The 72,089-nt window shown below is 38.0% G+C and overlaps 2 protein-coding genes across 7 annotated transcripts; both read left to right on the forward strand.

Moving 5' to 3' along the window:
- The first annotated feature begins 9,140 nt into the window (after positions 1–9,140).
- On the forward strand, positions 9,141–27,658 carry TMEM196 (transmembrane protein 196). 6 transcript variants are annotated; one of them, XM_079302325.1, is made up of 6 exons: positions 9,141–9,537; positions 20,477–20,533; positions 22,322–22,576; positions 24,441–24,514; positions 26,498–26,587; positions 26,826–26,910. In XM_079302325.1, the coding sequence occupies exons 1-5, from the start codon at positions 9,391–9,393 to the stop codon at positions 26,583–26,585; spliced, it is 621 nt and encodes a 206-aa protein (XP_079158451.1). In that variant the 5' UTR covers positions 9,141–9,390; the 3' UTR covers positions 26,586–26,587; positions 26,826–26,910. The 6 variants fall into 6 exon arrangements, with proteins under 6 accessions (XP_079158451.1, XP_079158453.1, XP_079158455.1 ...); XM_079302324.1 differs by having other exon boundaries at positions 9,222–9,555; XM_079302327.1 differs by lacking the exon at positions 26,498–26,587 and having other exon boundaries at positions 26,826–27,658.
- Positions 27,659–43,998: 16,340 nt separating this feature from the next.
- Positions 43,999–47,517, forward strand: POLR1F (RNA polymerase I subunit F). Its single transcript, XM_079300333.1, has 4 exons — positions 43,999–44,270; positions 44,347–44,488; positions 45,550–45,758; positions 47,023–47,517. Exons 1-4 carry the CDS (start codon positions 44,047–44,049, stop codon positions 47,450–47,452), a joined length of 1,005 nt encoding a protein of 334 aa, XP_079156459.1. The 5' UTR covers positions 43,999–44,046; the 3' UTR covers positions 47,453–47,517.
- The last annotated feature ends 24,572 nt before the right edge of the window (positions 47,518–72,089 follow it).

The raw sequence follows: 72,089 nt of genomic DNA on the forward strand, positions 1-72,089 counted from the left end.
TTTAATGGGAAGCAAATATTCTGATTCTAACATATCCTGATGCTGCTCTGGAAATGTAGGTGTCATACCTGAGCATGTGGTGTAGGAATTATTTACCTCATCACAGAAGCACTTCCCCCCATTTTTACATCTGCTGATGGCCCACTAGTTTCAGCTGCATACTCCTGATATATAGCTTTTTTCTTATTTAACTTTAAATATGACTACGAATTTGGCTTGGTACATCACTAGCCTTGCAGATTTTAATCTGGCAAATGTTTTCTGTGAAGTTTCTTTTTACAAGTTGTGATGCCCTGAGTTTTTGGTTTGTTTGGGTTTTTAAAATTAATATTAAATAGATAGGGCCACATAGAAATTATTTACCTGTGTTTGCATGCTAAGGAATATTTCAGTAAAATGTTTGTTTAGATTCTACACAAGTAACACCATTTGGTTGATATATTTAAATTATTTGAATGTTTAACCAGGCAATCATATTCTTCTCCATAAAAATTTCCCTTCTAAATCAGTAACCAGACAGAGGAACATTAAATAATTTGAAAAGTATGTCGCCTGTAAAAACCTGATTTTTTTCCTACGCTTTCCAAATTCCCTGTCTTGGTTTGTAATCTGTATCTGCAGTGTGTGGAGCATAAGTAAATTATGAATGACAGGACAATCTTCCAGAGGTGACAATTTCCCCCAAGGCATTATAGCTCTGAAAAATAGCTGACAAACAAAAAGTTGTATCTGGTGTGGGTAGGAATTGGTAAATTTAGAAACCTTAATTACTCTGGTGTTAAATATGGGTGAGAATGTTTTTATTAATGTCTGTTTCAGCAGGGTAGTTTTCTGGGTGAAAATTCACTGGTTCAACTCCACCAGATTTAAAATAGAATAATGCACTCAATGATTAATATGAAGTCTATTTAAGTCTGTGAATGACAGAAATTTATCTTTTTGATGTATGTTGAGTTGCATTTGACCACAATAGCTAAGAACCAAACAAAACATGCTTATTTAAACAATATTTTATCTTTTCCTTCCAATTCCGAAATATCACATAGTAAGCAGAAATCTATGCTGTTATTTCTAGAGTGCTATTGGAGAGAGATGAGGTAGCATGGCAAGAGGAAACACATTTTTTTTCTGTTTATTATATTGTACATATATTTAACATTTAGTTTTCAGAAGGAAAATACTGTTTAAGAGGCATTTCATTTAGACCAAGATTTAATTTTTGAGAAAAATATACAGTTCAAACATGCAAAAAAATATTCTTGATATGATTGGGAGAAAAGTCTTATATTGGATGTACCAAAAGGGAAGTATCCTCAATGGTTGGCAAGCCATCAAAATAGTTTTCACTTATTTTTTATGGTAGTTAAAAGAGTCAAAATATGTAAAGCATGATCCATCTATGAGTATGGTTTAAACTGAGAAAGTTGGAACAAAGCTGAGGGAAATCAAGAGGCAGTCTGTTCAGTCCCAATGGAACAAGAAATGCAAAAACCAAATGGAAGTGTTCGCCTAGAGATGGCTGAGATGACCTAAGGCAGTGCTATTCCTCCCCTTTTGAAGGTCTGGTGGACCTTCTCTCTCTCAGCAGCACAGTCCCAGCTCTGAAAAGAAATGTCAGTCCCATGAAAATAACCTCCTCCCTTCCAGCAGAGACATGAGAGAGTTGGTGAAGGTCTTTTAAATACACATTTCTTACATTACCATTGTCTTTTTTTAAAGATGTTTTGATTTTCTCTACACACACACAAACAAACCCTCAAAAATTACTATGCAGTAATCAGCAATTTTTAAACTAGTTTAGTAAAATTATCATATACAATAGGAAATGCCAAAACATGTATTAGGAACACATATTGGGTAATGAACTTTGAATCAGAAACCAAAACATCTCTGCATTCACTTTTTCAAGCTAGAAAGTGCCAAGCAAAAGTGAAAACCCTACTGTAATACAACTATTAGAAATTATTACAAAATCAGTCTTTACTATTAGCTAGAACTCACTGTTCTGCTGGTTGGGAAGGTATGAGATCTTTTTGATTGCTCAACTACAGTAATTGCTGCCAGATGGATGCAATTTTAAGATCATTATTTGTAATCCTTCCTGTGCCCTCAGTACTTTATCTTGAAACAATTGCAATTAATATGTTCCTCAGCATTTTTTTGCTGAGATACATTCTTTTCTAGCTCACCCAGGATAAAACACTACTAAATTAATCATTGAACAATTTAGCCAAGGAACATAGCTTTGTTGATGTGCTGTTGTTTTTAACATTTAATTAGAAGGAGTCTGAGAGCTGATTAGCTGACACTGTACTCAGTATGATAGCACAGATCATTAAGAGCCAGATGCAAACCAAAGCACACTGTCTTGTCTCACCATGTACAGAGTACCTGAGCAAGCACAGCTCTCCTGGCATGAAGCATGTCAGTACTAAAGGAGAATTTGTCTATGAGACCTGGTATTGTCAGATATGTGTGTGATATGACCAAAACGTGAGAACCAAATGCACCAAGGGCAACTAGCAGCCCAGAGATATGTCTCTAAGAATGTTTATTTCAGATATGTTTGCTTTTCAGATCTGCAAGGCCAGAATTCTAATTTATAATATTGCATCTGTACGATAGATTCTTATAAAGTCCAGATGTGACTTCACTAAGTGAAAGTAAGCATCAGGGTAACTATGCCTTCTTCCCACTGATAGCATTGGCAATTTCTGCATAAGCCCCTAATTCCTGACATGGATGTGACTGGACACCTTTCCCAGCCAGACTGGTGTGCTATTGCTAAACTGTCAGCAATCTACAGATATGACTAGTGAAAAATAACCTGTGCTTTATAGATGGATGTAAAGAGACTTTAGTCTTGCAATATACCCTGTGTTTTTTCAGCTGTAAAAATTGTTTGTAAATGTTGACCAATGAATAGCCATAACACACTGATGCCCAATTCAACTTACATTTCATTCAGTTGTACGACTTTTTATTAACTAGACATGGAATTGGGTCAGTCTACAGATCTTCCATAAAATCATGTGTTACAGTAACTAACAATTTACTGAATCTAGTTCAAGAAAAGCCATGAATTCCAGGCATGTTGAAAAATCACTCTTTTAACTCTGTGCCCTCTTAGCTTACTATTTTGGACTCTTTCTTCACTTTCTTCATGAAGTGTGTTTCTAATAAAAGTTATTATTACAGTTTGGCAGAGAAAAGGGGATGATTGAGGCATGTACAATTCAAGGAAAATCTTTCTGTTAACCATTAATTCATATTTTTGCCTAACAAGAAAATGTGAAAATTAAACTTTAGTCCCTAAATACTTTATTTTTCATTTGAGACTGTTAGTGATTTTTTTTTCTGTACTCTACCATGGACACAAAAATTTTAACAATTGTTAACCTTGTTTCAAATCTTCTCAAGTTACAGCTCAGATGTCCCATGGTCAAGGACTTTTTACAACACAATGTATCTCATCACCAGAAAAAAAAAACTCAGTGGGAGATAAATTCTGATCTAATTATTACAAGAGCTGGTGAAAGAGAAAAAAAACACACTCCGTTTTCAATAGAAAAACTATCCTGAGATGTTTCAGATTAGGGCTCCTAACAGAGTTCCCCAGCTGTTATCTCTTTCATGACTCAACCCAAAAGTATGAGCAGCAACAGCTGGAGCTTGGACTCTGCCTTTTTCTACTGTGCAGTGTATTGGATGCCAAAAATGGGAGCAGATACTGGTCCTGAGGTTTTCGAGTGTTACTTTCTGAGTTGGGACTATTCCTGGTTACAGCAGCAGCACAAATTCCTTTCATGCATGAGTTATGTGGTCTGTCAGGCCACTTAACATAACCAGGTCTGCTACAGTCCTCATTCAGACTGTGCTCCCATTTAGGCAAATGTGAGCTTTGGGAATCTACATGATGAAAGCTGTAATGACTCTGATTCAGCTGAGATTATTCAGTGCATATTTAGCTGTACATGTGTTAGATTCACCCTCATTCAGAAAAGTGTTATTCATAAGGTGAAATCTGAGCTCAGTTGAGTGCTGTACTGTATGAAGGCTGATATTCCTAAGACACCTTCTAACCTTACTACTTGAAAGTGCTGCAGAATTCTAAAATACATCTACAATATACTGAGGTGTTAGACACCCATTTCACAGTATTTCAGGTTTGAGAATGCTTTATTACAGTCTTCATTGCAAGAAAATATTTTGAATGCCTTCAGATCAGAAGAGTTTAACTAAATCTTGATTTAATGAGCTTTTCTGGAATACAAAACTTACTCCAAAAAGAGAAGGCCAGAGAGTGAAAGGTGGCAGAATGTCAGACAATTTATGTAAGTCATGTAATTCAAAGCATACATTAATTTACTATCCTGAAGAGTCTGTTTTACACATTCTGTTTATATAGCAAGACAATAATGATCTTATCTCACTTTTACTTTGTTTTGAATATCCAAGGTTAAGCACAAAATTGCAGAATAGTCTGAGTTGGAAGCAACCCACAAGTCCAACTCTTAAGTGAATGTCCATACAGGGACCTAACCTGCACCCTTGGCATTATTAGCACCATACTCTAACCAACTGAGATAATAAAAGAAAAAGAAGGCAACTAAGTCAGGATGTTTTCCTGGTTGTTGATTCAAATAAGTTATTCGGAATAAAGATTTATGTTCTTTTTTTTTTTTTTTTTTTTTTTTTTTTTTTTTTTTTTTTTTTTTTTTTTTTTTTTGGATCAGTATTCCCAAACAGCAGAGGAAATTGGAGGAGACTCTTGCCAGCAGTGACAACACGATTGTCACTTGGAAACGACTCAGTTCATTGCAGAGGACAAGGTGAAAATGAGATGTGTTCAGAAGATGTCAGTGAGATACAGCATAGCTAGGAACTATATCTGGAACTTCTGTATGCTCACACCTAGCATGGTAGTGCATTACTGAAAAGTGCAATTTCTTCATGGTTGTAGGCAGGTTTCAGAATGGTCTGAAAAAAATGCTCACTGCATTGGTAGATTTAATAATTATTGACTACAGTACAAAAAGGCAGTCCATGGCAATGGTTTTTCTCTTTGCTGAGCTGCTATATGCTGATCCTCTACAACAGGTCATGCTGGTCCTCTCTAACACCTCTCCATGGCTCCACAACTTCAGGAGTGGAGCTATGAGATGTACTAACTACAGAGCTGTGGAATAACTTTCTGCAACTGTGCAAAGTAAGAGTGAGAATTAATTTTCCTGCCAAGTACTTTTAGATTATGTCATCAGATTCTTTCGTGTGTGGTATAAGCCAGTGCCTTAATGCTTGATCAAAGAAAAACAGTTGTGACCTAACAAGCTTCACAGGCACTTCAGTGACACAAATCCTAGCTTTACTGGCCTTGAAGTACTCATTCAGCAGAAAGTTTGTCTGTGTATTGAACTTTGAACAGACAAAATCAATAGCACTTCCTTATCTTCTCCTGCACAAGTTTTACTTAGGGTTTTCTTCCCATTTTAGAACACCAGCATATACTAATGGAATAGTATATAGGAATGCTCTAGAGGCTGCTTTGCACACATTTCTATAGATAGGATGGAATTGATACAGCTGGTTTTAGAATTAAATCAATAGGCAACTCTTTGTGGACCCCAAGCCAGTGTTTGTCAGAGTACTGGTTTTCCTTGGTTTTACTTCAGTGAAACTGAATTGAAGGGACCCAGGTAACAAAAGACTGTAAAGAAATGAAATCTGCAAGTAAGTTGAAAGCATAAGGTAGTTGTGAAGAGGATTTCCAAGCTGCCATTGAAGATGAATTTTTCCATTTTCCAGAGAACATTCTGGTAGAAGTCATTTGGTTCATGTCAAATATTCCAAGATAGCACAACTGATATTCCTTGCTACAGACTAGAAAATAAATCCATAAGGTAAAAGAGTAATCCAGCTTCCAAGATCACTCAAAATTATGTTTATTTGTTTGAAACTGCTACCTTATATTTGCATATAAGTAATACCAATATTTAGGGAGTATCTTCCCCCTTGGACTGCACCAACTTGTTTCTCATCCTCTAAGCAGCCACAGGATGGTGTACAGTTTCAATTTTATTCACAGTCTCCTAGGCTGAATTGGATTCAGAGGGCTGAGTTCTGACTTAATGCTATAGGCCCAGTTCTTATTCATAATAAAACTCTTTATAGTATTGTTTTAGAGACACATGGAATCAGGAAATCAATAAACTGAACCACTTGAACAGAATGTATTCAGCTATGAACACATGCTTAAAAGTGCTACATAAAGCTGGTAATTTCCAATGAAGAGGCTATAACCTTTTTAGAGTCTCTTGGTCATCAGAGACATGTAAAAGGGACTAAGTATAAATGAATCTTTTCTGCTCTGATTTCTACTTCTTCATTCCCAGTACTATGTCATCCAATTACCCTTCATCCTGCTGTGTGACTAGAATTCTTTTTTAAATGAACCATTTTTAAAGTCTCCAATGACAAAAAAGAGAGAAAAAAGTTTTCCTTCAAAGTCAAGAAGAATAAGATTGATGTCTTTTGTTCATGAATCCAACAGTTTTAAATTAAAAGATCCAACGCCCTCATGACTCTAATTAATTTTACTTTGGAGATGGGATTTTAGTATTTAACTTTCTGCAGTTATAATGAAAACTTGTCTTCATATTGAATGATATTTTCCTTTTTTTTTTTTCTTTCCTTTCATCATAATATTTTTTTACTGGAATCGCAAATACAGGAAACATTTCAAAACCAGCCACTTGAGACAGCAAGCAGTTAAATAACTTAATGTTGCAAAGATGTAAGCATGTGCTGAAATATATGCACAAATAGTCCCATGTGTAAAGTTAATTGTCTAGATTAGCACATAATGATGATGCAGCACCATAGTACAAAAAAGCACAAGTTACATGGACAAGGACTGCATCTTTTCATTTTAAAAAGATGGTGATTAGAACTTTATTTTTCCTTCCTGTCTTTATTTGAAAGGGTGCTCCTCCTGAGCAGTCACTAACTCTGGTTGAGGTCTTGCTTAGCTCTTCACCTCTCTGTACCCATTTGATTAGAAAGTAGGCACCCAGGGCACTTCCTCTCCTGTTGCTGGACTCCAGATTCATATCTCTGTTTTATTAACTGTTGAATGAAGTGATCTCCATCTAGGGCACAATTTTCACAAGGTCTCTTGCCCTCCATCTTTCTGACAGCTTATTATGACTGAAGTGGAAATGTTACATAAAACAAGCTGTTTATGGAAATCTTATTTCTGTCACATGAGCTCTATTCTGATGTGATAGGCTCTTTATCTGGCTGCAAGCATTAAATATATTAATTATATCTGTCATTATACAATTCCCCTCTTATCACCACTGGATTTTATAGACCTGGTAAAATAGACTCTGAGCAGTAAAATCATTGCACCTTAGCACACTTCAGCGTTCATAACAATCTGACATAATAAGGATACTGTCATTGCAGAAACACCTTCCTACACCCATGTGGGTACTTGAAAATCTGTGCTTTCTTCATCCTCCCACATAAATATAGTAGCTTAGGAACTTTTATGCTGTGCCTTGGTTTTTAATGATAAGAGATGTCAGGTACCATTTAAAACATAAGAGATGAAAAGGGGCAATTCAGCTTTAACAGAGCTTTCCTTTAGATGTAGTCAACTGTTCCGCTTCTGTGAAGTGGGAAAAGTGTGAGAAAATATGAAACAGATAAAGTTTTAAACTAGGAAGCATTAAGATCCTCTCTTAGGACCTCTTACTCTTACTCTTGGATACCTACAAAGCATAAACACCCTAAGGTGACAGATTTGATGCCAGTCTATCCCCAGTCACCACAATTAAGTGCTGAAGATTTCTACAAATGAGAACTAAACTCTGATCTGCAATGGTGGATCCAATCCTCTCAAGTGTATATAATACTTATTCTCAAAGCACAAGACTGGTTGTGAAATAAAGAAAAATATTCAGTCAGGACCTTGAAAATCTTATGCTCTTGCTACCTAATTGCACCATGAAATACTGGATAAGTCTAAACTGCTCTTCTGGATTCTGGCATCTGAGTGTAGGATTTATATACAGATTAAGAATTGCAGGTTTTTTGATAAAAGGAAAGATTCCATATAAATTTCTGTTAGAATAAAAAAACCCCATATCTTGTATATAGAAGAAATAATTAAATCCTGCAGGATACCAATATTTTTGAAACCTGGTATATATTTGGGAGATATAATGGTCTGTGTAGTTCTTTTGCCCTCTTCATAGGGTAAATATCCAAATGTTGGTGATCCATACTTAGGAAAACCAAGGTGCTAGATTAAGTGTCTGTGTGTTATCATGTTGTGCAACACATCTGGATTGCAAAACAGTAGCCAGAGTGGCAAAGTATTCTCTGTATCTCAGGCACAGCAACAAAGATTAGTACCAACCAATCTAGCATGGCTCAAGTAGCAGACCTGAATCTCTTATTCTATTCTGCTTTATTGCTTATTTGCTTTGGGATTGATATAGTTCTGGCCATTGTGAGTGACAGGAATGGCTACAGAAATCGTCTATTTTGGCAGTAGGGTTTTGCAGAAGACCAGAGTTTTACAGGGATGAGACACAAAATACAAGAGGGAGACGAGCTTCCTCCTGAATTCTGACAGCAGCACCTGGGAGGAGGGAGGTCTGCGGACCCCCAGGGTCACCTCCAAGGGGTCCGCCTGCGGCTGCCACCGGCTCGCGCGTCCCGTCCCCAGCCCGGGACGGCGGAGGAGTGCGAGGGAGCGAGCTCCGTGCCGGGGGAGGACCGGGAAGGTGCCGTGCCTTGTGGCCCCGGGGCGGGGCTGCCGTGCGCCTTGCCCGTGCATTGGGTCTGCATTCATACATAAGTATAGACGGGCTGGGCTCGCCACACTCCTCTACCCCCCGCCTCCCAGCCCTGGAAGAGAAGGGGGAGAGAAACAAGAAGAGGGGGGGGAAATCGCGGTGAGGTCATTGCAATGAGAGCGCAGGAGACGAGCGGACAAGGTCGACTTTCCCGGCGGAGGCGCAGCCCTTAGGAGCGCGGAGCCGCGCACCCGCCGCCGGCCCGGCACCTTGGAGAGCTCCGCCGCTCGGGGCCGCGCCGGGGCCGCGCTCGGGGCCGCGCTCGGGGCCGCGCTCGGGGCCGCGCTCGGGGCCGCGCTCGGGGCCGGCGCGGCGCTGCCTGCGCGGGGCCGGCGGCGCCGGGGCCGCCCGCCGTGCCTCGGTAGCTCCCTTCGGCCGCGGATGCGCCGCTCCGCTCCGGCTGCCGGCGAAGGAAGAAAAGTTTGGGGGCGACTTAGGGCCGCGGGAGCGCCCGAGGAGGAGAAGGAGGAGGAGGTTGCGCGGTTTCCCCGGCTGATCGGGAAGGAAGGATGACCGAGGGAGGATGTGCACCAGCAGCCAGATCATCGGGAGCCTCCTGGTGCTCTCCGTGCTGGAGATAGGGTTAGGGGTGTCCAGCGTGGCCGTGGGGGCGGTCAGTTTCAGCCTGGTCCTCACAGAGCATAAACCTCAGCTGGGAGACTCTTCTCCGGTATGGAGCGGGGTGTGTGTACGTTAGCCATTTCACTCTCTCTTTAACTCTTTGTGGTGGTGATCAGACCGTGCGAAGGCATCCCCTTTTCCCTTCCCTTCCTTCCCTTCCCTTCCCTCCCGCGAGTGCATGTTGCGCCGACCGCGCCGGGTCCATTTGCGATGTGCACGGTCTGCAGAGTGGTGGGGCGAGGGGGAGGCACGGCGGGGACAGATGGCTGTATGTGCTGGGCGGGGGGAGACCGCTTCTTTCTCGCTCCTTTCCGTTTTTCAGCCTGGCTGGGAGCAATTGAACTTTTTCCGAACCCCTTCTCACACCTGGGAAAGCCCGACCCTTCGTGTGAAACCCGGGCCATAGCTTACGGTCTTTAAATTGACTGTGAGTTTTGCTTTTTAAAAAAGAACAGCCCTGTCCATGACGAGGAGACTGTCAAAATATGATTAAATTAATGTCAAGGGTATGCCAGCTGAGACCTGAGACTTTGGAGGAAAAATAGAAAGAGGCATTGGGAAGGAAAAGGAGAAAGATGTTCCCCTGCACTGGGTGCCCTGGGCTTCTTGTAAAATGACCAAAAAAAAAAGAAAACTCAATAATGGGTTAATAGGAGCAGCTTGTTCAATCACAGAGCATGCCTCACTTCTCAAAAATGTTTCTTATTTTTCCAGTTTGACCTATGCATGTTTCTAAGAACAAAATTTCCTCCAAATGGTTATTTATATTTATGAAACAAAGAATAGGAAATGTTAAATATTCAGTCTAAACATGAGTGGGCATTTTTGAAGTCCTAAGCTGGTTTTGGCCAGCTTGTATTGTATAGCAGTATTTCTAAAAGCATTGTTTCCTTTGCTTCAGATAACATGATAAATATAAAACACTCTTGATTATTCACCAGCATTACCTCCTCTAATTTATAGATTCACTCAGACAAAGTGCTTCATATGATATTCTCACTGTGAATAATTATTAATTATTGACAACAGTGATAAATATTTTTGGCAGTATGCAAACACACATATAATTCTGCACTGCAGAACAGGTAGGTGAGAAATGAAAATGAAGACTAGACCAGACAGGTAATGATATTACCAGGCCAACTGGTAATGATACTATCAAAATCACTTCAAAAAGGGAGGTTTCTGATCATTGTTAATGAAGAAAAAATAACTTAAAACCACGTGTCTATCTGAAGATTTAATGGCAAAGGTCAATTTCCTGTGTTTCACTGAGGTCAAAGAGCTTTGATCAGTCAGTGAGATCAGTATTTTATGCAGTGATTGTGTTTAGTGACAATGCTATCAGAGCTGATATCATTTCATGACGATGCACATTTCCTGCATTATTGCCTCATTCCTTTTTATGCTGTTACCCCAGAGTTTGCACTAGGCATAGATTAAGATTCTGGTATATTAGATGTTGCCTTCCAAAGCTATAAAAATCGTAGTAAGACACAGAGAGAGTGTAAAAGGGTGTAAGTGAGTATGAAGAAAAAACAAACCAAAACTGAGTGGTATAACAGGTGGTTGCATTAACACACCAGCAGTCTGGCTGATTTAGAGCTGTTCATAGCTAGAGTTTTAGAGAGCAGTAAGAAAGAGCACAGTGAAGGGTTTTGCAGATGTTTATAGGAAATTATTCTCATATGTGACTGCAGAGGCATGTAAGGCAACCCAAAGAGACTTGTTTGCAAATGTAACAAGTGGACACAGGATGCCCACAACCAGAGGCAGCAGGGACTGACATTAGGAGCTGGGAACTGAGCAAAAACTGCAGGTTGAATAGGCAGAGACAGGCCTCAAAGAAAATGCAAAGTGGAAGCAAGAAGCTTATGCTTCATGTAGTAGAGGAAATGAGCAAATCAAAGTGTGGGGTGACATGTTTCTAAAGGCTGACTTACTTTTCCTTGAACTAAAGATCTGTGGTCTAAATTGTCATCATTATACCACTCCCTTTGTACTACTCCAGCAGTTCAAACTATTAGGTTGTATTCTTCTGACTAAAGGACTAGCAGGTGAGGCAGGCAAGCCAAGAAAGGGGCCAGAGATTTCCTGTTCTCAGAGATGCTTAAGGCCATGAGTAACTAGTTTAAAATGTAAACTGGACAAAGGTTTGTTGGGACAATCCTCGGGACTGTCCTGCTGCAGAAGTGCCATAAGCCTCCTTTCTGCTCACTGTAGCTTACACTGAGCTCATGTTGCCTGCATTAAAGTATATGTCTTGCATAAAATACGTTATTTTTTTCCAATTCACACTCTTGAATGACAGTTTTCCTTTGACAAATGAACACCAAGGAAAAGAAGGGGACATTAAAGAAAAACTAATTCTTTGAAATGTTAAGATTCAAAACACTGAAGTTGAACAGTGTCATTCCTCCTATTGCAATTTACTTGGAAATGCACAGAGAACCTTTGACCCTGTTCTATCCTTTTACGTGGGTGGAACTCAGCAGAGACCCAAGTTCATAAGGAAGTAGATGAAGATAGCATCACCATGGAAACCTTAACCTGAATTCCTAAAATTTGGGCATCTTAAAAATCATGCACATTCTATCTTCTATACTTGCCTCCCTACGATGCTTTGCACTTGACAAACATTAGCTTTTCTATTAAAAGAGTTGATCTTATTGTTCACTGCCTCCATTCAGACAGATTTACTCCATTTACTAACATACCTAATTTTAACCATGTGAATTTTATACATTGCATTATAGATAAGTGAAGTTAAGCTTGGGCTGAAGTACCCCGATCATTTCATGCCCTGCATTATGTATAAGCAAGCCAGGGAAAGTAGAGTACACCAGAATGAAGAAATTTAAAGCCTAGGCAATGTCTGTATCAAAAAGTACATAAAAATAGGAAAAAAAAAGTTTCAAATCTGTTGTTCTCATTGGAGTTGAATTGGATTAAGACAGTACAAGTTGTTTAAAAAGTAGCTGTAAGAAAACAACTGAAGGTGTGACTGTCTTCTCAAATTATCTGGAGCATGGAGACAACTATCCAGTTTACATCATCACCAATCTGTTCTCTTTAAAATAGGCCATGGCTGTTAAATTGCAAAAAAATGCTAAAAACAAAAACAAACCTACAATAAAAACAGTCCCAAATACCCTAAAGTACACACTTTGCTGATTTCTGATTTTTCTTTCTGTTTATTATGTTTGTATTGGGATAAACTATTCCACAGGCTATAATCAGTGTCTCCCAGATTTCTTTGTTTCCCAGAAACTGAGGGATATTTCTGAAATCCACCATTCCAATTCAGCTATATGACGTACTACAGAATAATTCCACCAATGAGAACACTGAATCACTAACAATAACATAGCAAGAATGACAGCATGTATAGCAAAGACTTTTGCACAAAGTCAGAAGATAATCAACCAAAAAGTATTCACAGATTTATTTTTTTTAATGTTCACACACTTCCCCATCTATATTTAGAACACTGTGGTTTCATCACTATCACAATGAGTAGTAAATCGATATTCACACACACATACATGTGTATGGCTCTAATCCTCATTTATTCTGCAGTGGTGAATAAATCCTTGCTGCAAATGAGTCTCCCTCACAGAGAGAAAGAATGAGAGACAAAAGCCACATCTTTAGACAAATATGCCATCTATCTTCATATGTGAGAGAGATACCTGATGATTCACTTATGGCTATGCCCCTCAAGAGTAATCATTTCTTCCCTTATAAAGGCAAATATCTGAATGTATTGGAGAGATATCCACTTTCTGTATGTTGGTCTGTTTGCCTGTCTGTAAGAAGAGGCAGAATTATTGTTTCCATGATTTGTGATTTTATCACAGTGGAAGCCTGCCTATTAAAAATCTGCATTTGGCTACAGAAATTTGATCCAAGTTGGCACTTGGAATATTTGATTTAAATTGTTTTTTTTTAATCCAAGATTTGAAGGAAAAGAAAAAGCATCAGTCTGTATGGACTTTCCCAGAGCAAGAAAACCTTTTAAGACTGTTAAATCCATGTTGGTGGCCTAAAATTTTAAACCACTAAATTTTACATCTAGATATTACTGTTGCCAAGTTTCCTTTGGAAAGAACAGTAATTTTTTTTTATTTTTTAAAAAGCAGCACTAAATAATCACATTATTGTTTAGCATGCAGACAAAATGCAGATGTGATCCTACTTTATTTTAACATATGCATTGCATTTTCATCAAAATGACCATATTTCTGTCTGGCTCCTGCTCATGATGAAATGAATCACAGGAATTTCAGCAAGCTCAGTAGAAGCTGGAAACAGTTCTGTACCTATAGATGGAGAACGACATAGCAAGGGTAGAAGCTTCTTGGCTTGCATGGATCCAGGACAATTCACTGAATTCAGCTGAGGTCTTTCAGTACATTTTCTTTGTCATTCAGAGATTCCAGAGGCACAAACCAAGCTGAAGATGGTCCATCTAGTTCCTGAGTTGTATTTAGAGGATCTGTTGAATATAGACTGACTTAAGCATATGCTTAAATGTTTTACTACAATAAAACTTTAGTTCACCTGCAGGGAATAATCTTTCATTTAGTACTTTTCTGAGATGTAAGCAGTCACACTTTAAGCCAAATACTTGATACAAAACAAACAAAAAGCATTATTTTTATTTTTTATTATGATAGGCTCCAAACAAACAAAAAGTAAACACTATTATTTTACACTGAGAATTTAAGTTTTTAGAGATGGGTGGAAATTCTTTAAATCACTGACTCCAGGTAAGCTTTCAGATGCAGAAACACACTTCTTAATTTCCTTGATTGTTTCTCAAAAGCATTTCAATTTTTGAAGCATCTCTGTAGGTCTATAACCAGATGAGTGGAAACACTAATCACAGGGCCTGGGATGGAATTTAAACTGCTTGCATATGGCTTGAATCAGTGGGAAGTGTAGCAGCACCTGATCTGATAAGACCCAACAGCACACTGCCAGACAAGGTATTGGCTCAGATTGGACACGATTTAACACTATGCCTCAGTTATAGCACAGTCTCCACTCCCAGCATGACAGATTTGGTGAGACACAAGACTGGGTTTTGGCAATGCTGCTGCTGTTGCTTCTGCCTTTCAGCCAGCGAGACATTCCTGACTCCACAATCACTTGAATGGGACATCTTATAAGTTTCCATCCTCATTTTGCAAAAGATTATTGTATTTCTCTGTGGAGATAAAATGCAAATCTAGTACCTAGACTTGATCTTCTTGCTTGTTTTAATTTTTATTTAGTTTGATGTCTTTGTTTTCATGAGTAGATTTTGTGCCCTTTATATCAGTGCTAAGAAAACCTTATTCTGAAAAACTGCTTTGAATAAGATTTACAATTAGAGATACCTATTCTGCTTAGTTCATCCATTAGGGATTTCAGCTTTTTTTCTCATTTGATGGAGTTGAAACAACATTAATAAATAGAATCTTTCTTTCTTTACATTACTAATTTCAAATTCCTGGTTATTGTCCTGGAAGCCACATGCTTATGCAGCTCTAGTGTAAAACATAATTTTCTAGTTTACTACCTGACAAGGGTAGATAAAAGTGAAACTGTTAATTCTGTCTTGTTGTTTTAGTCTTCCAAGTAGAGTGTCATTTGACTAGGTACAATACACTTGCATTTTCACTTGTGTTATATTCCATTTTGGAATAATTTCCCTTCCTCTGTTATGTCATATACATATGGATGACTCATAGAGGACTTTCCATGCAGTGTATACAATTTAGATATCTTTTTTGCAATGAACAATGACTAGAGATCAAGCTGTCCTTATATTCAATAGGTTTTCCTGACTATTTTGTTCAGCCTGTGTCCAGGAAATTCTATGTGCAGTTTTCATTTTTTCAAGGGAATTACACTCACCATTGCTTTCGCCTTTTCAAAACATAAGACAGAAAGGTTTCTTAGCTTCGAGATAGAAAATAAATATAGTTCCTTTTCTTCTGCATGGTGGAAAGAAACAAATCTTTGATTTCCTGCCGATTAACTAAAACTGAATCTTTTTCAGACTACCAGGGACAAAGTTTCCATTTTCCAGAAGGCAGTGCAAGAAGCCAAGTCTTTTGTTCCAGAAAATATGAAATAGGGATGGATCCAAACCACAGAACTTGAATATAAATTGAGATTTTAGCCTTCTTACCAAAATTTATGGGGTTTCAGATCTGAGGTTTTGTTTCAAGGCAATATTCAATATAAAGTAAATTTAAACAGTCTCAAAATAAACATTCTCCTTTTCTGGGAGGTCTTTGGGGTTCTTTTCCAAAGCTCAACAGACAAAAAGAGACATTTTCCAATATGCATATGGAACATTAGCAGGTACATCTGCAGTGTGAATGACAAAAACTCCACAGCCAAACAGACACTACTGCATCACCTAGCAATGACATGTGCTATCAGAGTGACTCTGACTTTGATGGGTCCATGGTAGATGATCACTGAAAGTGGGATTGAAGCACTCAGCAGTCTCGTAACAGCTTTTGTGCTTTGTAGTGTCTTTGGATTTTTTGCTATTCACTCAAGAGGGGTTATGCCCCTATTACTTGATGATACATTCTCATAGAATCACAGAATCATACAAAAACAATTAGAAGAGACCTTAAAGATGATCTAGTCCCAACTGTCCCTGGTCAGGAACACCTCCTACTAGACCAGGTTGCTTAAGGCCTTGTATAACTTGGCCTTGAACAATGCCAGGATTTGGTTATCAACAGTCTCTCTGCACAACCTGTTCCAGTGCCTCATCACCCTCACAGTAATGAATCTCTTCCTAATATCTAGTCTAAATTTCCCCTCTTCTAGTTACCTGTTTACTCCTTGTCCTGTAACTACAGTTCCTGATGAAGAGTCCTCTCCAGCTTCCCAGATATTGGAAGGTTGCTATGAGGTCTCCACACAAACCCAGTGATCCTCATGGGTCCCTTCCAATTCAGAATTTTCTCTCAATCTGTGAATCTCTGAACTTTCTCTTCTTCACGGCTGACCAGCCCCAAATTTCTCCAAATACCTTCTTAGGGAATGTACTTCCACCATCTTACTAACTTCCTTCTCTGGACTTGCACCAACAGTTTCAATATATGACTTCTCTGCTAGTCTTGATGCAAAACATCATGTATGTATAGGAGGTATGAATAAGTCTGCAACCAAAAGTAACCCTATAATTAATAGGGTCTGAGTGTAATTGGTTATCTATGTAGGCTTTTAAGTGAGGCTTTCAGTCTTTTAGCATTTTGTTTCGGGTTTGTTTTTTTTTTGTTTGTTTGTTTGTTTGTCTGTTTTTTTAATAATAATTAAAATGAAAGCCCAACAATGGGACATCTGTTTAAAAAAGTTCCAGCTGAAGTTCCCTCTCTGGGTTCCAGGGCATTTTGTAGGGCTTATTAGCTTAGCTTATCCTCAATTAAATGTTTTAACCTTATTCTCTGCATGAATTGTAAACACTTCAACAACTGAGTTTTCTTTATAAGAAGCTTATCTTCAAGGATATATTCCTTTCCCACTCCTGATTTAATGCTTTTTCAGTATAATTCTGTTTGCTTAACTTACCTCAGGTAAGTTAGGTTACATGGTTAGAAAATACATGATTAGAAAATATTACTTTATTACTAATTTAAAAATTGAGAGATAAATATTTTTACCAACCATGAGATTGGTTGGTAAAAGTTGCTTAAGGATAATCAGTGATCAAGTAGAAAGGATCAAGTCCTCATCATGACAGTATTAGTTAGTCAAAGGTAAACTGTAGTCCAAAATAGCTCAAGAGTTACAAACCAAGTTTTATTGCTATGACATATTGACATGAAGTCTTTCAGGATAACCAGGAACAGAGAGAGTGAGTGTCAAGTCAACAAAGCCCCTGAGGCTGTATTCCAGTTGGCAGTATTATAAAATAGAAGATTCTGAGTAAAAAAACACTTTCAATCTGATTTTTATTGCATCTTTTTTCTGGTATAAAGAGCCATCTGGTATATAAAAGTCATCCACTTTCCACTACTGCTGATCGCAACACTGAGACATCAAAAATTTTACAGGAAATTCCTATAGCACCACCACAAACAAAACAAAACAAAACAAAACAAAACAAAACAAAACAAAACAAAACAAAACAAAACAAAACAAAACCAACACCCCCCCCCCAAAAAAAAAGTCTTACGTTTCTATGCTATCAAAAAACAGAGAACAGAGTCGAGCACATAATATCCCCCTGAAATCCTAACCTTTCTAGATGTCTCCACATTGAAAAGCTTGGCGAAAGAAACTCTACATAAGCAGTATTCCTGAGCCGTGGGTATTATTAATATTCTCTTTATAGAGCAGGCTTCCACTGTTTCCAGTGAATCAGCCTTAGAAGAGAGTGATAAACTTGGCTCATAAGTTTCAAAGCTTTGCATGAGGTACAACTGCCTGACCCTGTGGCTCAAAGTCATCCATGGTTTTAACTGCAAAATGCCTGCTGACATAAGTAAATAACCATTCTGGGTTTTGGTCAAGCCTTTTCTCTATGAATGCAATACACTGTCATCTTAAAAAAAAAAAAAAAAAAAACCCAACCTAAATAACATTAATCCTTAACTACTGCCTGAATGCTTTTCTTCCAAGGTTTTTAACATATTCAGGCACTTGAGTGCAATTGGTTTCACAATTTGTTTATCTCATAGCCATACGGATTATAAAACTTAGGCATGACCTCAAAGTTAAACAGAAGAATGTGGAGGAAGCATGAATATCCAATTCCTCTGAGTCAGAATACAGAAAACTCTTTTAGTTCTTTAACTATGGAACATGGTATTCCTTGCGTGCATGTACAAATACTGCAGATGTAGAGAGAAAATACAGAGTATACATGAGACAATACAATATTATAATAAAATTGTAGAATTTCTCAAGTTGTAAGGGACCCATAAAGATCACCAAGCCCAACTCCATTCTCCTTGCAGGACTAACCAACACTAAATCACATGACTAATAGCAGCGTCCAGAATGCTCTTTGACCTCTGACAGTTAAAATGTTAAAACTATCCATGATGATATCTTTCAACACTAAGTTTTTCTATATACAAAAATTTCATTTTGATCTTATTCAACCACTACAGAGAGATAATATATTATTAATCCACTTTATCAAGTCTGACTGAATAGAACTTAATTGCAAAGATGTCTTCAACAAATTTCATTTGAGGTTTCTGCATTTTGAGAAATACAAAACACAATGTGAAAATCAGAAGTGGGACATCGGCTGAAGGCAGTTTGCAATGGCAGGACTGGGAGTGAAACCCCAAAAGTTCACAGAAAGCCTGAGTGAGCACTTACAAAGCAGATGTGATGAGCTGAAATCTTCTTTGCCTGTGGGAAAGATGCAGAGGGAGCATTGTCCCTGGTGATTTGTTTGCTTTATTGTTATTCCAGTCAGTGGGTTCTAGCAGCAATTACCAGTTGTGAGTTCTGGTATGTCCTGAGCCATTCAGCACCATGGTCCACATGACCCAGACCTCCATAATCAGATTGGTGTTAAATTCACATCCCATGCTTACTGTAAAGATTAAAAAATTATACAAAATATACAAAAAATATATAAAATTTATCCACACTCATTATGGGGAACTGTTTTCATGGGTCTAACTCGGAGTAAAAAGATACCTCAAGGCTTATACTTAGCTATGCACCCGAACTACTTCAGTTAGAGTGAGACAAACTATGAGTTAAAGCCACTCCTCAACTGAAATAGCAAAGTTGCAAAATTTTAGAGTGCAAAGAAGAAGTACCTGACATATATTACACAGACCCTGAATGCTGTAGAGAAACTCTTATGTTTTTGGTTTCTTTGTTTTTTTGTTGTTTTTTTTTTAATTTCTTATGTAACAGCCAGGTCTTTTCTGTGCTTTAATTTTAAATTAGGGTTAAGCAGAGCCCTTTGCTAGAAATACCATCTCAATGCAAAAATAGTGTGGAACAATTCACTTTTAAAGCTATAAAATTACTTCCCAAGTGGGGAGTAGGGTTAACTGTATTGAAAATAGGAAGCATAGATTTCTTAATAAAGGAGTTTATGAGGTATCAAGGAAATCTTTTGACAGTATTGCTAACACCTGGAGAAGGCCTTACTACTTTTGTGCAACTAGTGTAGTTCCACCATGACTGCTCCCCTGGGGACTATTTATTGTTTTCCTCATTAAACTTTTACGTAGGAAGAAAAAGACATCAGAGGACATCACTGGTCTTTGACAGAGGTCACTATTAAGCAATATCATCTATTTTTATCAGTTGTTTGGTAATTAATTTTTGCCTATAGCTTGATGTTACAATTAGCAGATCAGTTGAGTGAGGGAATTACATTAATAAAAAAAACAAAATTACATTCTCTCTCTTGCGAATTGGGCTATCAAGAGAATGAAACAGATCTTTCTGCATGCCCAGAGTAGTCACACCAACAGATGTATTCATATTTACACCTGCACCCACAGACATGACAGAATTATATTCTTGCACAGAGTTTCAATGTCTTGAAGACAACGATCCATATGTGATCCTTCAGTGGTTCAGATGGTAGGATCAGGGCATCAAGTCCATATGCTATGCTTAAAAGTAGATTATTTGGATCACTGACTAGTACCTTGCTAAACCTTTCTGAGAGAAAAGGAAAACAGTAAAATGGCATTTTTATGCTTGCAACACTGGGGATTTTTTTTCCAACTTGTTTACCTAAGCAGCTTAAAATTCAGATTTCTTTCTTTTCTCATGGGTTATGGTCACTCAGACTTCTCATTTCAGCTTTTTATCCAATAAGGGTGTTTATGCTTGAATTACAACCTCCTGAAGCATAAGGTTTGTGACAAAAATGCTGAAAACTGTAACCATTGCCTAAACTGTGGTCACCACCTCAGCAACACAGCGGGATTTGAACTTCATACCTTAAATGATGAAATAATTGTTTGGTTTCTTGTTTTTTGCAGTTCCTGCTTTGCGGCGTATGTGGAATATTGTGCGCCAAAAAAAAATCTGGACTTGTTGTAAGTTTTTTCCACTACATTCATAACACATTAAGTATTTGAAAGGCTTGCTTATCTAATTTGACCTCTTTACTGGGGGGTTTCTGCATCCCAAGGTTTTTTCTAAACAGAAAAATTACAAATTGACAATCTAAAAAAAGCAATCAGCACTTTGGAATAGTCATAAAAAACAAGGCAGTACTGAAATGGCTATGTAGGTCATGCTACTTAAGCCATACATCCCTATTTATCCATATCTGCATAAACTTTGATTGGAAATCACTTGATATAGATTTATGCCAAGTCAATAAATGCTTCTCAATAATGTCACTGGACTGTATCTTCTTCAAAAAACAACACTGGCTTGACATCTCAATAAGGCTGTTGACCAAGTTTGTTTCTAGATATCACAGCTGTTAAGTGTTTAGCAAGTTTGTTTAGCAATCTGAAACACACATATGCAAGTTTTAAATTAATGGAAGATATCTCTTTGGGTACAGTAATTTTCTGACTGCAGAAAAACAGTCTTACTACTCAATAAGTCACAGAAGAACTCTATTTTAAAAGAAGTGATCTTATTGTAAATCATAATGCCATCCTAATTTTCTGTCAGCTCAATTATTCTGCACATACCTATGGAAGTCACATAAAACAAGGATAAGATGTGACAGGAATCAAAAATTTTCTAAAATTATCTTTCAATTATCAATGAGTTATCCTAAACTCTGTTAAAATGATAGTCCCATTCCTTAAAATGTGTACCATAACCAATTTCTAAAAGCCATCTGTTCCGGTGATCTCATGAAATAGTCACTTGCCTGTGGACTGCAATGTACATCCTCAATGCCACATTCCTCATGAAATTCTTATCCCAGTGTAAGGCTCCATAAATTTTTGCTACCACAGTAGACAAGTACATATACAAGGCCATATCAAGAAACATAAAAAGCCTATCTAGATCATCTGACAGGTCAGCAGTATCAAGAGAAGTGCGTAAGACAAACATTTAACACTGTCTCCATAATAAAGTCTTTTGTCCCTGAATCTTTTGAGGTTAATGTACATCCTGAACCAGTGTAACATCTTTGTGATTAAAAGCAATAGGAGGTCTTTAAAAATGTGTCATTGATTGCAGCCTGTTTCACAGCTTTCTAAAATTCTCAGGAACATTTCAGTCAAGTTAACATTAACCAAACCAAACAACCAAACATATAGTCAGCAAACTGACCTTCTGTAAAGCAGCATCACAAAATTCTTTGTTGTTTCTTTTGCTTCTTTAACCAGCACCTTCACCTTGAACATGTTCAAAGACTGCACGAAAGCTGCAGAAAGCCTCCAATCTGCTATCTGACTGAATAAATTATAATTGAGCAGGAGGCACAGTGAGAAGTCACACAAAGCAAGAGATTCTCTACAAATACATGAGGCATTCACTCCTGAGGCAGAGTGATAAACTGCACAACAGAAAATAACGACACATTCTGTCATGTTACTGTTTTGCATGAACAGCTGGAAATCAGTTTTGTGTTCTAGCAGTCCTTCCACTGAATAGGTTTTAACTTTAACTTATTTTATCCAACTTTTTCCACATGCAAAATCAATCTTAACTCTCATATACCAGAAAGTAATATATTCCCTTGAATTGAAGCAATGTGGGAGCTAAGAGGGTTAAAAACAAGTGTCTGTGCAGTGTTTTGCAGTCAATGATGCTATCAAAGAATTTAACTGTGGTTATCTCATATTTTATATGCATTAATCCATCTCTGAAAAATAATACTGTAACATAACCTCTCTTGTCTCTCCTGACAGATGATACTTTTTTCTGCCTGTTGCATCTGTGGACTAATAGGAGGAATCTTAAATTTTCAATTTCTTCGTGCTCTGACAAAGAAGTCATCTGCTCTCTATTCTTTGCATCTTGCCTCCATGTCTCTTGCATGCATTGGAATTGGTGGTTGCACCCTTTCTTCATGGCTCACTTGTCGGCTAGCCAGCTATGAACAAAGGCGAATGTTCTCAGAAAGGGAACATTCATTGCATCACTCCCATGAAATGGCAGAAAAAGTGAGTTGTGTGTCCTCCCTTATTAGTTCTGATTCTCCTGAAATGTTACTGTATGTGTTAACGTTTACAGTTGGCAAGAGATGTATTCAGTTTTCAGTTTTATATGAGAAAGTTTCTGGAAAATGAAATGCTGCCATTCTGTGTAAGCTTTATTATGTTTCATTATATGGAGCTATTTTTAGGTACTGTATATTTGCAGTACATCCATTTCAATGAAGCACATCCATTTTCAACATAATTCCATTGTATAGCTATTCAGGGGCTTAGCTGCTAAATATAGAACTTCCTAAATAATTGGAAGCCTTATTATTATGAATTATCATGTATTGTACTGTGAAAAAAGCACAGAAAGCTTTCTGTAACCACATCATTGCATGCTTCCAGGATTTAATCAATTTCTTCCTCTCTCAAGTACTCAGCTTATAAATTAGGTTATTTAAACAGAAAAGCCACAGTTCACAAATGTAGGTGACTTAACCTAAGCATCCAAGGGCATATTCAGACACCTAAATGAAATTGGTCTCATTTGCAGCACTGAGTACTTACTTCTTTTCTGTATTAATAGGAAACCTACCAAGGTGTATAGGTGCTGAAACTGAAAGCTGAGCATATAGAATCAAAACAATTAATGGAATGGAATTCTTGAAATCACCTCCTTAACAGATCTGAATAATATTTGAGGCATGAAGTGTTTGTAATCCTGTGCTTTGCATTTGGACTTAGTATCTATCCAATGCCTTTCATTTGAGAAATGAGCAGAAGAAAAGAACAAAAGTCAAGCTGACTGCCCACCTAAACCTCCACATGCAAGTTTGCATTACTGTTAGGTTCAAGAGTCTGTTGTCTACTGAAACCTCTGAAGAGCAGAGCAAGGACTAGTTCACTCAGACTGTAGAATTGTTTTCAGATTCCCTGAAAAAAAACATGATATAGCAGTTAAAAATCACTCGTCACTATTCCTTGGTTTCTTAACTGACTCCAAGTAGAAATATAAACTGAATTAATCTTAGATGATGATTGGAATGTTTTTTAAAAAAGAGGATGTTTGAAACATTTTGAAAAGATGATGTTTTAAATAAGTTTTTAAAAGTTAAATAGTAGAGATTACAACAGTAACATAAATCAGGGTAATAAAATCAACAGACAAGATACATTTCTCTATCTCATTTTAAAATGAAGAAGAATTCTGAGGACTTATTAGGCAAATATGATAGTCTTGTTGATGGAAGGCAAGATACTGACTTTCAGACGGACTCTTGCCTCAACAAGGACAAAGATGTGAGAAAAGAAGAGAGGGACAGGAAGAAGAAACAGCTTGGAAATAAAAAACCTTTCAAAATAAACAAAAGCTGCCAACATCAATTTGCGGGGAGGATGACCATGTGTAACAGTGGTTCACTGCCCTACCTTCTGGCCTGTTGACCTGCTGAGCTTTCTGACACTTAGCAGCAAGGACTGCCAGGTGTCCACTTATCTTGGGTGAAGGGCCATGATGTATGTGCAGAGCACCTACTGCACACACTCAGCAGATCTGGGATGCACCCCACTGATGGCAGACTTCCTGCATGTCTGCTCTAGAGCCAAGTATGCATGTACACATGCCCTGATTTGGGAACTCTTGGACTTCTTAGATTGCCTGCTGATGGCAGGGTTGAGTACACTAGCTCACAGCATGCCCCTAAAAGATAATGAAGTCTACATAAAAACTTACATTAAATTAGCCCCTAATTTAGAAAACAGCTTAGAATTGTTTTATATATACGACTATATTGCATATTTATACTGATATACAGTAATGTAGACATGTGCTGCATGTGCATTTGTTTGTGCTATATTTATTGTATAATTGTTATATTTATATTAGAGATTGAGGGGTATTGAAATAACCGACCTGCCCAGCTGCCCGGTGATTCCCCCGACACCAGAGTTACCTCCAAGGTACGCTGAACACTAGGGAGCAGCCATGTTGTTATGTCACTTCAGGAAGGGCCACCTCTACGAGGCACTCATAGTTTCAGCTAATCAATGTTGGCTGATGCTGTGATGTCACTCTGAGGCAGGAATGGTGCTTCCAGGTAGTGACATAACTCTACGTGGTGAACGCTGCAATCCAGAAGTAAGTTGAGTATTTAAAATATTCACCCTAGTTACAGGCATCCAAATACTCTTATTTGGATGTAGCCACCATTGATTCACTATGCTTCTAATCTGTGTGCTCCTTCATTCCCTGAATTCAGCAAAATTTTATTTAAATTAAATTCTTTTTCTTTAATAGAAATATTGGGGGAAATAAATGGGTTTTGATATTTTCTGAAACTATGGTGATAGCCTATTAGCTGATGTCTGCAGACAATTCAAGTGATTAAATTTACAAAAGGAAACTCATGAGTAGCCTTCTGACAGATCATTACTACGAAAATATAGTTACTGATAGCAACTATAGTTACTATAGACTGATAGTTACTATTAAATGGCTTTGGTAGTCTTGCTGTCTCTCCCAGCTAACAGATATCTTCAGTGTAGATCCAAACAAAGGCTTTAGGCACCCACAAATAATCAAATTACAGTGCCAGACAACCCCCAAACTGGGACCCATAGTCCAGTGTTAGGCATGCATATTTCTTTTCAGTATAGGAGGAGAATAAGGCACAACACCAAAATATCCAACACCATTATCTGCAAATGGAGACTTGGGTGGTAGAAAATACTCAAAATTAGCTTCAGACCTGATTTTCTCTGGAACTTAGGGCTTGATTCAGGTGTATTAATTGGCAAGGCTACTGGGTGTGATGACCCTAAGCTTACATTGTAGAGAAGAATAGAACATCCCTTCTTTCAAAAACTGTGAAGGGAACAATTAAGTCCTGTGATTTGCTTTAAAGTGTAGCTGGCAACACCTGAGAAAGGAGGCATCAGTGCATTTTAACTTTGTTACTCTGAGTTATGGTCTCTGCTTGCCAAATACTGTGGATTAAAAGAGAGAGACAGAGTAAGACTAGTAATAAAGACCAGGTTGTATAATTTTCTGCTCTTTACCATGAATCTCAGCTACTATGTTAGAGAGTTGAGCTCTTTCTTTCTGTCTTTTTCTCTCTCTCTCTCTGTCTAGCACAATGAATGTTGCTTCACGTTTTTTACAGAAGCTTCCACAGGAAGGGGGACAAACAAATCCCTTTTATTCCACATTTTCTCCAAATGTACCTAGGAAGAAGAAGAGGTGAATTTAATCTTTTCATGCAGAGAAGAGCCTCTGGTCATCATGCAACTATTTTAGTACTAGTCAAACACTGGCACTTCCACCTTATCTACCTGAATTTTAGAAATATTCCAAGTTGCATTTTTACCTGTACCCATTCCTCTTGCCATAGCTGAATATTCTGTCATTGGACATAAGCAGCAGATCACTTATTTCTGCATACAGATTCAATCTGGTATGAAATAGGCCTGGGATTGCTCAGAATAAGTTAGTTCTGACCATAAACTCAATGTGGCTTTGCAGCCATGAAAATCAGGGAATTGTTTAATTAACATAGCCGTCTCTATGCTGACAGCTGCTAAGGGGGTATTGCTTGTATTTCAATTTGAGAATTAGAAAATCTATCTCCAAACAAATCTTGGTTTAGGTGCTTTAGGATTCTGACTCATGAGCCGGCTAGCTTACTCTGGGATGACTCACCTGCCACTGGAGAAGCAGTGCCTGAGCTGCTAAAAACTGTAGACTGGCATATATAGGGAAAACTAAAATCAGTCCCATCCCAAGGGAAAGCAAGCAGTTAAAACCCTTAGATCCTATTTGGATCTAGATTTACTTCCCAAATGTCTATTTCAGCAAGTATTGAATGGCATCTGTTTGCATTATGTCAGCACAGATAGAGGTTTGAATGGAAACAGAGACTTAACTACCATTTCGTTCTTTTGTAGATCAGCACACGAGCCTGAGTTGATGCAATTTCAAAGGACAACATCACAAACTTGTACAGATGCCATCAATGCTGTATATGTGGTCTGAGTGTAATGTCCAACTCAATCACTATCAATGAGACTATCGACTTTCAAATGTACCTAATTTATATAGGAAAAAATATAATTTTTTTATAATGAGGTTTATCAAGCTAAATAAAAATGTAAAGTGTTTCTGAATGTTTGAAATTCTGAGTTTGTTCAAAGTTCATCACAACCTTAGATAACTGAATTTTGAACACCTTATAATAATCCTAATTTTAATTAATGTTTTCTATTCTTGTTCTAGGAAATGACAGACAACCTAAGCAATGGTGGCCCACATCTGATTTATAATGGAAGTGTATATTAAGAAATTTTTTAAAGTTCCATGGAAGGAAGTGGTTTTAGAATTTTCTTCAGGAAAAAAAAAAATAGACACCAAGAAATTAAGAAAATGAAACTATCTTGGCTTTTATGCTCAAACATCACAACTGCCAACCAGCACAGTTGCAATTCCCTTTTAGAACCATGTTCAAAATTTGCCTCCTAAACATTTTGCGGATATACAGTATTTATGCACTTCCTGCCTACTCTCTTTCAGTTTTTTGTCTGAATAATCTTTCTGAATTGTGATAGTATTTGAAATAGACTTCTCAAGACTCTTATTCTCATGAAGGCTCAAAAATCAGAAAAAACCCCAAACTGAACTGCATTTAGCCCACTCAAAGGAGAAGGCAGAGGAAGAATGGCTCAGGGGAATCTTTTTCTCCTCTCCACTTAGCAGCATCTGGTGTAATACGATGGCTTCAGATCATGGCATGGTACAGCAACACATCTGCACAGTCCCTCTTCTCACACTTTGAATGCATCCTGCCTCTGTTTTCCCAGTAGATCATATCAAAGGAGAGTGCAAACTCCTTACAAACAGCTCCCCTTTCACATCCAGAGTGTAAATGAACAGTGTATTGAAAACAAAACTGATGTCTTTGTTTTGAAAGACAGAATGCTCTAAGAATGCCATAAATCAAAACCTCAATAATGCCTTGTTGTAAAGAAATTGTAAATATTTCCAATTTGTGAATGAAGTATATTTCGTAATTTGTTCATAAAAGATGACAAATAAAATGAAATCTAAAGCAGAGAGTTTAGAGAGATCTTTTGGGGTTTTTTTCTTGCTAGAAAAATCTTGCAAAGCTAAACTGTCATACTTGCAGTTTAGCACTGAGAAGTTTCTAAAACAGTGAAGCAAGCTCAGAAGGGAAAAAAATGAAGGCTGAAAAAGTCACGGTCAAGACGTTACTGGTAATTCTCGACATCAACAATAATGTTTGGGAGTATGTTAAAGCAGCAGGAATGCAGCTTTAACTTTATTGTAGAACCTAGTGGTTTGTACAGCCATGAAAACTGGAAGATATCATCTGTAACAGAACATTTAAAACATTAATATTAATATTCAGATAAAATCACTCATATGTTACATAGTGAGTCTATGACTTTGCAGTATTGCCCTGCACATCCACATGAATTTCAGATGTGAGCATCACTGATGACTGGCAACATTTGATGATTCATACCTATGTTCCCAGACAGGTATGAATAGAACCCTATTAATGTTCAAACCATGCCATAAAAACCTCTATAAATTACATTAAATTGTTTTGTGAATCTATATGGCATAAAATAATCCCTAAATCTACTATCTTAGAATTTTTGAAGTCTGTAAGGAGTTTTCCCATATAATTACAACATGGGAAATATCTTCACTGCAATTTAAGTCTCTTACTTAAACTCCAAGCTAACTAGTTGGATGCCTAAGCTTATGAGTCAAAAAATGGTCCACCTTATAAAGCTTCTCTTCACTTACTTACTGCCCAAAAGAGCTTTTGAATTTTCTCAGAGGCCTTGATATACTACATCTCTTATTATTAAATCTCTTAGAAATTGCTAATGAGACTGTTCAGGTTCACAAAGAATACAGATATTGTCATAGCAAAGTAACAAGGAGGTGCTCCCCTTTCTGGGTACTACCAGACTTTAAACTGTCTCTTTACTACATTGCAGATTGTTTGTGCTCTTTATAGGTCCCATGGTCCTTTTAGTCTGACACTTCTTTTCCTTTGCAGCAGGAAACATGAGAGAAACCTGTCCCCAATATGTGCCCCTTATGGGAACATTGTTGCTGCAACTCTGGACATAACCTGCCAAGGCAGGACCATGGTATAAATGGGTGCAGAGATTAACATATGTTGAACAATGCACACTGAACACACAACCTGGGAAGGTGGTTCTGTAACTTTCCTTTCCTCGCTGCCTCAGAAAAAAAAAACAAAAACAGCCAACCAACCAACCAACCAAACACAATGTAAAAGGGCTTTGTAAAATAAAATCAAAAACAAATTTTCAAATTACTCAAAAATCCCCCCATCACTAACTCCATAGCACAATTATGATATCACAGTTCACCAGAGCCTCTTGTTACATCTCAGAACCAGGGATGGTAGCTTCAGATGGTGTAGTAGCTTGGAATTGCAGGTCAGAATCTGCTCAGGAATGACTTGTTATTGACCATAACATCACCCAGTTACTCATCCCAAACCTAATTTCCTGGAACGTTAATGAAAGTATGAGATAGTGCAGGGAAATAGGTGATTCTTCTATATCCAACACAGTAGTTCAGTCCAACAGCCACTTCCTCATACGTTGGAAAAGAAAGAAGGATATGTTCTCTAAGTTCATAATGTTTGAAGCCCTGCTGTAAATCATGAAATACCACCACACCATGTCTGCTCACAGAGGTGCTGGAAGGAGAGAGATGAGATGAGATCTGGGCCCCAAATCCAATTGGTAGGGTTTTTTCCTTCTTTTGGTGCCAAGCTTGTAGACTGTAGAAAAACTGGCTGGTCCCTGCATAAATAAAAGCCTTGAAAATGCAAATCTGTAATTAAAAAGACTTGGGAACAAATGTGACAAAGAGTGTTCCTACTTGAGACATAAAAAGAGGATCAGAATTCTTAAATTCAGAGCAAATTAACACAATATGTGCATGTGGTAGGGGAATTCTGGGATAAGTTTCACTTTGTTTAATGGTTTTGTTCCATAATTACATACAGAATTCAACTGTAATGGAAACATTCTCTGTATGTTTTTGTTACTGGTACAGATGAAAGGACATTCATTCCACATATCCAACTGCATGAAAAACAAAACTTTCACTTTTCAGGCTGTGACCAGCCAGTGTAACTACACCAACAGCCTGAAGGCTGGGCACCCAAGTCCTTTTCCATCTAAATAGGATGAAACATGTATTGCTGTTGACACAGTTGTCTGATTCATGCTGCTGTAAAATCAGATGCTGGCTTAGAGTCTCTCTGAGATATTCAGCTGTTATTTACTAGGTCAAGCAACATTCTTCCTGAAGGAAGAGTGAACTTACTGAACTTTGTGCAGAGGACTTAGCTGGTAAGTCCTTGATGTATGTTATAAAACCTTAGGCTATATTTTATGCTATACTTTGCATTTCATCGAACCTCAGCTGATGAGAAACACATTTTGAATTTACAACAATCAGCAGTGCTTATTGCAAACTGTGCAGAAAAGTGTGTATGCTATGTTTGAAATCTCTGTCTTGCACAATCTTCACTATATATTTATTGTATTAGGACATATGAATTTCCCTTCAGATGGTCTAGAGAGGTATGAAAAAGAGTGAAGCAGGCCACATTCAATAGGAAATTGATATACATTAAGGCATAATCACAAATAGTGATGCTTATATTTAAAAAAAAATCCCTGACTGTGTGATTTTAAAGATACAGTGAAAAGAGAGTCTCATGGTTTAAGCCATTTTTAATCCTTTCATATCCCAGTCCCAGACAGGTTAAGGAGTTAAAAGGAGCCTCTTATAATTAAATGCTTAGAAATATCTAAAAGTAGGCTGGTATTACACTACCATATCGCTGCAGCTATTACTGCATAATCTTCCTGCCTAAAATGGCTCTATCCAGCTTTCCTTTTCTTTATCAAAGTGACATCTTTAGCTTCACCATAAACCTCCAACATAAACAACCAACATGTACATCCAAAGCTGTTGTACATGCACCTGGAGACAGATTTTAAAGAATCTTTTAAAGCATTACATAATAAAGAATATATAAAAATATATCTTAAAGAATATATAGAATAAAGAATATTTTAGACAATATTTTAGAACTTGTACAAGGGTTAACCAGACAGACTTGGAGCTGCCAGGGGGGAAAAAAAAAAGAAGAAGAAAACAGCAGAATATTTTTGATAAAATACACTTTGATTGGAGTAAAGATGCTAAACTCATCCTACTTTAGTATCATCAACCTATGGAGCTCTAAATAACCTCGGGAAGCTTGCTCAGAAAGGTCTTTTTATTCCTAATTATACAATGATGAGAATGCGACTTGGTATTTTAAAGGAAAAAAAAAAAAAAACTGGATGAGATTAACCAGCAGCTGAATTTCAGCAAAAGTGTGTGTCTGGAGAGACCTGCTTGGCTATGAAATTTTTGTTCTGCTTCAGAAAGAAGCAGCTTTGACTTGGAGCAAAAAGTCCAGAGGGCTGTACCAGGGTCTCTCTTGCCACCTCTCATCAAAACAGTCAAAGAAACACTAAAGACAGTAGAGACAGCTACTTCTGCCAGAGAACCAACAATAAGCTGTGCAGAGCACCCTCACAGTTGCTCTGTGGTTCCCTCAAATGAGCTCCCAGCATATATAGAAGTGGCAGGTTTTTTGGTTTTTTTCCCCTTACATTGCATCTGATTTGCTGCAAGGCATCTTTTATGTTCTTTAACCACAAGTCATAGCAGGCTGCTAGAGTGACTTCCACATCTAAGTAAAAAGGTTGTTCTTTTTTTTTTTTTTTCCAGATATCACTCTGAAATTAATTTAAAATCCTGCCATAAACTCCAAAATGTCCTTCTAAAAATAGATGCAGTTATGGCATTTTGAACAGGTTCACCATGTACATTAATTAAAAATAATTTTATATGCATACTGAAAACAACTGTTCACATGAACTAGCATAATGTGCAATGGGAACATGCTAGGAAGGCAGGGACAAAAAGGCACCATAAACACAACTGAAAAGCTGCAGATAATTCTGCTGATATAAACCAGGTATAGGAGTCAACACAGCTTCTTTCTGCACCCTTAAGATATACCCTTACATACATTTAAAAGATCTAAGAACCATTAGGATTTCCTACCCTCTTTCCTGCACCCCATGGCTAGTAGCAAGTGTGAGACAAATCAAATTGTGTTACCAGGACCACAAGCTTGTTCAGCTCCTCTCCCACACCATCAGGTGAACTCTATTTTCTCTCCCTCCCACTTCATACTGGTTCAAGTTAGGAGATTGTGTCTTATATCTACCTTTATCTTTTCTCTTCTGTTAAAAGGCAGCTGTATCCTTTAAAGTGTTTAGCATTGAATCAATTCTTACCTTTCTTGCCCAGGGAAAGGAAATACTGATCATTGCCTTCATTTTATGGTGAGATTGCAAACAATGCAAATCTGAATCCAAACCATGAAGTCCAAACACGCAGACTGACACTTTTATATTCCTATGGTTTGCTACATTACTGATATCATTGCTGTCTTCCTCTCAAAATCCAGGAATAAACTCCAGGATTGCTGTTACCTAGTATTTCTGAGGACTCTTTATTAACTGTGTAGCACCCTAGAAAAGTATGTGTCAGAGCTCCTTTCCTAACTATTACACACTATTACACAAGAACTATAGGCTAATATTTATATCCATACTTTGATGGCAGCAGCAGAGATCTTAAAATGGTCCAAGTGTTCTGGATCTAAAAAGGCATCGGATTCTGCAATATTGAATTTATGCAATGGATTGTTTTGCTTTTATTTTATGCTTGCTAAAAAGAACTTGTAAAACTATGAAGAAAACAGCTGAGTTTGTAAATTAAGATATTCAGACACAAAGAAATACCTGGATGGATTTTATAATTAATTTTTCCTTCTGTAGAGCACAAGACAGGATACTTCACCTGATAATCCTTTTATCAATCATATAACATCTTTGAAAGCAACATATATTTTTCCACCAAAAGATGTAATCTATCACCTTCCTCATTCCAATTAGCACAAAGTTTACCACTTTAAAATATTTTTTTTCTGTGCAGTTTTCCCAGGCACTGGCTCTCACTATGCTATTGTCTGCTAAATTAAGGAGCCTGGGACAAACTGGGAACAAGTAATTTCTTAACCTAATTTTGGGTTAACTTTATAAATTACTTCACTGTAGTGCAAATTTCCAGACTATATATATGTACATAATTTTTTTCCTAAACCCTTTAAAATTTTCTCATGCAAACTTATTCTGTCTGTCCTGCCCACAGGAATTATGTCAGTATCTTTAACTTCTTATCCCATTCATCCCTGCCTTACCAAAGTTACATTGGACCAACAGTTAGCAGGCTAAGAGTTCTCATCTCTCCTTGATTGCTTTGAAATATTCTTGATCCTACAAGGATATTAAAAGTGAATAAAAATTCATACTGTCTTAGCTTTCCCTCCCAAGTTTCTTGTCAGACAAACATCCCATTTTACCTGTAGAAGTAATGAAGAAAATAAGGAACTATTTTATATTTTAGAATCCATCTTCTTCCCTGATTTTCATCAATGGATAGACAGATCTCGTGTGAATTTGTTGCAGGCTGACAAGTTTGACACTGATGCATAAATACTTAGGATCTTAAAATGTTTACACTGTGCCATAGGGAATTCTGCAGAACCCAGATGCAGAGCGAGTTATGCTGAAGTTGAACTACTGAGGCACCCCTGACCTGAGCACCTTGGCCATGCTGGGAGGTGGGGCTGACAAGCATGAACACACAGAAAACATGAAACACACGAATGCATGGCTCCTGCACGCTGCAGGTCATGAACTCTGTGGCACAGGCACACCTCCACTGCATCAAACCCACAGACAGACCTCTGCTCTCGCCAGCTTTCAAAGCCAGCTGTCAAACAGAACTGGAAGACTATGCAGGGATTGCAATCCCATCTCTCAAAAGAAAGATGTTTCCCTTATGCTAAATGGTTTGCTCAACAGAGAATGACCTTTTTTCCCCCTCTTAGGATACACTCTAGCTGTTTCAGGCTATGCTATGTACTTGAGTCACAACAATCTTTTGGCAAGTAATGGAGCCAGAATGAGCATCCAATAAAACAGCTACAAGGATGTATAAATATTAATTTGTGGCAATTTGTCTTTCAAGAAAATGTTGCAACAGTCTTAATTCTGTGGTAATTCTATGGCTGCAATGATGAGACGGTGTAGGCACAAAAGAGCCAGTTGCATCTCTTTTGCAATATTGGAAAATTTGGAAAAAAAACCTCTGAGAAAAAAGGCTTAAGGGTTTAATGATGTACTGACACATCATACCTTTAGTGGCAGACCAAACCACAACACCCAAAATAAAAAAAACAAAGCCAATCGAAATCCAAAACAAAGAAAAAAAAATCCCACTAATGTAGTTTTGTTCAATATATCTTTAAGTTCTTCGCTTCAATTGTAACATTTTTTGTGTATTCAATTTATTGTTTTTTGTCATACACTTGTGACTCCCCAATGCCCTATAGTATTACAATCAATATTTGGTTTGAAAATCCCACAAACAGAAAAAAAAAATACTTGAAAGGAAACAAAAGATTTTATGTCCATGTAGCTTGGGGTTCAGCTTCTCAAAAGCTAAATTAATGTCTTTTTTGAGGACTATGTTTAAACGTATGCTTAAGAAACTGCTTCCACTGAGCATAACTGAACTGAGATTTATGTTTAAAGTTAAACCTGGACAACTGTCTCAAACAAGGATTCTTTTGTAAAGGTAGACTAACACTCAGACCAGTCCAATGATTAGTACCTATTTTTGCAGCAGTGTCAGTATGAGAATCAGGCCTTAACCTGCATTGCCCTGAACACTGCAAAAAATAGTAAGTGGATGTGCAGGGGCAGAAGTGATCAATCAGAATAAATGAATTTTATAAGTACAGATCTACTGAAGGATAAAAAAAGGAAAGAGACAAACAAAGGGATTTTTGCTGCTTTCTCCCCACCCTTCCATTAGCACCATATAGTGAAAAATGCCCACTTCCATCAGTCAGAGCAATCACAGCTGCCTTGCCTGCACACTCCTACAAGACAGACTGCACCATCCTTCCCCCTCACGACACCTACATTTATAGTCTGCAATACCTGCAAGCCTTTAAGATGACTCCTTTTAATGGTTTCCTCAAATACACTGCTCTTAACCCCCCAAAAAGGTTCATGTTTGAACACTGCAGGTTTGTTTGGAAGTATTTACTTTTGATTTCAAGTAAATGGACATTCTGGGGACTTCCACAATATATATTGGTTCTATAAAGGAATGGAAACATTACAGATACCCACCAGCTTACTGGAAAAGAGAGGAAGTTCTGTCAAAACAACGCATTTTTTTCGGAACTAAGAATTTAATTTAAAATCTCCTTCTTTGATGGCGCTCATTTCTTTGGCATTTACATTTCCAATGTTTATACTGATGTTTTAAGAACACTTAAGTAGAACATTTATTTGCAAATAAAATTTCATAACTTGGCAAACTCATGTTCTATTTATAAATCTAAGAACTATAAATCCTTTTCCATATAAACATATGTATTATTTCCTACCGAAAGTGTGTGACAAGCACAAAGTTTATTCTCCATCTATAAACCTACATCAGACAGCTCATCCAACAGAATGAGTGTGCACAGGCATAATCAAAAATATACCTGTCCAGTAAAGGTAAATAAAAAAAAGGTAGAAATAAATAAATAAAGGTAAATAAATAAAAGGTAGAAATAGCAGTGACTTACCAGGAAAATTATACTGTATGTTAGAATAACCCATACATCCATTGGAATGCAGTTGTGGGGGAAGATTACAGAACTTTTTTCATCATTCTGCCAAGTGAAAACTAGCAAAAAGTGAAGAAGACAAAGATGCCCCAAGCTGTCCTTTTTGCTGAGATGCACACAGCCCAGCAGTGAGGGGGCTGCCAGGGAGATCTGTTCAGTTTCTCCTGTTTGCAGGCATTGCTAGAGAAGGTCCAAAGATTTGCAACACTAATGTGGACATCTTACCTGCTGTTCTGACACACAGAATGAAAACAGAGTAAAAACGAAAACTAAATTAAAAAAAAAAAAAACAATCAAAAACAAAACAAAACAAAAAAACCAAAAAAACACACCAAAACCAAAACAGTATATTTTTCCAAATGACAACCTCAAGTGCCACACTACTGCCCACTGATTGCCATGGGGGTCACTGCAGAAGTGATTCCACTTACTGAGAAAGAGCTGGTTTAGCCAGATTACTTAACTTCTTGGATAGCTCATCAGCAAGAGATTAGAAACAGGCCTCAGCATGGGTTTAAGTGTGCTGGACCCTGTGGCCTTCTTGGTTCATAGCTGCCTCCAGCTGGCCAGCCTGGTTGCCACCACTGAGCTGCCCTGGAGGGGCACCACACCTGGCTCATCTGGCCAAGGAGAAGCTGGGAGCACTCCAGGGCACACAAGGTCCTCACAACACTTCTCTGGAATTCCACTTGAGCCTGGCTGTCCTAGTGAACTCCAGTTTGACAACAGGCCTGCATTTTCTTTGAAATCCCCCAATGGAGATGGTGAACATGGATTCAAACTGAGAGTAATCGCAATTTATGTTAAATTCTACTGGTGAGTCCAGCATTAAAAGGCACTAAATTCTGATATTCATCAGATTTGGGAACTGCAAACAAGAACCTTGCTCTCAGAGTGGAATCCAAAGTTTATTTAGATATTTGGCCAGTTGTGGAGAAAATGGTAAGCTTTGGCTCTCCAAGGAAACATTTCCCCTAATCCATCATTTTTACCATAAATCAATAATCTGTTAAAGAACTGAGTACTTAAAAACCCAGGCTGCTTCAAGAGGACTTCAGGGTCCTACCACCTGAAGCACACCTGGACAGCAAGAGCCCATTTTGCTCACCCTAAAAGCTCCCATTCTGATTTCTCAGCAGCGCCACTGTCTTGCTTAAGGTAACACTGGGAGGCCCTCTTCTGTCGGAATGGAGCAAGAATGATTTACTGCACAAAGGAGCTTGAAAAGAAGCACTGCTCTGGGAGCCACTGACTAGCACAGCCAGCTGCAACCCTTGAATCTGGCTGTCAGCTTGCTGCAGCTTCTCTCAGGTTTGGGTGCTGCTGCTTCACTCCTCCATCACCACCTAAGCAGAGGAAATTTCTCATACTCGTAAGTGATTTGGGTAAGTGGAAAGAGAATCTGGTATGAGAGCAGGATTTTGTCCACACCTCTTTTTTTTTTTTTTTTTTTTTTTTGCTACTTTCACCAGTGTAGGGAACATTAAAATTGTTTCTCACAGAAAAGTCCTTGACACTCATGGGTTTTTTCTGTTATTGGTTGGTTTTGGTTTGGGGGTAGGAGGTTTTTTTGGGGGGAGGTGGTGGTGTTTTTTGGTTGGTTGGCGGTCTCGGTATTTTTATTATCACCATGACTTCCAAAATCTTGGGATTTTTTACATGGAGGGGGTGGATTTGATGTTAAGCAATTGAACCAGGTAAATGAGAATGTGACATACTAAACTAAACCAAGAATTCAACAGGAAGTTGAATAAGAATAGAAAACTTTCTCTTTAAATTAGTACTCAAAAATCACCCCAAAATTATGCTACTTTATTTTTATTCTTGATATTCAGTGACCATTCAGGTATCAAATGATAAGTAGCACTGATTTATTCAGGGGTGAGTGACACTAGCAGTCTTCAAGATAAGGCACAGCACATTGGAGATTACCTAATCTACAGAAGGTGCATTTGCTTGAGCACCGAGAGCTTCTGTGCTCAAATGCAAAAGTTGACAGTCAAGCTCTTCAGTATCCAGTCAAAATAATGACTACTACCCTTTATTTTCCTGAGGGTAGATAGTATTGCTATTGATAGAGGCTCAGCTCCTCTAAGAAAATCAATTATATTACAGACTTTCTGAGGTAGTATACACTACCTGAGAAGGACAGCAGAAAAATAATAAATCTACAATTTTTTTTTTTTCACTGATGCCTTTTTCATTAATCTTATCTTTAAGCAGAGATTTAGGAATAATTTCTTCATCATTTAAACATATTTTCATGTACAAAGCACTGATTAAAATAATTAAAAGCTTATCTTTGAGTTATAAGAAGGTATTCCTGGAAAAGGAATCTCAGTGGTTCCTGAAAATAAACAGGATAAAGAGGCAAATGCTATAATGATTACTCAGCCTCTTTGGCTTGCAATGTCAAAACAGAAGCCCCATCAGATTTGGGATTCTTTTTCCATTCTCGTTGGATGGAAATATAACAAGAACAATTGTTTCGATATTATCCAAACAAATCCATATTTGATCCAAAACAAAACCATAGACAAAGACTTAGGAGACTAGAACTAATCACATTTTTTAACTTTGAAAAGAATTGTCTCTTATTTCCATTACATTTGGAGCAAAAGCTTCAACTTTTCCAGTCTATCAATACAAAAGCACATGTAATTGCAGAAGAAAACACAGACAAAAATCTCCCAGATAAATGTGTTACCTTACAGTTAATAATAATAATCTACCTGCTAAAGTCTGTAGATAAAATTTAAAAAAAATCCACATAACTGAGTTCTTTATTCTTGCTTTTAATATTTCTCAAATGTCAACCCTCCTGAAATTCATTTGTAAAAATCAGATTGTAGGCTTGAAAGTAGCCTAAGAGGTATTATCAGCTATCTTTCTTTCAAATAGATGATAACTTTAGACCTCTCTGGAATGGCAAACTCCCCAGATCTGGGACCTTTTTTCCAGGCCAGAAGGATTAACAGTTTTCCATTAAAAAAAAATAATAGAAATAACACTGTGCAAGAAAGGATTAAAGTATAACTGCCTCAATGTTCTTCATTTCATTTATAAATGTCATCACAATTCTTTTTGTAATAGGGCTCAGGATATGAGGAGCACTGAAAAGACAGAGCAGGCTATTACTAATAGAACCACATTATTTTGTCTTTTGCAGTATCTGGAAGAAGTATAGGAGTCATAAAACAGGATGACAAAAAGACATTTTCTAATCTTAAAATGAATAGCAGCTGAGTTTTCTGGAGGCAATCCCTGTGGATCCTTTATTCTCATCTTTCCTGACAATTTTAAAAATACCAGAGTAAAAGGTTGCTAGAAGTTTCTCAGAGTATAAACTACAAAATAGCACAGACAGATTGTCAAGAGACACCTCATTTACCCCATTTACAACCTGAGCATCCATCTCATTTGTTAGCATCATTCATCAGAACCACTCACAGTGCTGTAGAAAAGCCTTACTATTCTTACAGTGGCACAAGCCGCTTTCCACTCTTGTTTCTGTGGCAACATCATCTCTTGTTTCTGTGAGAAAGGCCACGTTATTATACTATTTAATCCACTATCAACACTTCACTCACTGGCTGGAAACACACAGGAGATTTTCAGCATTAGACCAACAGCCAAACCTCCACAGGTCATGATGTCTTTGTGATTGAAACTATGCCTTCAAGTAGAGCTGGGGAGGGGCACCACAGTCAGCATCAGGCATCCTCCATCGGGTTCCTTATTTCTACAGATATAAGGCCAGGAAGCTACCTGAACACAGGTCTTTCAGTAATATTTTTATAGACAAGGTATTTTATCTCCACAAGAGTGATCGCCAGCTGTAGCAGTCATTCCCAGCAGGCCATAACCTACTTAGAAAATCAAGGGCCAAAGGCAAATCTACTCAACTCCCAACTGGTTGAAGATATCCATCCCAAGAACAGAATCATAGAATTGTTTGGATGGAAGATACCTGAAACATTGTCTAGCTCCAACTCCTCCTGCTGTGGGGAGGGATTCCTTTGACTGGTTCAAAGTCCCATGCAATCTGGCCTTGAACACTTCCAGGGAAGGGACATCACACTTTTTGTGGGTACCACGTTTCAATGCCTCACCACCCTAACAAGGAAGAACTTCTTCCTCATATCTAATCTAAGATCACTCCTTTTTAGTTTGAAGCCATTCCTCCTTTGTCCCACCACTCCATGCCCTTGTGAAAAGTCCCTCTTCAGCTCTCTTGTAAGACCCCTTTAGGTACTGGAAGGTGCTGTAAGTTCTCCCTGGAGTCTTCTCTTCTACAGCCTGAATAACTCTCTGTCTGTCTTCAGAGAGAGCCCTCTGATCATCTTTGTGATCCTCCTCTGTACTCAATCCAACCGCTCCTTGTCCTTGCATCATCAATGTCACTACAAATCAAGACAAATTATTAGCTGAAAGAAATTAACATAATTGCTGTCTTATCGCATTTCTTTCCCTTAATGTTTTTCTAAGTCATTTCCTAGCTATTGGAGATTGACCTACTAATTGCTGGCAAAACAAAGCAGAGTCTGCATAGTGTACCACAGATTAAATTTTCAGCCAGGCATGCAGTTCCTCTTGTTCCCTGGGATGACGGCACTTTTCCCTACCAAGGCTTTTGTGTGCCATCTGGTGGACTTTCAGCATTTGGTACATCTTGTTTAAGTACAAATAAAGAGTCCTGATACCCTGTCAGGAGTATCTACATTCTTTTGGTAAGTTTCATCTTATCATCCTGTATTTGCTCAAATTAATGCTTGCCTGACAGTTATTTCTCTCACATTTGTAGTCAAATGAACCTTTACTACTGCAACTGTTGTTAACTTTAGCTAACCCTTTGGACTGATAGATTTTATATGCAATTGAATGGTCACCTCGAAAAAATAACTTCCACAAAACTAACAGAATTCCATATATAGGACAACAAGCTGACAATCCTCAGTGGCATTTAGATTCTTAGTTCTCAATGACCTCAATGCTAGGATTAGTCTCTATTTGACATGAGAGTCAAAGATACTGAAGCATACCTATCACCACACAACTTCAAAAACAAAACTGAGTTTTGAGTACTGATACTTCCTTCTAAGTATGACAGAAAGAACTGTCAGTAGAAATACTGTAAGGTTAAAAATTAAAAAGGAGAATCCAGCTAAAATATTTGGAAAAAAAAAAATCCAGAGCACAAGTTTTGTACCATTTCCAACCTTTCCAAGACTTCCAAGACTTTTAAGGCTGGATGAAGTCCACCCTCGGAATGAATGAGTTGCACCTTCCACAACAGAGTATCAGTAAGCAATAGGATGAATTTTCTATCTTGGATACAAGATGGCAGTGACTGTATGGGTAGAGACAACCAGCTAAGAGGAGCTGAAGCTGTCAAGCAATGAATCTGGCCTTCCTTTCACAGACAAAACAAGACAAACCCAGATACAGCAGGAAGAAAATGAACAGCAGTGAAGAGAACAGAAAGGGAACAGAATGCAGCTCTTGGTTTTGGTCCCCTTTGTTACTTGAAACATGACCTCTAGAGAAAAACAGGCTCAGGACAGTCTTATCAGCCACTCTGGGATTTGGCAAACGTATCAACAGCTGTGCTGTTTTAGACATTGATTTTAGCTGCCTTTTTGGACACAGGCTCACTGCAGTGCTGCTGAAAGGTCAGCCGATGAAAGCTAACATCAAGAAGTGGAAAGATATACAACTAGGGAAGAAAAAGAAGCCAAGAAATAAACGTGGGGATATCAGGATTTAAATCTTACAGTCCAAACAGTTTTAAGAAGTGATCTGTGGCTGGAGGAGGTGACATGTGGAATGAGATTCCTTTTTTCATCAGAGTATCTTTTACAGAGAGGTAGTGAGTCCAATTCATACCATGGGTCTGAAGTCTCTACAAGACTGCAAGACAACACTGCTTTTTGGTACAGGTAGGTCATGCTGCATCCACAAGCACCTGACAGGTGTGGATGTGCAGAGAAAAACAGCTGGTGCTGAAGCCTGGTATCTACAGTCGAAGGATTTCAAACAGGCTATTTTGAATTATCTCTGGCCTACCACACAGACTTAATGACCATTTGGATTTAAAGTTCATCCTCCTGATTACTTTAGCCTGAAAGGAAGTCTGGAAGTCCCAAGAGCATTGTGCAATGAAAACCAGGCACAGTAGCAGGGATAAATGGAGATTCAATTAGAAAGTACAGACTTGACCTCTGTAGGGAATTTTCTGGACAGAAGGATAACCTTGGATAGTTGCAAGCCCTGAAAGACAGAGCCCTTCTGATACCATCTTGGCCAACCTGACTGCAGGGTGAAAGACAAAGGTCCACATTTTTGTTCATGCTGCCATTCCATCTTAGTTTTTATTTTAAGAGCAAAGGTAAGTTTTTATTATCCTGGATAAAATTGAGTGAAGCCCTTAGTGCATTATATATTCTCATTGCAAACTAAATCCACTCATAAATAAGAGTTATAAAACATATTTCTTTTAGGAATAGAAGTACATGCAGTTATTGTTTAAGGTCTTTAACTAAGATTGAAAGCACATTGCAAGCTTTAAATATGATCCAAATAGTTAAAATAAAAAATACAGTATTTTTTTCCAGAAATCTGAGGCCATATAACATAAAATTAATTTCAACAGCCATTAAATACCTTGGAGGACTAAAGCCACATAGGAATACAGATTACAGTAATTCAAGACATTTTCTCTTTCAATTTTGGAGTTTGGTATGACATCTGAAAGCCATTTTTTCATCAGTTCTTTCACACTAATCCAACTTTACTTGCAGTAAAGTACTGCAAATTATACCATTTGTTTTACTTGTGAAAGCTAACAATGTCCTGTCTTCATAGTATGTTCAAAGAAAACTTTCTGGTGATGTTTAAGTAGTTTCAAAGGCTTTTGCATCTCATTGTTTTATAGTGAGTTCAAGGATTTCTGGTATCTGACATAAGGCTTATTTTCACAAAACAACAGTGTTTCTGAGCCCTCCACAGTATAAAAGGAATTTTAACACCTTTAATGAAACTGATACATCTTTTTTTTTTTTTTTTTTTTTTTTTTTTTTTTTGTAGCTCCCCATGTGGATTCAATTAGTTAGAAAGTGTACATTTACTATAACAAGTTAAGTTGATATAAATTAGATTTAAATCAATGAGAGAACACCTTTTCAAAGTTTTGCATGAGTTCAGTTCAATCAGTCTTAAGTGAAATCATACTGTGCTGCTTTGTGTGGATATGGAGTCTGAGTTACTTTTCTGGACAAAGTCTTCAATAACCTACTGCAAATTCCATCATTTACAACTGGACAAGGTTTCTATTTGTAGTACTGCAGCTCACTTTGTAAGTAATTGCAGTGTAGAATGCACCAGCAACCCTTTTGAGGACTTGTATTCATTTTTGCTCTCCTCAGTCTGGGGTTATTAAATGCATTTAAACATTTCTCACCATCTGCTCAAACCGGACCTGGGGTCTAGCAACAGAAGACAACTTCTGCATTCTTGAAACTGCTGTATATGAAGAACGTCACTAATTTGTCATTGCGTCTCCTGTCCGAAACACCACGTGTGTGAGATGTCACATAGTGATTCGTGTCATTATAGAAATACACCATGGGATCAATATGAACAAGAATACGGAACTTAAAGTAAAGCATGGACATGAGACACAGGAAAATATAGTGATTTCATTATATTTGTGTAAATCACTTTGCTGTGAAATGCTGGCTTTTGGTTTTAGGTATATATATATATATATATATATATTATTTTTTTTTTTTTTTGCCACTATAATTATGAATTGTATCCACTTTTTATGTATAAGGAAAACGCGGGCTTGTGTGAACATGAACAGGTTTGTCCCTGCTGTTCCCTGCTTGGAAAGAGTGTAACCTGACAACATGTTCGAGCCTTGTCCAGACGCGGTGGGGGCTTGTAGCCACTGCTGCTGGAGTGCTAGCCAGCATGTTCGGGCTTTCTCGGGCTTGTACCCCAGCACAGTGGGCATGTCACAGCCCACCAAGAAAAGCGCAATGACCACACGTAGAACGGACCACGGTGTTGGCGGAGCACTGACTCCCTGCGTCCCCAGCGCTGCTTTGCCCGTCCCGTATCAACCAATTAATAAATTGCCTTATGAACTGACCAGCTCGATTGCGGTGGGTAATTTATAACATGTGCAATTTAAATTTACAAGGCCACCGTCTCCTGTCCAAGGGAACACGTGCTCGGTTTGGGCTCCCGGCGGGGCTCCCTGCGGGCAGGGCCGAGCAACGCGGGTTCGACCCCCGTACGCGCCATCCGCTCAAGAGCCGGACTCCATGGTCCTTCCAACTCAGAATATTCTCTTATTCCACGATGTACAATGAGTCGGAAAGAGTTAAAACATGACGCAGGTCTCCGCGGCGCGAAACTCCCCTCTACAGGCGAACACACCCCTCTCGCCTGTCCCTTCACGCTCACACACCGGCCCCGCCTGTCCCCTCACCCTCACGGAACTCCGTCACTGCCGGGCCCGCCCCGGCGGAGGGAGGCGCCTGACGCCATCGCAGCGCGCCGGCGGCCCGAGTGTCCGTGTGCGGCGGCATGGCCGTGCCGCGGGAGCCGCCGCCCGCCCCGGCGCTGCCGCCGCCCGCCGCCGCCGCCCCGCCGTCGTTCGGCGCGGCCCGGGCGCTGGCGGCGCGGCGCCGCTCCTGCCTGGTGCTGGCGGCGCACCGGCGGCACGTGGCGCTGCCGCCGCGCTTCCTGGGCCGCAAGCGCTCCGGCATCCGCGCGCAGCTGGACGCGGAGCTGCTGCGCTACTCGCAGAGGTGCGGAGCGCTCGGGCTGCGGGGGCCGCGGGGCACGGCCGGCGGCTGACCGTGCCCCCTCCTCCTGTTCTTCCAGCCTGCAGGGTGTGCCCGTGGCGTACGACAACATCAAAGTGGTGGGGGAGCTCGGCGACATCTACGACGACCAAGGGTTCATCCACCTGAACATCGAGGCGGACTTCGTCATCTTCAGCCCCAAGAAAGGGAAGAAGCTGGTGGTAGGCGAACGCCTTGGCGTCTCACTGGACCGGCTTTTTTATTGAGTGGTCTGGGGCTTAGGTGGAGGCATGCTTTAGTTTATGTTAGCTTATTCATTTATGCGTAGCTCATGGCAACTTAGTAGTAGTTTGTACTAGTACTTTTCACTGTAGCTTGTTTTGTCCATTTTATATATAGGTATACTGTATTGCCACTGTATTGCTGCAGCTTTGTATCATAATTATTACATATTTAACAGTGAATTCAAACTGTGCATATCATACCGGTGCTCTTTTCTGAAGAGCAGATAATTCTCAAATAGGTGCGTTTGTTACAGTGACAGGATTGTTTAGGATGCTCTCGAGAGTTCGGTTCCTTCAAGCACAAGAGCAGTACATCGAGTGGGAGCCTGCCTTTCAGTAAAGGAGGTGAAGGGCTCCTAGAATAGCTTTAAGCTTGTCAAAATCCTTGCTCAGCACTTGTGGGTAAAGTATGTTAAGAGCTGGCTGGCATTCATTGTAGTGCCATGCCTTTTGCAGCACAGCTGGGTCTTTATAATTGTGTTTCAGGATGAATGTGCCATCTTCCTGGGAAGAGAATAGAAAAATTTTCAGTGTCTGTTATTATTTCTATGGGTAAAACAAAGGTGGATATGGTTTCATAGGCAGATGTGTCAGAAACCACTGAATGGAGTATTTAGAAGCTTTTTATGTGTCTTCCATATCTTCAGCTGCCAAGTACTGCTGTGCCAGCTTGAAGAGCATTTTAAGCAAGTAAATCAGATTTAAAATGTTTTTAAAGCAAAGGTGATCACTGTAGTGGAAGAAGTTACCTAATCTGTTCAGGTATTCACTGCAGTTTAATCCCATGTTTTGACTTCTCTTGCAGTTCAGTTCAATTTTCAGAGGAGGTGTATGATTTTAGTGAAGGAGCATTAACTTATTGCTGGATAAACTGACTTCATAATTTGTGCATAAACTTACTGAAAACTTTCCATATATGAAGCTATATATTTAAAGGTTGTGCATTGAAAGGGCTGATTTTTGCTATAAACTTGCATGACATTCTTTTTATTTTTCAGGGTGTAATTAATAAAGTGGCCCCTAGTCATATTGGCTGCCTGATACATGGATGCTTCAATGCATCTATCCCTAAGCCTGAACATATGTCCATTGTACAGTGGCAAGAGCTGGGATTTAAAATAGGTGATGAACTGAAATTTCAAGTGTTGCACTTGGATTTTGATACAGCTGGTGTGTTCTTCATTCGAGGAGGACTCACTAAAAGCAGGTACAGTGCTGTAGTAGAAAATATTTTTAACTGAGTTAATACATTTTTTACAAGCTAAGTGATTTTTGTTACATCTTAATATTTCAGCTTTCTTAAATTTAAACAAATGCCTATATAACTACATATCTATTTATCTCTCTCTCTATCTATCTATCTAGATGTTGTCTTAAACTAAACTTTCCACTGTTTAGGACTCCAGTGGAAGATTTCTCTGGAAAAAGTAAAACTAGATGTGTTTTGAGCTTTAAAAATCTTGACTGTGTTGACCTATGAATTGTTGATTGCATATATAATATGTGCCCAAAATAGCACATCTAGGTGTCTTAAGAGCAGCTTTGGGCATGGGCTTTTCAAGTGCAAACAGTCCAGGGGTCCTGAACACAGTGGTTACGTTGTGCAAACACGTGCATATGTATTGTATAATGACAAATACATGACTTAAATACTTGGTGAAACGTGAAAATTACAAAGATGAGAGAATGTGTCAACTTCCTTCTTAGGCCTCTGTAAATTTATAGGGCACCTCGCAAGAATTTTTTTTTTTTTTTTTTTTTTTTTTTAATCTGGAAGGATGCTCTGGATCATTTTCGTGAATTTACAATGAAAGTTAGCGATTTTGTCTTCAGTGCCTCTGGAGACATAAAAAGTCTCCATGGTTTTTAACTGCATTCTTTCCATACTTTTCTTCTTAGACATTTTCTCCAGTGTTCTTGGTTGTGAGGTACCTGCTGGGAGGGGCATTTGGTATTTTCTTGTGGAGGATTTTTTTTTTTTTTTTAACTTCTCTGGCATCACCTTTGTTTTAATGAGTAGGGTAATTGCTTGGTAAAATCAGCAGTGTGCCTCATATATGAATGAATAGGCCAGTAGCTGTGTGTTTTTGTGAATGACTTAATAAAAACCCAAAAAAGTTTTACTACATAATGTGTAATTATGAATTAGGGAATGAAGAAGCACAAGAAATGAGGAAATATGAAATGGTCTGTATGGCACTTCACAGAAGAAATTTAGGCTAAGATTCCAAAGAGAATATTTATTATTTGGTAAGAAGGATGCTAGTAAGTAATAGAAATTACCCTGAGAGTATTAAAAGTTAATTCTCTGTAACACAGAGTATCATGTTCTCCATTTGTTGCTGTTTTTAGCAAATGTTTGTATTTTATCTGTTTGGTGTAAATACGTATTTTAGCAATTTCTGACATTTCACTATGTGAGATGCCCTAACATATCTCTAATCCATTTTATCTTCTATATTTCTTTACAGCATGCGCCCCAAAAAATCGGTCACAGTCACTGAAAGTACAAATGGGGATGAAATTCAAAATCTTGAGCAGCAGGAAAATGGCTTGAACAACTGTGAGGAAGATAATGTCACAGAAGAGCCTTTAAATGAGACAGGTAACCTTGAGAGGGAAAATGAACAAGAGCAAAGCGTTGATGCTGTGAATGGAGTATGTGATGATAAAAAGAAGAAGAAGAAGAAAAAGAAAAAGGACAAGCAAGGAGAACAGGAACTTGTATTGCCTACTGAAGAACAGGAACTTGTATTGCCTACCAGTGACTCCAGTGGTTACCAAAGTGACCATAAAAAGTCAAAGAAAAAGAAAAGAAAGCATTGTGATGAAGTTGAAGAAAGTGAGTTACCTCAGTTGTCAGAAAAACCCGAAGCAAAAAAGAAAAGGACAAAAGTCTGAAGTGCCTTTCCTGTGTTACATTTCAGAGGTTTTTGATAAGTTTCAATAAATCCCTGTTTTCAAAATGGGTATGTCTTTTTCTTTACTACAAAGCTTGCTCTCCTAGGTCAGATGGTGTTTGTAGGTGCACCAGCAATTTGAAAGGCAGCATCTTTTAAAGTAGTAATAAAAGGAATGGGATAGAAGCAATATCTGCCTGGCTTTTGTACTGGAAAACAAGGCACAAAAGAGCCATGGAATGTCATTACAGCAAGACGTGCATCACCTCTGTATCTTGCTTTCCAGTTCCACACATTAGACAGTTGGTAATTGTGATGTTTGCTACTCTAACTCCATCTTTGGCAATAGGTGTATTGAATTTAACAGAGTAGGTTAGGCTTTTTTTTTGGGTTTCTGGGAAATTCATGTGAATTCCCAGGGGGCTTAAAAGAGATAAATATGTTTTGAGTATCAGTGCTTTTGGTTGCAGTTCTTTTCTGTTGTGAAGAGCTCTGGGGAGAACGGTTGTGTGACGTGGTCTAGTCTTTGGGATTGATTTACCTTTATATTACAAGAACATAACCAGCTCTTTGAGGGCCTTGTAAGTAAACAGCCTGAATGTTGAAAATTACTGTTCATCTCTGTCCTAGGTGATAAAGCATTTTGCTCTAGTGTTAATGCTGGTGCTATAAGCTCACTTCAATAGATGTGTTTACAACTTCTAAGAACATTCATTCACATTGAACGTATTTTGAATTTCAAGTGTGACAATACTTGTTTTAGGGCTCATTTTGTGCTATACTGATGTCTTTTATGCTTCTTTAAAGCTCCGGATGTACAAAGTTACCAGTTTATAGGCTGGATTGCATGGCAGTACATAATAGGTATTTTTAAAGTTATGACACTATAAAGAACTAAGTTAAGACTTTTTGAAGACTTAGGAGAAAGTGAATTTCAGTAGCAGAAACTGCAGGATATCCTCTTGTGTTTTCTCTTCAGTGTACCTCATCTTGAAGCCAGTTTCTGAACAGTCCTGGGGTGAATATGAATTGTCCCTGTTGTGTTTCTACATGTGATGATGCTGACACTTGATTTACGTGCAATTTCATAGACACTGGCTCTTTTATCCATTTCTCCTGTACTGTGACAAAGCCTGGGAAGTCAGGTGATGTTTCTAATGTATTACACCATACTGCAGGGTCAGCTGAGGGCAGTATTCTGGTGTGTTCACAGTTCTAGAGAATGACACACAAGTCCCACCCTGCTGTATTTAAATTACACAGGCAGGCTGAAGGTTGGGACATAATTTACAGTCAGAAATTATGTGCTAGTTTTCCCTTTTTATGGATATATATATATAATATATGTATATTTATGTAGTGACTTGATGGACAAGCTGGATGGATGGGTAAGAAGGACAAGGAGAGGAGGATGTCAAGCACAGTTATTTTGATGCCAACATGAATAGAATGATGGAAGCAGTTTCTGTTGCAGATGAACCAAAGACTGAGTCTCTTGAGTTCATCTCTTACTCCTTTATACTCATTGTACCTCACTTTCCCTTTTAGGGAAGGGAAACTCATCTCCAGAGTCAAGCCTCACTAGTTGATAGAACCAGTTTGTAGCACCAAAAGTTTATCTTGCTCTGTTCTGCCTTTTCATCAGCATGCAAAGAAAGAAGACGTTCAGGGGGAAGTACTGAAACTGCAACTAATGAATCAAGTAGCAGACAAAGTGCTTCCAGCACTTTGCTCTTCTCCCACTTCTGCTGCTTTACCATTCTGTTACTGGGAATTGCTTACTGTAGTTTAGCAAACTCATTTGTTGATGATTAGTATTTTCTGAAAGCCTACAATAATCTATGTTTTGGCCTTACTTAGAAGCAGGTTTATTTTTGGCACAGAAGTTTGGCTGTCACCCACTTGTGTAATTTTTTGGTTTTCTTTCTTGGGTTACAACAAAAGAGAGCAATTAAAAATAAATGCAGGAGCTGGCAATTAATGATTGCTGAACAAGTTGTTTCTCCAGTGATATAAATACCACAACGTGTTAAATTCTTGCTAAGTCTTGAGTCTTTGGAAGGAGAAAATTGAAGAAAAGACTTTAAAAAATACAGAAGAAAAATGTGTTTTACACAGTTGGAGGCAATATTGGCAGCCTCACAGCTGCACTGTTGATGTTGCTGTAAATACTGTTTTGGCATTTGCTAAATATGGCAAGAAAACTTGGATTTTCGAAAGTGAATTTTCACTCTGATCATGATTTAAATCACTTGTCTTTGCTTTTCCCCATAAAAAGACAAGATTTTCTGATGCTCATAATTAAAAAAGGAGCTGAACTTGGCATGTTCCATTAAAGTTTCTCTAAAGTTTGATCTCTATAAACCTTTAACTTTCTGTGTTCCCCTGGATTACAAATGAAGAGTTATATTGAATTTTAAGTTGAGACAAGATTTTTGAGTATATAGAACAACCATTTATAAAGTTTCCTGTGAGGCCAGATGACTTGATTTTTTTATGTGTTTCTGGGGGTTTGGGGTTTTTTTTGTTTTTTCTGTTTTTCTGGTTTTTTTCAGGGTGCATTCTAGTACAACTCATGTCACAAAGCAAAGAGAAGGTTAGAAAGCAAAATTGTATTTCACCTTATAACTGTGTTGATAGTTACACCAAGATAACTGTGATCTAGGGAAAGAATTTGCTGGATTTTTTTCTGTTTTAACATTAAGCTTGCAACAAAGCCAATATTTACTTATGGCTATGGTTGGTACTCTTGTCTGTATTATGAAAAATGTAGTTTCAACTTAACCAGCTATAAGTTTCTAAAGTAGAAGCTGCTACTTTGTAGTATAAATATTTTGATTCTGCAAATGTTTCTCAGTGTATTGTATGCCTTTGGCAGAAGAGCAAGCAGTCTTACAAGAAGGTATTTTTAACTGTCTCTAGAACAATTGTTTTTTATTCTCTGAAGCTTGCAATAATCTGCAACATTAACTTTTGCTCTTTGTCTTTTCCTTGCTTCTCTTAGAAACAAATTCTTTCCTTTTTGACTTGGCACTTTGCTGCTGCTTTAAATACTCAGCCCAAACAACCCAGTGGATGAGCTCTAGGGAAAGGATTTTTTTTTTTTTAAAGGGCTTAAGCAAGCTAGCTGCCTTTTGGAAAAACATGAGCTCTGATCATATCTGCCTCTGAGTAAACAGTTTGCCTTTGGAATCATCCCAACCTTAGATAGCCCTCAGACAGTGCAGAGCTTTTGCTGTGGAGAGGTTGTGGGATCTGATGTTCTCAGGATCATTACTGTTGGCTATGGAAGGACTCAAATAGTTTCATTATAATAAGGCCTATATTTTTCTTAACCAAAATATTGATTCTATTCTGCTATTGAGCTTTTAGAAATTCTATATATTTAATAAAGTCTGAGCGACTTCAGTATCCAGTAGGCTTTGTTTAAAAGGAGAAGGTATATTCTGGATTCATGTGAACAAAAGTAAGACTGAAAATCAAGGTTTGCACTTATCCAATACTCAGTAAATAAGTTTCTTACAGAAACAGCTCAAGATTTTTTGTTGCTCTTCATAACTTTACACATAATTAAATTAAAGTCAGGTTTAATTCAGTTGTAAATATTGTCCCAAGCCACTCAACTGACCTGATGTTAACCAAGTAAAAGTAATTGCAGCCTGGCCATGACTTCAAGTTCCCCTGAAGCCAACTGTCCTAGGCAAAGAATGAATAAGTTTTAATGTTCCCATTTTAAAGCCCCTGGTCCATAACATTGAATACAAAATGATCACCCATTTCCCAAACTGATACATCTGTAGAATATCTGGTAGATATTCTAATTGCTGGTCAAATGTTTCTGTTACAACCAGAGACAGTTGAACTTGGAAAAGAATTTCTTTGAGAAATCTATCTATAAAAAGAGATGAAATTAATTTTCTGTACAGAAGGTGAGTGGAAGTGCAACAGTTTTTAGTATGTAGCAAAGAAACCTTACAAACAAAGAATTTTGCTACAAGATTCATTATCAATACCTTCCTCTTTTATGGATTATTTTAGTGTCTTTTATATGAGAAGAAGGTTAAGCTGACACCTTTGGTCTCTAAATCTGTGTGATAATTAGTAAGAATACAGTTAAGAAGATGGGAATTACTATTGCCCTTCAAAGCTCTCTTGCTCATTATTGCCCATGTTCCTCCTTCCTTTATGTTTTCTTTCACTGGTGCCTTTGGTGTATGCAAACTTCTCTAAAAATATTCTCGATACACTGGAAATATGATGTCCCATTCAAGAGCAGGATTTCATTGTGCTTTACAAATTGAGTGAGGAGAAATGTGTGTTTAAGAGGCTCTGTCAGTCCTACATTGCTTAGAAGCTCACATTGGGTCTGTGAAGTTTGGACACTGAAGAAGCAGATCTTTAGGAAATGCTTCGACTTAAGTTGCAGGTAAGGTCACATTCAGAAATAATATTTCAGTTCTACCTGCAAAGCCATAATCAGTGGGCATGACCTCGTTGTGATACATCCATGCCCAGCACACACAGCTGCTGATGGAGACTTGGATTGCAGCAGTCAGTGGGATTGCAGGCTGTGCAAGTGTGGTCCCAGTTTTCGTTGAAAGCATTTTGTCAAAATTAGTGTGGAATAATTCCCAGTCATTCAGGGAGTTGGCTGAAGCCAGAGTCATCTTGTTTTCAATGAGCAGGCTCCCAGTGACAAGTCACAGCCTGTGATTTTATTTCCTCATGATAAATATGTTAGCACATGGATGACATGAAAATTTTCTATGGATCAGTCAAATCACCATTTAAAAGCTGGACTAAAAGAGAAGGCAAATTTATCCTGCGTCAGTAAACATGAATATTAATGAAAAAAATGAGACTGTTTAGTAGCATTATAAAATTTTTGGATCAGCTCCTTTTTTGTTACAGATAACAAATCAGTGACATCTGACCCTCTTCCAGGATCATGCCATTTAATTATATATATGTTTGAAAGTTCATTTGTTCACCAGAGATTTGGTCATCTCTACATGGGCACAAAGATGAACAGTTTTTATGAAGCCTTTTCCTAGGACAACCATTTGTCTCTCACATGAAAAAAAGCCACAAACCCCCAAAAAATCCCAAAACAAGAAGTGCACAGATGGTTTATTTATTGAGCCTCTCAGTGGATTAGCTTGTGGATTTGTGAAGATGGGCTTGCCTTCACCTCTGGTATATCTACATTCTCCCCAGAGAATGATACTGTGATACTCCCCAGATCAGGATCTCTGCCTTTCAAAGAAATTGCATATCTTGTGGCTAAAAATAAGTCTGCACTGATGATATGTGGAAGGTGCAGATAACTACTTTTGATATTATTTTCTTGGCATTAAAATGAATTAAGCATAAGTGACCTGCTTTATGTCTAAATTAGTTGTTACTAATCCCATATTTTTCTAGTTTTCTCTGAGAGGATAACTCCTGTTTCATAGATATAATTTGAAAATTCATCTTTTCATTAGGACTAGACATTAGTTAGACTTGAACTCATAGTTTTCTGGGCCAAAGGAATGATATTTGACAGTTCTAAGGTTTCTGAGTTAGAGAAGAATATGCATGTATTACAGATTTAAGTGCATTTGCACATCCATTTTTCTACCCATGGAGTGTTTCTGAAGTAGTTACCAAAATATGCAGATGCTCAAAGATTAGTTTTGGAGTCATCTGTATTGTGGTTATTTCTCTCTTCAATGTCTGGTTTTCAAAACCATTGTCATAAATGATCCCCAAATAGAACCCAGCATCATTATATTCATTATTGTTTCATATTTATCCTGTAAATCTGTGGTTGTGCCATATTATGATGAGGAATGTGAAGACAAGCTGTTGCAAATAACTTTATATCTTCCTATTAATTGAGTATAGCAAATGTCTTTTCCCAGGGAAAAATTATTACTGCAATTAGTTATGGTGAGACTTGTTTTGTTTTTTCACTGGAGCACGCTTTGGAAAATAGCCTAAAAATTCAATCAATTATGGAAAATTGACTAGGGAAGAAGGATTTAAAACAAAACAACAACAACAACAACAAAAAAAACCTGGGGATTTTTTCATAAAGAGTGCAAAGGAAAAAATTCAGTTTAAGGAGGTTCTGGAAATCTCAAAATTTTTCCTGAGAATGAAAGAAAATGTGAAGCTTTTCTTTAAAGGCCCTTCTCATCTCTTTACTAAATAGCTTCTCTCATTTTTTATAGTGTGAGATCAAATATTTAAAATGGGCAAGTAGTCATTACATATAGAGGACTATTTCATTCTAGATACCTGAATTGCTTTGTTAAGGAGTGAACCAGAAGGTTTTTCTTCCTCCCAAATTCATATTCTTGGGAAATTGACTCAATTTGGTAGGTGTCTTTTGGTTTGTTTGTTTGTTTGGGGGTTTTTTTTTGTTTGTTTTTGTGGGGGTTTTTTGGTTTTGTTTTTGTTTTGTTTGTTTTGTTTTTTGGTTTATTTTGACTGTTTGTTTTGTTTGGGGTTTGGTTTGGTTTGGTTTTTTGGTTTTTTGTTTTTTCAGATGTGTCAGAATATGATTCCATGAGGACCGCTCTACTCCACTATGATTTTACACTCCATAATACAAATCAGTGTAAGCCTTGGAAAAGTCTGACTTGAGGAAGGCTTCTGCCTGTTCTCATGCAATGCCACATGGTGGAGTACTGCTTTTTCTTTTGGGCTTTTTTCTCCACATCTGTCATCTAAAAACCTCAAAACTTCTGTGAACTGGTATTTGATGAGAAGAAGTATTTCAGCTGATTGAAATAAGACTAGAAACAGAATTTGTGCCAGCTCTGTATATCAGCATCAAAACCTTGGTATCTACCCTGGCTGCTGTGACCATGTTGCTTTAGTTTATATTCAAATTTTCATATATTTCAAAGTGCCAATAATGCTGGTATTCATCTAGTTTTTCACTGTTCATATTTCATATCCTTTCTGTAGTTTGTACGGGAAAAGATATTTATGTGGCCGTGCTGTGAATAAAAGCTCATGCAAATGCTGTGATGTCTAGGCACATTTGTTTGTTCTTCTTTAGTACATTTTTAGTTAATGCCCTGTTTGCAGAGTCCTGTCTACTTAAATGAAATACTGAATTTCTATAAGTTTCATGGACACTAGTTGCGGGGTAGAGGAGAGAAATTATATTTCCCCTGTTTGAAGAAAAGTGACCCAAGTTGAGCTGTGGTGAATACAAACCACTCTGTGGACTCCATGGCCCTGGGAAAAGCTCCAGGCAGAACTTTGCACCTTATTATGCATGAGGGAGAGGGGAGGGAGGCATCCTTAGCTCTCATGCTGAGGAAACAACTTGGGTTTGTCTTTACTGCACTTGGTGATTTGTTTGTTTGGGTTTTTTTATAACATGGAATTATTTTGTGTTTATTAACATGAGTGTTTGTTTTGTTGGTTTTTTTTCTGAGTTTGCTGTAGACTGGTTTGTTCCCCTTGGGAACAAGGAAAAGTGATGAAAAGTCCACACTAGTGTTGAGTTTGTCAAAGCATTTTAGTTTTCAGATAAGCCCACTGTTAACCATCAAAACCTCACTATTATTCATGTTAAAATATCAATGCCTGATGTAAGACCTGGAATTAAGATTTTTAAAGAGCAGAGTTGGAGATGGGGGAATTTCTTTGTGTACCACCAACCTGAGTACACTGCTGGGCTGTGACAATATCACTAGAAGATACATTTGAACTATATTAATGTAAAAAGGGTGACATCAGATTGCACTTTTAGCCCTCTGCATTATGTCAATTCCAAAGTAAAACACAGAAACTGTCTTGGAGGCTGAGACTATAACCTGCTTGCCTGCATTGAAATACAGTAATGTGCTCAATTACACTTAGCCTTGTTCTTAATAAGATACTCTTAAGTGCTTGTCTGTAGAGCTTCACTGGGAAGGTTAAAAGGTGTCTTAATCCTCCTTAGTGTGGTGAGTGATGTTCCTGCCCAAACATAAATTAATTTGTTTTACATGTAAGTAATGTAACCATTAGATTCTTGCAGAAAAGGTGGATGACAAATTATTTACCCCTAGTAACGAATGACATTTTAAAAGAAAACTGAGCCCTGCTCATGAAATGGTTGTGGGGATTTGTGTTTGAGGGGGGTGTCAGACTTGTGTGAATGGGGACTCAAAAACAGCAGTAAGACTTTGCCAAGTGTGTGTGAAAACTGGTGATAGAATATGATAAAACATGCAACTGTGTTTGCATTACATCTGAGCTTTGAAATGGATGTGGATGTCACTCAGATTGCTTCAGACTTAGTCATAAATTATCCACTGACTTATTTTAGGAATTGTGTGATTTAAAAAAAAAAAAAACTAACTAGATAGTAGAATTAAGGAGATTCTCTGAAAAATAAAAATACTATTTCATTACTTTAGAGGCAGTACTACAGTTTAAGGCGTATTTCCATTATATCCCATTATCCAAATTCTCTATAAATTTAGCTAATGACATATAATGGAAATGTGCCCTAAACTGTGGAATATGTTCATTCACACTGCTTTCTACAGGGATCTGATATAAAAATTAGTGTAGGTGTCTATCAAGAAAGACAGTCTACATGAGACCAGTGTTTGTGCAGCTCTGCTTATTAAAGCTCTAGAAAACAGAAGCTTCTCTTTGATAGATGCCACCCATGGTTAAAGATTTTCACTCTCTTTAGTAGTTCCTTTCACCACTGAGCAATTTAATTTATTCTTACTCTTAAAACACCAGCAATATATTTTGAAAAACAGTTTTCAAAATGTCTTCTCATAAAAAGTCCCAGTGCTGATAAATTGACAGTGTTTCTGTTTTCAGGTTCAAAATGTAACCTGAAACTTTCTTCCTCGTGAGTTGGAAGATTTTCTAATTAAAAAAATTTCTCAGACAAATTATAAGGAGAATAGTATTCTCACAAGTTCAATATAAAATTAACAGACTCCTTGTGAGATCAGTACTAAAGTATTATGTAAGTGACAAATCAAGTAAATTCTTGGTTTTGTGTGTCTGTGTGCAGTTTATGTGAGATGATTCACAGCAGCGTGCAGCAGAGCCAAGATGGGGAATAGCAGGACTTCTGCTGAAGGCTTGAGTTAGAAAGGATGGTCAGGAGAGTGTGACCTCAGTGTGCTCTTTGTAACATAATGTATCAATATGAGCAGTATCAGAAGAAAAAGAAATGGTGTTATCCTAGTATTTCAGCTAATTTAGGCTGAATGTGCTGCAGCATTATTTTGGCACTGTGCTGGTGGTGTGTCTGCTGTCTCCAGGGGCCCTAGTCAAAAGCAGAGGAAAGTCTCCTGCTGTGCCAATACTGTAAAATAAATAACATTCTCAGAAGATTAATACAGAGCTGGAGCGCAGAGTGTTACTAGTGTCATAAAACAGACAGTAAAAGGGTTGCTTTCTAAAAGGCAGGACTAAGGAAATGACTGATCCCAGGGAAGGATAAGTTTGTTGATCTGGAAACATCATTTGAGGAAGAAATGATGAGCAAGTGTCCAAAAGTTGGGAAGTTATGAAGGGACATGTGTCCAAAATGCAGATCTGTAGCTCAGCTTCTTCCAAGTACATTTAACCTCGTTTGGTCTGGAAATCTCATGAATCTGTACTGTGTTTTGAATTCACACTCTTCAGAATTAGTGTTGCATAGTCTGGGTGTGATACTGTATAAAGGCTATCTGAAGAGAGTTTTTCCCTATATTGTTATTCTAATTTGTAAGATAAATAGTGCATTAATTACTTAAGGAAGAAAAAAAATAAAAAGAGAAAAAGGCAATCCCCAAAAGAGTGAAAAGTGTGTGTTGTGGGGTGACAACTAAATTCCTGTCTAGTTTCCTTGTCATTTACATTTTGCTTCCGATTTCCAAGCTGCAGTGAAACAAGGCTTATGTCTCTCTTCATCCTTCTCCACCACCCCTCGTAAATCAGAGAGCAATCAGCAGCTCCAAACCACTTACTGTGTGCCTACAGATATTGTAAGTGTTGCTTAACAAGAAGTCAAACAGCTAATCATAGTCATACACACTGGAAGTAATTTATGGCTGTGCCAGGGGCTGTGCCCCGTGCTCCACCAGCTGGATCCTGCTCTGGAGGATCAGGGGACTGTCAGGGTGAGCTGCTGCCCCCACCCAGCCTAAGCACCCCCTTTCCTGTGCAAGGGCTGGAGGTGCACACATATGCACTGTCTCCATTCAAAGTATGATTGGAGCTGTTGGAAGCCACTGCCCAGCTACTGAGTGTATTCCTGTTTAATTAAAAAGTTTTGGAATGATTTTAAAGAAAAGAAATAACTGTCATGAACAGAGAGAAGAGCTGGCCCTTTGATGTCCTTCTTTGTATCAGCCCAAACATGTACATCTCAGGAGACTAAAAGAAATTTCCTCATTTTCCAATCAGAGACAGGAATGGACTGTTGCTTAAGGCAAAAATGATTGTTTGGAATTTTGAGAATTTTAAGGACAGTTCTTACTCGACCAAGCCAAAGGCAGGTTTTGAGGGCAAGCCAGAGGGAGGCACATGCACAGGCAGTCTGGGAGCAAGGAGACAACACCTTGCCCCCTGTGGCCACCTTTGTGAGTTTTATGCAGGTTTGGATCAGTGAGTGACATTCCTTAAGAAGGATTTGACAATTTGTGTTTTGTTTTGGATTTTTCTATTATCCAGTTTTAAATTTGCTGCTTAGAGCACAGTGTATTTTAATTGATCATTGTATTAGGATAATGGCTTTCTCCTAGAACTGTTTCTCAGCTTTCTGTTTATTGGATTGTCTGTGCTTCAGGAGTAAACAGGACCCCCAAATCTCATTTTGGGTCCCATTCACCACGTGCTCTTTTTGTCACCATTTTTCTCAACATGACCCCAACAAATGAATCCTATTCCTTCCAATCTTCAAATTTCCTTTACTTTTTGAATCTCTTTTGCTTGGCTTCTGCATCTGAAGCAGAAGTTAAATGGGAATCCCCATCTGTATGTAATGTGCATTCATCACATTTTGTTCCTTTCTATGTTATTTATTTAAAATAATTTCTCCCTTTCAAAAGTCAAGGTTGAAAGTCTAACCCTGATCAAGTCAATAGGATTTTTGCCACAGAGTAGTGGGGTTACTGAAATCAACTCCATGATCCCAGAAGGTATATTTTTATTGTTTATTTTTATCTATGAGCATCAGATTGCCTCATCTTTGCTTTCTTCATTACTGTCTCTCCTTAACAGTCCTTTTAATAATGGAAAATAGGCATAAGGTGTTCAGTCAGTTACCAGAACTGGAAATAAAGCTCATGTAATCTATCTAAATTTAATTTCTTCTTTTTAGGCTTAAAGGGTTTTTCATCAGTGAGCATAACTGAGAAAAGGTCTCTTAAATATTCCAGTTTCCCTAGTTATAAGTGCCAGCTTTTTTTCATAAGAGAAACCATTTAAATTTTCTCTGTTTATAGTTTAAATCTACCAATCTTTTGCTTTTCCTGTTTCTTTTCATAACTGATAACATTATTTACAGAAAAAAACCCTTCTTTTTCATTCTCCAATCCATTTAACTGGTCATATATGAATAAGAATGGTGCTGTCCAAGATCACAAGAACATAAATAGCAAGTCCTGGTGTCAAAACCAAGGCTTTGTACCTGAGGATCCAGAAAATAGGGAGAAATGGCCATGATCTTCACTATAAAGTACCAACAAAGTCAGCTGCTCTATTACAGGGAAGGTAGGTTTTATTGTGGGCAGATGAAGACATTAGAAGGTCATTCTGTTATGGCTCCCTATTTGAAGATATTGGCTGGGGAGCAGAATGTAATCAAGTCCTTTCTTAATCCTGAGTACTATAAAATATCTCTATTCCCCTTTATAATTTTTTAATCAGCAGTATCAAGCTGTTAATAAGCTCGGCACAAAAATCTCTGCAGTGGTTATTCTGGTGAAACATGACATTGTTTATTCCTACATAGTAACAGATGGCATATTACTTTTGCTGAAATGCTTAATTTTGGAGCAAGCTGGACTTTGTAAAGGGAACTTTCTTCCCATAAAACCATGCAAACTTCAGGTATACATTAGAAAAAAGACGCAATTTTTTTCTACCTGTGCCACCTAGTGTTACCCTTAGATATTTCTGATGCTCAGCTTTTTATTCATGCATGTACTGAATACACAGGAAGCAATGCTTTGATTTTTGTCTGATTTCTCAATATCATGTCTCATACAGCTTTCCTATCCCCAGGGGTCTGTCCTGAACCAGAACATCATTCCTCCTTCCCTGCCCTGCTGCGTTCTGGTCTTAGTTTTTTTCATTCATATTTCATTGGGAGTTATTCTCTATTGATCCCTCCAGGATCAAGCCAGTTATTTGTGCTTCATGCATCGAGCACTGCATCTTCATTTAACACTGGCTGCTATGAAGGAAGGATTAAACAATGGAAATAATCCGTGTTTGATGTCAGCACGGTTCAAACAGAGTGGGTGTCAGTGATGGGGACTGAACCTAGAGCCCACAGCAAGCTCCTGTGCAGCTCATGTCCTGTCTCTAAGGCAGTCTGAGCATCAGGACAAGTTTACTGGGATGCCTGCCAGTCCTGCAGTGAGGGTAGCCAGCACATCAAAGCAATGGCACTGATTCCAACTTTTTTTTAGAAGTGAGGCAAATGCTCAAGAGCTCAATTGCATGAATTACCTCAGAGGAGCATGGGACAAGTAAACAGAGTACAAAGAGATGAATGTAGAAAACAAATCACAGTAAACTCTTTCACCTTTAATATTTTTGCCTTACAGCTTGATCAGTTACATCTTTCTTGTATTGGCTTTTTCTTTTAATTGCACATGCCCCTAAATATTTTAAGGTTTGTCTATCATACTTTCTTCTTTCTCTTTTTAAAAAAAATTCTTATTTTCTGCCTTTCTTCAGATCTATAAAACATAAGTTATGATTACCTATAAAGCTACTAGGTGTGACAGGAACTTAAATTAGTAATGAGTTAATAAAGGAAATACAGTACTTGTGGGATGCAAACTGTTGATGCAAAGAGGAGATCATATGTGGTCTGTCTCTTTAATCAGCCTCTGTTTTCCCCATGTATATCATTTAGGACTCCACTCCAATATCAGAAGTTCTATTTAATGTGATATTTTTTGTCTCTTTCAATCAAAAGGGCTTCTGGGAGCAAAATATAGCAGAGGAAGAAGTAGGAGAAAAAGGATTTCATTGCAGGCATCCTCACATGTAACATTCCATCCCAAATTCCTAAAGAACATATAAATAACAATATCTGCAAGGGTTCTTTATGAAAAAAATCATCCTAAACTTCATGTAGCAACATTGTGAGCTTTGATCAGCTCTTGAATTTACTCCACAGCAATTATTTGGTATCCACATGCTGGTAAAATGCTAGTGTATAATTATTCTCCAGGCTGCCTCTCATCCCTGCACAGCCCTTGTAATTGAATTTGACCCAGAAAGGCCAGCATTGTCCTGTTACCAAGTTCTCCAAAATGTAAAGCAAACAAAGTAACTCTCAAGTGATTATAATTGAAATATTTTTTGCTGAAGGTCAGGATGGTCTCACATAAACCCAACAGTTTGATGTGGTTTTCCATACTTGCAGGCCTTAGCCTTTTGGTGTGGCAATAAACATCTCCAAATCTTGTGTCTTTGATTGGCTTCAGCAGTGATGAAATGTGGAAAACAAAATAAAGGAACATAAACCTTGTCTGAAATTTATTTGGAGTCCATGTGAAGCATACCTGGCTTTTCATACTTATCATAGCACCTGACAGAAGTGACACATTCCACCTTGGCCATGTCTAGTTTATCTTGTCAGAATCTGAAACAGACAAGGGAAGCCTTTCAATATTGTGCTTCATAAAATTGCAATCAGACTGATAAATCTGTTTATTTTTCCTTCAAATGTGCCCTGGTTTTCATAACAGAGACAGCTTGCATGGTTGCTGATGAATGGCTAGTCTCCCATCACAGACCTTTATGGACACTTTGCCAAGAAACTTATTTTGTGAATTCCTCAGCTTCTTTTATTTTTTTTCTCAGCACCTGAAAACTTGCAACTGGCCTGGCTTGAAAGCTGCCTTGGAAATTTTACGAAGGCTCTTACTTTGGTAGCTAAAAATGACCTTGAAGAATGATTAATACTGTGTAGGGGTTGATGACATAAATCTGTTAAAATGTGCCTGATGTGCAGTTTCATATGCAAGAATGTTATAGCCATATTCCTGTGCTAACACAGTGACATTGAACAGAGTGTAGCAGATATTAAATCTAAAAAAAAAAAAAAAGAAGAAAAAAAGAAAAAAAGAATCCCCAGAAGGTTTTAAATTATTTTTACCAAGAAAATTCTTCTGGCAAGAGAATATAAATTTAATGAAAAATAAAAACAGCGGTCTTAAGGTATATTGGCACATATATATTTCTAATTCACATAATTCTAGTATTCGGTTGCTGAAAATGTAAGTACTTGCCCCAGGAATGGAACTGTCTGCTCTTTATGTACTGCAATGAAAAACAATAACAAGCCATATTTAAAATTAATAAAAGCCCAGTTGAACAATTAGGTTCATCCTTTGTTTTAAACATATCTGTGCAAATCTGTCCATTGCTTATAATTTTGGGTGTAGATATTTAGAACACATGGAGTAAAGCCTACCTAACCTAAAGAAGGAAAATTAAATCCAGAGGAGATAGGTGAAGTAAGGTTTATATTCTTTCCTGAGCTGGTAAGAAATGAACAAAAGTTGCTATCCTTATCCAAAGAAAATTCAAATCCTACTATTTTGCCTTTCTGAATTGAATAATTACATTTGCAGAGGAGCAACTGGGGACAGTTTCTAGCTAAGAGGTCTGAACAGTACCTCACCCTGTGTTTAATCATGGGGCATTAACTTGATCATTTTGCTGTATATTGGCAATGATCTCTATCAAACATTCTTTTATCCCAGTGTGTTTTCCTTTGCTTTCAGCAAAATTTTGGATAGTCTGATGAGAGGTAGAGTACTATCCTGGATGTGCTTAAAATACAGTGCTGTGTGCCAGGTCATCTTTTATGCTGCAGAGATGAGCCAGAATGCTTCCATTACTAGCCTCATCCCTGTCACCAGCTCCCACATCTGCCAAAGGTACAGGCCTTTGTGGTGCTGCTGCTGTAGAAGCTTCCAATTGCAATTTTAACAAAAAATAAAATAAAATAAAATAAAATAAAATAAAATAAAATAAAATAAAATAAAATAAAATAAAATAAAATAAAATAAAATAAAATAAAATAAAATAAAATATTCTCAGCAGAAAGACACTACTTTAGTTTCTATGTCTGACAGTTTGGCACTTTTCACATCACTAAATTAGTTTAAAACATTCATCACTGCACATGCTCTGAGAGAAGCAAAGCAAGTACTCAGTAGGATTTGTGACTTGGTAAACTTTCTACTTAAGGTGAAATGATTTAAACTGACAAGAAAATACTGTGAAAACAACTCAGAAAAATAACTTATTTCACTTTAAGACTCGGCAAATATTAAGAGAACAAGAAGTGGTACTGAAAAGGGTGTTGTGCTCTTCTGTAAAAATAATTTTAAAATGACAAGACTGATTTATGTGAAACATTGTAAAGTCATTCTGCATCCTAGCCTTTCCCCAATTAGAACTTTGTGTGCCAAGTTTCAGCTTGAACCATTTTAAAGGAAATCGTTCCTTGAAGTATGAGAATAGTATAATAAAGTGCTCATGTCTTAGTTAGGATTCTAAGTACAGTTTCATATGTGTCATTTTTTAATAGAACAAAGTATTATACAAAAAAACATTTGAGTGCAGAAAGAATGTACACATTCTATTAAAGTTGCAGCGTGTGCAGAAACTTAAAGACCCTTACTATGGTGAAGCTTTAAATCATGCTACTGTATCTATATCCCAGGAGATAGATTCCTACAGTACAAAACTAACATTAACATTTTTGCTAATGGTTACTAGCCTGGCAAAAAGCTTTGTATGGTTTTATGGGAGGAGAAAGTAAAAAGCCATTTGTCGTATGGTTTTGTGAGAAGTAATAGTTCGTAAATTAAAAGGAAACTTAGCAATACCTCTTAAGAGATGTATTTGCATGGCTCATGACAGTTCACACACATTTTGGCTCTGTTTAAGATTTTCCAAGTGATTCAGGATACGTGGAGATGCTCCAATAATTTTGGGTTTAGTTCATTTTTTTAGACCTTGTTGGCTTTCCAAGATCTGAACGTCCCTCTTGGTTACACCTTGCTGAAACTTCATGTTTTTCTTCTGTAGAACAGACAAGTAACATGACTTGTCTGACTATAAAGAAAAAAAGAAAACAAAGAAAATAAATCCCCTGAAAAGAACCCACAATATATTTGGATCCTAACACAACAGAGTTGCCCAAGTGGAAACTCTTAATGAGCCTATGTATTTATCATAGAAATTAATATTACTGAAGATTGAAAACAGTTTATCATATTCATGTTAAAATAGAGGTTTGTTCCTAGTATTTTTTTTACTTTTTGCTATATATTTGATCTCTATGCTTATATTAGAAGGTAACATGAATATGATTAGCAATATTTTTATTCAGCCTAGAATTCTTAAGGGGTTTGTTACAAGGAGTAGTGGATTGGGATCTTTTTCTAAACTCTGGAACACTGCAAACACACTTGGAGCAAAGGGCTAAAAGTCTGCTGTAAAAGTGTCTGGTTTGATTTTCAGAGTTCAAATATGAAAAAAGCAGGCAAGCAGGATGAACAGTGAAAAATGTAGCAAACTAAATTATTTCTTTGGTAGTACTCTTAAAGAGTTATGAACAAACCAACCTTCTCTTCAACAATATAAATGTCTTTTATACTGTCAGTTGCACTGTATGTGGAACAACCCTGGATTTTTTTTATATGACCTCTGCTTTTGACATCTCTGAATCTTTAATTGCCTTTCCTATTTCTCATGTTTTGTAAAATAGGCAATTATGTGATGATATAGTTGATTCATATAAGAATTCAAACACCAAATAGAAAACTCCATTTTTTCCTTAAGTGTGTCTAAAGTCAGAGCATTGCTCTCATAACTTCACTCATTTAAAGCACCAGATTGCATAGTAGCTTTAATTCCACCTTGGAGTAATGTTGAATAGAGGATTTAAGTGGGGTTATAGTAAGTTTTATCTGATGCTTCTGTCTAACCTTGGTGTAATCCCCTTCTTCACTAATCATTGCAAAAAGAGATAATTTATTGTAATCATAGGGAGGGGGAGAGAGAAATAAAAATAAACAGCAACATCTGTTCCTAACTTCATTGTCTCAAAATTTCTTTATTACTCCACTTCCCTGTGTGTTTCTCTTTCATCCTACAGGAAATATGAGACCTCTGTTCACCTCTTTCCATATAATATTATATTTTTGGAATGAAGGAAGAGAAATATATGTTGGCACAGTTTTTTCAAGGGAAAAAAAAAAACAATAAGGCTGTGGGGTGCCACGTCAGATAGACTGAAATAGCACTTGTTTTTTTACTACATCACTGCAACCATCACAAGGGTAATACTGCTATTTATTGTGTTTATCTAATGTTTATGTAGAACACTGTAAAATATCAATTTTGTGTCACTTCTTTCAATATCATGTGTCTTTAAGGTTCTAGGAGACAAATATTTAACTTATCTTGTCAAATTCTGTGCTCTCAGATACTTTGTGAGGTCATTAGGATTATTCAGATCCAAATAGGATAGCTGAGTCAAAAACTAATATAGTCTACCTTTAAAAGAACAGTTGTTTCAAGTCAGGAGGTTTGTTTTGATCCTCTGAGGTTTTTTTGTGTGTCCCAATGGGACCACACTTAGTGATGCAATCTAGAAACTGAATATCCTCTGCCTCCATGCTCTTGGCATTTGCTTTTGGGACAACTCCTTTGTATGCAAAACCTGCACATTGTAGACATATTGGGTGTCAGTACATTGTCTCATACTCTTGATCTAGACTGTGACCCCATCAAAAAATGTCTTTTTGTCCACTATAGATCCACCAAAGGAAAATAGTAGTCGTAGGATTCAGACAAACTCCATCTTTTAGCTAAGTGATCTCTGTCCTCAGTAGAGGGCAGCACCAGCTCCAGTCTAGTAGAGATAAACCATAAATGACCTCTATAGATCTGCTAAATGTGCTAACCTGCCCTTGAGAGATCAGACACAGTGCCCTAGTCCTGCCTTCTGAATGCATTCACAGAGGGCACACTATACTGCAGTGCCAGAATAAGGGCACAGGCTCCACCTGAGAGTTACTTTTGAGTGCTGAACCTGTAGGCACCCAGGGTGCTGGAGTTCGTAAAATAGGGTAGCAAGGTTTAAAAATTATATTTATATTAGATAGTGTTCTAGTCAAGGTGTTTGTAGTGCTGTGGTTGAACAATACTGCACAATCTCCAGCCAGCATTATCACATTGGGACAATAATTTCTACCAATGCTCTCAGGAACAGCAGAAGTCTTTCAGTATTGTCCTTCTTACAGCTTTACATTAGTAAATTTCTTGTCAAAGTTTGGTTTGGTTTACTTCAGAGTTTCTGTCTTTTTTTTTCCCTTTTTAATAGTGATTAAACTCCACTGCAACCCCAGATATTTCAACACCACAGCTGTGAAATTAGAGAAGGATTTCCAGATGCAAATTTAAATGGCTAGGAAACAAAAACGGGCTAAGTAAATTATACTTTCCCATCAGGGCATCTTGGAGGCCTGCTACTGTTATCCACATTCAGCAAACTACCCACTTAACTAGCTGTAATTTTAAAATCTCCTTCCCTGTGAGACTAGTTGTAAAGTCAACATGTGCCAAAGCACCAGGATTGAGTTCCAAAAGTAAATGAGAACTTCAGTGGAAATACTACCCCTATACTCGATTTTGAATATGAAGATTAAATATCTCTGCTTCATCACTGTCACAGTGCCTTGGTGACAGCTGATTTTGCAGTGTGTGAGGGGTCTGGAAGCACAGCCAATCCAGGTACCAGAGCCAGCAGCTGCAGACCAGGACTCCACAGCTTGTACCTGGTGGCCCTGGGCATCCCTCCCTGCCAGGTACTTGTAGCAATGGGAAATAACCTTCTAACTGCTCTCCTTTTCCCTTTATACATTTTAAAGAACAAGCACAAGAAAGCAAAGTTGCCATTTTTCTGGACAATACTGGGTTCCTAATTGTTTAAACACACGCAGCCCTGCAGGTCCATGGGAAATATAACTGACAGGCAAACTTACACATATATATAACAAACTCACCAGGTTTTAGGTTAGAGTAAAGTGAGAAAAACTAATTGGCTGAAGGGTAAGCATAATAAATTCTGAGGAAAAAGTGTAGCTGATCCCATCATAAAACAGCCAGTATGAGAATGTACTACATAATAAACCAAGTGTTACTGTTTTCTACAATCACCCAGGCCCTGCATTTTGATTGATTGCAGATTCTGAATTACTGAGAAAATGGCAGTTAATTACCCCTAACACCTTTGCAGGAACAGCTTGGAGGGGACTATGAAATTAGCACTCAGAAGTCTGAGTTAAATATATCATTTTAGCTTAATGGAATTTAATAATATTGTAATTCAATTGTATGTTGCTCAAAATTAATGGCTTTTAATACTGAAATACCTTTATTTGATCTGCCTCATATTTTATGCAGACTGACATTTACTGATTCCTTCTGAAATAACCATCACTTGCAGAACGTGGAGGAGAAACTTGGGAGTATGTATTTCAGGTGAGGTATTATTCCAGAGCTGGTTGTCAGGACAGAGGTTTGATGTGCCTGTCCTGATGGTTTGGCTGCCTTTTTCCATGCTGTCTTTAACTCTCTCAAGTGGGTTGTATCTAGTTGTGAGCCCAAAGGACTGAGCTGTGGTTTTGCAGCAGAGGCCTTGGAGGAGGGCAGGTGGTGGGAGTCCAGCAGGAGCCTCAAGCCTGCAGGTCACTCTGCCAGAGCTCTGCCACAGCCCCTGCAGCTCCCAGAGCCTTTACTGGAGGAGCAGCCAGTGCAGCCCTGTCATCTCACAGCTCTACCATAGCTGAGAGTGGCTCTGTAATGGCAGGGGTGAGCTAGTTAGGCTGTTAGTAGAAATCCCCTGCAGATTCAGAGAGGGAGGCAGTGGTAAATCCCATTTAGTCCACAGCTGTATCTATGATGGGCTTGCAGTTACAGCTGGCTGTGGAAAGCTTTATGGAAATTTTTGGAAATGGAGGATATGCTGAAATGTCATCTTCTTGACAATTCCCCTGGGTGGCACTGGGCCATGCTCACTGCAGCTGTGACACCCCTTTCTTAGTTCTTGGTCCAGTTAAAACCTGCACATTTTCCATTAAATTATAATTTGTTTGGACATAGAGGATTTAAAAAATTACATCTGATGTCTATTTACAATTTGATAGACCCTATGGAAATTATAAATTAATAACTAGACGCATTGAACGCATATGTCCAAGAATTATAAAAATATGTATGTTTAAGTAACAAGAAACCTCAAGGCAGTCAAGTTGAACTTGACTAGTTCCATCAATGAACTAGATTTTACACTTAGGAAAATCCATTTAAACACCGAGGACAAATTTAAAAGTCTGCTACAGTACATCCTGCCATCCAAATCAGAATTACACTCACATGGTGCCAGATGCTTTTCAAATTCAGAACATAATGTTGGATTCAACAATCTTTGAGGCTTTTTCAGTCTTCATGATTCTATGATTTTATGACTCCTGCTTCCATTATAGCAGCAGAAGCTTCTCCAAATCATCTCAAACCCAGACTCACATTATTTTTGAGTTCTGTGTTGTCCCTACACTTCTAAATTCAGGAATGATTTGTGAATCTTTAAAGTAAAATCTATTCTGTGTCTGAAATATCTGACCATATAAAATATTGGCTGCATCCTCGATTTAGGTCATAAATAATATTTGTAGTGTGTGATCCATTCAAGGAAAAAATATTAATTAATATAGAAATAAATAATGTGTTCACCCTAAAATTCTGTTTACAACTCCCAGTAGGGGCATTGGGGTAGTATGTGCAAGCATGCAAACACAAATATAGGGGTTATTGCCAGATAAATACCACAAAACTAGATGTAGTAAAAAAAATCATTGACTATAAGAGAATTTAGGGAAATCTTAAAACTGCAGAAAAGCACACCTAAAAATGTCAAAGTTTAAGATTACTTGCCTGAAGTGAAAGTGTCTCAGAAAGGCGTTTTAAAAGGATAACAGATACAGAGGCTGTATTATACAGGAGTGACACTTGCTAAATACTGTGAAAAAAAACCTAGGGATGACCAAATATTAAATATAAATATATTCAATTTCATTACTAGACTTATTTCTTCTTCTTCTGCAGCATTTTGTTAGTGGAAGAAAATTTTGCATCTGTGTGTCTAAACTCACAGGATCACATCAAACGCCTTGATTTCATAATCTCCTTAAGTTTTGTCAGATCTGACAATCTTGTCCATAAATAAGAGAAGACTATTCAAGAAAAAAGCATTCATTGAATAGAAGACTTAAGCAAATTTTATCAATACTTTCACCTTGCATAGCCCCCTAATTATACTGTTGTATTTCCTTCATATTTAACAGAATTGCATGCACAGTATTATATGAAAGGCGACTTCTGTCCTGAGCACTGATCCTGCGCTGGGCCCATCTTCTCCCTTCTGCTTTTCCTTTGCCATCTACCAGTTCAAGCCAAAACCATTTTGTTCCACTCTTTATCCATCGATTTGTTTCCCTACCCGAAAGTAACTTCCCAACCCGGAAGTAACTCTCAAACACATCTATAATCTTTGCACCTTTGTGTCTCATAATCTTTGTGTTTCAATGTCTACAATTAGTTTGAAGTGCTCATATATACATTTATTTTGCAGATCTAAGGCTACAGAAAGGACAGAGGTTTGCTGAATCTGCACTTCTTATTGCTGCATGGGTTTCTCTAGAGGCCTGATCTTGTTGAATCTTTCTGAGACCAGAATAAGTCTCCTACATGTCACTACTGCAATCACAAAACAGGCTGTCAAATAAAGGCAAATCTGTAAACCAATCCAGCAGCTGGAACTTCGAACTTGCTAATTTATTGTGGATAAAAAGGAAATGGAATTCTAAATTAGGAAAGACCTTGCAGAAACCTCCCAGCTAGTGCTGGGCTCACAGCAGACATAAGCCCTGTAAACTCCCTTGATGTCAGGGCATCAGTGTCTTTTCACTCCAGCCAAGCACTGGCAGAAAATTTATTGATACTAAAAACACCCAAAATTTGCAGAAAAGGAGATGATATGATAAATTGCTCCAGCTCCTGGAGAGAGATTCTGGTTCCAGAAAATAGTCTATTTTTTGCCAAGGCAAAAGCCTGGAAAACAAGCTATTCCAGCACTGGCATTTCTTACTCATGTATCCCAGGTGAGTTCTCTGCCTTTCAGACTCATGGCTAGTCTGGAGGGAAACAGTGTTTTGGGTTGTTTTTTCACATGGGGTGGGAACCAAAAAATCCATCACAACTGTTTAAAACTTCTGTTCTTCAAATAAAATAGGACAAGGAAGCTTCTCACTGCATTTTTGTGCTCCCATGTGCTCACAATGCACTAGGGAGCCCCTTTGTTCTCATGGGCATTACAAAAGCTTGTAATTTTATCCCTGTGACTTCCATCAAATGGATGAAAATTATAAAGTACATCTCATTCCCACTTCTCTACCACAGGCTCTTTCATGCTTATCTCTGAGTCATTACTATCCTGAATATCCTGAGACATCTGTATCCATAGAAGGCTCATTGATATTTTTTAACATGTGCCTTGTTTAGGAAACTGCTGAAAAAAAAATAAAACCAATGCCCCTGTGCTGTCTTCTGAGAAGATTATCAAGTACAAAATAGTGGAATGAGAAACAGTCATATCAATACCATCAGGATTAGTCCCAACAGCAAGAAAAAAATGTTACTGCACCTGTGCCAGGTTTCACTGCTATGTAAACTGGGGTGACTTAGCTTTTACATTTTCTGATCAAACCAGAATAAAGCAGATTATATCCATGCTGTCTCAGTCTGTTTCTATAACAGTGGAAAAATATCACTGCAGTGAAAAATGAACACATTTCAGGGAACTCAGTGCACTGAAAAAACAAAGGTCATTACCAGTTAGTGCTGCCAAAATGTGTGGTGACCTATTATAATTAAACCACTATTTCTGCACAGCCTTCAGTGTCGTGGACATTATGCCAAGTGTACATATGCAGGGGAAGGGCATTTTTTGCTACTGTGTTGGTAAGTTTTGGGATAAATTCTGCACTTCCTGCACCAAAATCCTATTGGACTTCTTGCAGTTTTGGGTTATATCAGAGAAAAAAAAATTGTAGAGAATATTCACACAAAATTAAAAATTTAAGGCGCTCCATTTAGAAATATAACCTAATAGGATGTGAAGAATCCATAGGCAGCCAGCCAGGAGCTCAGGAGCTGCAAATGCCACAGTGACTTGTCCAGAGAAGGGCAACAAGGCTGGTGAAAGGTCTGGAACACAAGTCCTGTGAGGAGCAGCTGAGTGAGCTACAGGTGTTCTGCCTGGAGTAGAGGTGACTCAGGGGAGACCTTATCATTCTCTACAAGTGCCTGAAAGGAGGCTGGAGCCAGGTGGGGCTTGGCCTCTTCTCCCAGGCAACCAGCAACAGGACTAGAGAATATGGCCTGAAACTGCACCAGAGGAGGGTTTGGTTGAACATTAGGAAGAATTTCTTCACAGAAAGGGTAACCAAGGCATTTGAATGGACTGCTCAGGAAGATGTCCCTGGAGGTGTGTAAGGAAAGGTTGGGTGCTATAGTCTTGTTGACAAGGTCGTATTAGGACACAGGTTGGACTTGATGACCTCAGAGGTCTTTTTCAACCTAGTTCATTCTATGATTCTGTGACTTACATACTGTTTTGATATTATTTCCTTTCAAACATTTGGTGGCTTCTTCCCTTGCTTCTCAACAGGCTTCTAGCCAATGGTTACATACCAAAATAACTGACTCACACACATACAGATGTATGTCATCATCATCTCTGAGAGCTACTACACCTGGTACACTTAGGAATCACTAAATTTTTTTTCACTGTTGCTATCTTTAAAGCAATTTATAATCAGTTTTCTTCTTGAAATCTGAATGAAGCTTGAAAAAGCCTTATATCATATTGTACTATTACAGAAGAAAAAATGGTGATTTATGAATGATGCAAGGCATATCCAGGACCTTAATGTGGAGAGAAGTTATCTCCTGAGGTCTATGGAGCATGACCCTAGCAGGAAGTTAAGGGGTGACAACCTACTGCATGAAGCAGAAGAGGATTGAGAGTGTGGTGGATGCTTCCTGCCCCAGGGCTTTGGATAGGGAAGATTGGGTGGGTGCAGTGGCACCAGTCAGCTGAGGACTTTTCCTTTCATTTGCCTGGCTTCAGGTTTAAAAATAATCCTTGGTTAGGATTTTCTGTGACTGCCCAGTGGAAGTAAAAGTGATTTAGTGAGAGGGAGAAAACACCCATTTCCTACCACAGGACTTAAACCTCCTGCACATTATGCTGTGCATATGGGACAGACACAAGACCATAACCCTGAAAGAGTGCCAAGTGTTAGGCA

The sequence above is a fragment of the Erithacus rubecula genome (genome assembly GCF_903797595.1).
Source record: "Erithacus rubecula genome assembly, chromosome: 3".
In the NCBI taxonomy this organism is placed as follows: domain Eukaryota; kingdom Metazoa; phylum Chordata; class Aves; order Passeriformes; family Muscicapidae; genus Erithacus; species Erithacus rubecula.

What these genes read in the sequence shown, in the direction of transcription:
- TMEM196 (XM_079302324.1), top strand. Translation starts at nt 9,391, where the DNA reads ATGTGCACCAGCAGCCAGATCATCGGGAGCCTCCTGGTGCTCTCCGTG. An exon ending in CCCATGAAATGGCAGAAAAA is followed by an intron (nt 22,577 to 24,440) that starts GTGAGTTGTGTG and finishes TATTTATATTAG; the next exon opens with AGATTGAGGGGTATTGAAAT. An exon ending in ACACCAGAGTTACCTCCAAG is followed by an intron (nt 24,515 to 26,497) that starts GTACGCTGAACA and finishes GTTCTTTTGTAG; the next exon opens with ATCAGCACACGAGCCTGAGT.
- POLR1F (XM_079300333.1), top strand. Translation starts at nt 44,047, where the DNA reads ATGGCCGTGCCGCGGGAGCCGCCGCCCGCCCCGGCGCTGCCGCCGCCC. An exon ending in CTGCTGCGCTACTCGCAGAG is followed by an intron (nt 44,271 to 44,346) that starts GTGCGGAGCGCT and finishes CTGTTCTTCCAG; the next exon opens with CCTGCAGGGTGTGCCCGTGG. An exon ending in GGAGGACTCACTAAAAGCAG is followed by an intron (nt 45,759 to 47,022) that starts GTACAGTGCTGT and finishes ATTTCTTTACAG; the next exon opens with CATGCGCCCCAAAAAATCGG.